The sequence below is a fragment of the Echiichthys vipera genome (genome assembly GCF_963691815.1).
Source record: "Echiichthys vipera genome assembly, chromosome: 23".
NCBI classification, from domain to species: Eukaryota; Metazoa; Chordata; class Actinopteri; order Perciformes; family Trachinidae; genus Echiichthys; species Echiichthys vipera.
In genome coordinates, this window is record NC_139848.1 from 15,740,693 (window position 1) to 15,812,781 (window position 72,089).

Below are 72,089 nucleotides of genomic sequence, written 5' to 3' on the forward strand. Positions count from 1 at the left end.
TAGGTTTCACTTGCTGTTTTTCTAATGTAGAAGAATCCTCATCAACTTCCAAGAATAAGGATTAGCCTTTCTACTTGTAAGGGGCATGCTTCTGACACTTTTGTGGTTCCTTGGTGTAAGGGTTAGCACCTTGGTTTCTGACTACAGTGATGTTAGTTTAAATCTCTCTTGTTTGCTGTCGACACTTGGTCACACAGATTCCTCCCATTGCCAAGGCAGTAAGCACTTATTTGATTTCGTTTATAGCTACAGAAAACCTACAAACATAGCGATAGCCACCTTTGTCTAGGTTAAACATACAACAGCAAGTCAAGGATCTTGGTTAGTAGTATTCATTTAAGCTCTAATTTAATATTCTATCATTCCAGTATGTCTTCCATTCTTAAACATCTCTTGTCACCTCAGAATTCCCTGATTTGGAAGGAAATGCCAGGTAGGACTGTGAAAGCGCATTATCCTAACGACTAGACAATAAGGGAACCGCAGCAACGGGAAGATTGACATGAGAGCTATTAAGCAACTGATAGCCTTTCCTGAAACGTACTTTCATTTCTGAAGTTCTACTGGCTTCTTAAACATGAGGATTCCCTGACCGGGAATCGAACCCAGGCCGCGGCGGTGAAAGCGCCGAATCCTAGCCACTAGACCATCAGGGACTGTGTTAAAGGAAAAAATGACATGAAACAAGCAATCGGCACCCTGTCTCAAAATGTACAGTTCAAATAAAGGACAGGGATCCGTTGTCATCTCATCGTTCCCGGACTGGGAAAAAAACCAGGGCCGCAGCAGTAAAGGCGGCGTATCCTAGCCACTACACAATCAGGGAACCGCTGCAATAGTAAGAATGACATATGTTCCTGCAGAATCAACTAGCTGCTAAACACAGCCTCCAAAAAGGTGACTAATCTCAACTGTCGACATGGTCTTAACCATCTCCAAATTGCCATCATCATCCATCAAATTAATTATGTCCTTTTTTTCATCTGAATTTGGGCCAACTTAGCTTCCTTGAACCGATTTTCCTTTGTTGTCTGTCTTCCATAGCTGAAGCTCTAGGTTTCACTTGCTGTATTTCTAATGTAGCAGAATCTTCATCAACTTCCAAGATTAAGGATTAGCCTTTCAACTTGTAAGGGGCATGCTTCTGACACTTTTGTGGTTCCTTGGTGTAAAGGTTAGCACTCCGGTTTCTGACTCCAGTGATCTGAGTTTAAATCTCAGTGGAACCTATGGCTAAGCTAAAATATACAGTGACCCTTTGCATTTTTGTAGCTCTAGGTTTCACTTGCTGTTTTTCTAATGTAGAAGAATCCTCATCAACTTCCAAGAATAAGGACTAGCCTTTCTACTTGTAAGGGGCATGCTTCTGACACTTTTGTGGTTCCTTGGTGTAAGGGTTAGCACCTTGGTTTCTGACTACAGTGATGTTAGTTTAAATCTCTCTTGTTTGCTGTCGACACTTGGTCACACAGATTCCTCCCATTGCCAAGGCAGTAAGCACTTATTTGATTTCGTTTATAGCTACAGAAAACCTACAAACATAGCGATAGCCACCTTTGTCTAGGTTAAACATACAACAGCAAGTCAAGGATCTTGGTTAGTAGTATTCATTTAAGCTCTAATTTAATATTCTATCATTCCAGTATGTCTTCCATTGTTAAACATCTCTTGTCACCTCAGAATTCCCTGATTTGAAAGGAAATGCCAGGTAGGACTGTGAAAGCGCATTATCCTAACGACTAGACAATAAGGGAACCGCAGCAACGGGAAGATTGACATGAGAGCTATTAAGCAACTGATAGCCTTTCCTGAAACGTACTTTCATTTCTGAAGTTCTACTGGCTTCTTAAACATGAGCATTCCCTGACCGGGAATCGAACCCAGGCCGCGGCGGTGAAAGCGCCGAATCCTAGCCACTAGACCATCAGGGACTGTGTTAAAGGAAAAAATGACATGAAACAAGCAATCGGCACCCTGTCTCAAAATGTACAGTTCAAATAAAGGACAGGGATCCGTTGTCATCTCATCGTTCCCGGACTGGGAAAAAAACCAGGGCCGCAGCAGTAAAGGCGGCGTATCCTAGCCACTACACAATCAGGGAACCGCTGCAATAGTAAGAATGACATATGTTCCTGCAGAATCAACTAGCTGCTAAACACAGCCTCCAAAAAGGTGACTAATCTCAACTGTCGACATGGTCTTAACCATCTCCAAATTGCCATCATCATCCATCAAATTAATTATGTCCTTTTTTTCATCTGAATTTGGGCCAACTTAGCTTCCTTGAACCGATTTTCCTTTGTTGTCTGTCTTCCATAGCTGAAGCTCTAGGTTTCACTTGCTGTATTTCTAATGTAGCAGAATCTTCATCAACTTCCAAGATTAAGGATTAGCCTTTCAACTTGTAAGGGGCATGCTTCTGACACTTTTGTGGTTCCTTGGTGTAAAGGTTAGCACTCCGGTTTCTGACTCCAGTGATCTGAGTTTAAATCTCAGTGGAACCTATGGCTAAGCTAAAATATACAGTGACCCTTTGCATTTTTGTAGCTCTAGGTTTCACTTGCTGTTTTTCTAATGTAGAAGAATCCTCATCAACTTCCAAGAATAAGGACTAGCCTTTCTACTTGTAAGGGGCATGCTTCTGACACTTTTGTGGTTCCTTGGTGTAAGGGTTAGCACCTTGGTTTCTGACTACAGTGATGTTAGTTTAAATCTCTCTTGTTTGCTGTCGACACTTGGTCACACAGATTCCTCCCATTGCCAAGGCAGTAAGCACTTATTTGATTTCGTTTATAGCTACAGAAAACCTACAAACATAGCGATAGCCACCTTTGTCTAGGTTAAACATACAACAGCAAGTCAAGGATCTTGGTTAGTAGTATTCATTTAAGCTCTAATTTAATATTCTATCATTCCAGTATGTCTTCCATTGTTAAACATCTCTTGTCACCTCAGAATTCCCTGATTTGAAAGGAAATGCCAGGTAGGACTGTGAAAGCGCATTATCCTAACGACTAGACAATAAGGGAACCGCAGCAACGGGAAGATTGACATGAGAGCTATTAAGCAACTGATAGCCTTTCCTGAAACGTACTTTCATTTCTGAAGTTCTACTGGCTTCTTAAACATGAGCATTCCCTGACCGGGAATCGAACCCAGGCCGCGGCGGTGAAAGCGCCGAATCCTAGCCACTAGACCATCAGGGACTGTGTTAAAGGAAAAAATGACATGAAACAAGCAATCGGCACCCTGTCTCAAAATGTACAGTTCAAATAAAGGACAGGGATCCGTTGTCATCTCATCGTTCCCGGACTGGGAAAAAAACCAGGGCCGCAGCTGTAAAGGCGGCGTATCCTAGCCACTACACAATCAGGGAACCGCTACAATAGTAAGAATGACATATGTTCCTGCAGAATCAACTAGCTGCTAAACACAGCCTCCAAAAAGGTGACTAATCTCAACTGTCGACATGGTCTTAACCATCTCCAAATTGCCATCATCATCCATCAAATTAATTATGTCCTTTTTTTCATCTGAATTTGGGCCAACTTAGCTTCCTTGAACCGATTTTCCTTTGTTGTCTGTCTTCCATAGCTGTAGCTCTAGGTTTCACTTGCTGTATTTCTAATGTAGCAGAATCTTCATCAACTTCCAAGATTAAGGATTAGCCTTTCAACTTGTAAGGGGCATGCTTCTGACACTTTTGTGGTTCCTTGGTGTAAAGGTTAGCACTCTGGTTTCTGACTCCAGTGATCTGAGTTTAAATCTCAGTGGAACCTATGGCTAAGCTAAAATATACAGTGACCCTTTGCATTTTTGTAGCTCTAGGTTTCACTTGCTGTTTTTCTAATGTAGAAGAATCCTCATCAACTTCCAAGAATAAGGATTAGCCTTTCTACTTGTAAGGGGCATGCTTCTGACACTTTTGTGGTTTCTTGGTGTAAGGGTTAGCACCTTGGTTTCTGACTACAGTGATGTTAGTTTAAATCTCTCTTGTTTGCTGTCGACACTTGGTCACACAGATTCCTCCCATTGCCAAGGCAGTAAGCACTTATTTGATTTCGTTTATAGCTACAGAAAACCTACAAACATAGCGATAGCCACCTTTGTCTAGGTTAAACATACAACAGCAAGTCAAGGATCTTGGTTAGTAGTATTCATTTAAGCTCTAATTTAATATTCTATCATTCCAGTATGTCTTCCATTGTTAAACATCTCTTGTCACCTAAGAATTCCCTGATTTGGAAGGAAATGCCAGGTAGGACTGTGAAAGCGCATTATCCTAACGACTAGACAATAAGGGAACCGCAGCAACGGGAAGATTGACATGAGAGCTTTTAAGCAACTGATAGCCTTTCCTGAAACGTACTTTCATTTCTGAAGTTCTACTGGCTTCTTAAACATGAGCATTCCCTGACCGGGAATCGAACCCAGGCCGCGGCGGTGAAAGCGCCGAATCCTAGCCACTAGACCATCAGGGACTGTGTTAAAGGAAAAAATGACATGAAACAAGCAATCGGCACCCTGTCTCAAAATGTACAGTTCAAATAAAGGACAGGGATCCGTTGTCATCTCATCGTTCCCGGACTGGGAAAAAAACCAGGGCCGCAGCAGTGAAGGCGGCGTATCCTAGCCACTACACAATCAGGGAACCGCTGCAATAGTAAGAATGACATATGTTCCTGCAGAATCAACTAGCTGCTAAACACAGCCTCCAAAAAGGTGACTAATCTCAACTGTCGACATGGTCTTAACCATCTCCAAATTGCCATCATCATCCATCAAATTAATTATGTCCTTTTTTTCATCTGAATTTGGGCCAACTTAGCTTCCTTGAACCGATTTTCCTTTGTTGTCTGTCTTCCATAGCTGTAGCTCTAGGTTTCACTTGCTGTATTTCTAATGTAGCAGAATCTTCATCAACTTCCAAGATTAAGGATTAGCCTTTCAACTTGTAAGGGGCATGCTTCTGACACTTTTGTGGTTCCTTGGTGTAAAGGTTAGCACTCTGGTTTCTGACTCCAGTGATCTGAGTTTAAATCTCAGTGGAACCTATGGCTAAGCTAAAATATACAGTGACCCTTTGCATTTTTGTAGCTCTAGGTTTCACTTGCTGTTTTTCTAATGTAGAAGAATCCTCATCAACTTCCAAGAATAAGGATTAGCCTTTCTACTTGTAAGGGGCATGCTTCTGACACTTTTGTGGTTCCTTGGTGTAAGGGTTAGCACCTTGGTTTCTGACTACAGTGATGTTAGTTTAAATCTCTCTTGTTTGCTGTCGACACTTGGTCACACAGATTCCTCCCATTGCCAAGGCAGTAAGCACTTATTTGATTTCGTTTATAGCTACAGAAAACCTACAAACATAGCGATAGCCACCTTTGTCTAGGTTAAACATACAACAGCAAGTCAAGGATCTTGGTTAGTAGTATTCATTTAAGCTCTAATTTAATATTCTATCATTCCAGTATGTCTTCCATTGTTAAACATCTCTTGTCACCTAAGAATTCCCTGATTTGGAAGGAAATGCCAGGTAGGACTGTGAAAGCGCATTATCCTAACCACTAGACAATATGGGAACCGTAGCAACGGGAAGAATGACATGAGAGCAAATTAAGCAACCGATAGCCTTTCCTGAAACGTACTTTCTTTTCTGAAGTCCTACCGGCTTCTTAAACATGAGCATTCCCTGACCTGGAATCGAACCCAGGCCGTGGCAGTGAAAGCGCAGAATCCTAGCCACCAGACCATCAGGGACTGTGTTAATGGAAAAAATGACATGAAACAAGCAATCGGCACCCTGTCTCAAAATGTACAGTTCAAATAAAGGACAGGGATCCGTTGTCATCTCATCGTTCCCGGACTGGGAAAAAAACCAGGGCCGCAGCAGTGAAGGCGGCGTATCCTAGCCACTACACAATCAGGGAACCGCTGCAATAGTAAGAATGACATATGTTCCTGCAGAATCAACTAGCTGGTAAACAAAGCCGCCAAAAAGGTGACTAATCTCAACTGTCGACATGGTCTTGTTGTCTGTCTTCCATAGCTGTAGCTCTAGGTTTCACTTGCTGTATTTCTAATGTAGCAGAATCTTCATCAACTTCCAAGATTAAGGATTAGCCTTTCTACTTGTAAGGGGCATGTTTCTGACACTTTTGTGGTTCCTTGGTGTAAAGGTTAGCACTCTGGACTCTGACTTTAGTGATCTGAGTTTAAATCTCAGTGGAACCTATGGCTAAGCTAAAATATACAGTGACCCTTTGCATTTTTGTAGCTCTAGGTTTCACTTGCTGTTTTTCTAATGTAGAAGAATCCTCATCAACTTCCAAGAATAAGGATTAGCCTTTCTACTCTTAAGGGGCATGCTTCTGACACTTTTGTGGTTCCTTTGTGGAAAGGTAAGCACTCTGGTTTCTGACTCCAGTGATGTGAGTTTAATTCTCTCTTGTTTGCTGTCGACACTTGGTCACACAGATTCCTCCCAATGCCAAGGCAGTAAGCACTTATTTGATTTAGTTCATAGCTACAGAAAACCTACAAACATAGCGATAGCCCCCTTTGTCTAGGTTAAACATACAACAGCAAGTCAAGGATCTTGGTTGGTAGAATTCATTTAAGCTCTAATTTAATATTCTATCATTCCAGTATGTCTTCCATTTTTAAACACATCTCTTGTCACCTCAGAATTCCCTGATTTGGAATGAAATGCCAGGTAGGACTGTGAAAGCGCATAATCCTAACCATTGGACAGTTTGGGAACCGTAGCAACGGGAAGATTGACATGAGTGCATATTAAGCAACCACTATCCTTTACTGAAATTTTTTTTTTTCTGAAGTTCTACCGGCTTCTTAAACATCCGCATTCCCTGACCGGGAATCGAATCCAGGCTGCAGCGGTAAAAGCACCGTATCCTAGTCACTAGTCCACCAGGGACTCAGCTGGGAAAAAATGACATGAAACAAGCAATCAGCACCCTGTCTCAAAATGTACAGTTCAAATAAAGGACAGGGATCCGTTGTCACCTCATCGTTCCCGGACTGGGAACAAAACCAGGACCGCAGCGGTGAAGGCGGCGTATCCTAGCCACTACACCATCAGGGAACCGCTGCAATAGTAAGAATGACATATGTTCCTGCAGAATCAACTAGCTACTAAACACAACCTCCTAAAAGGTGACTAATCTCAACTGTCGACATGGTCTTAACCATCTCCAAATTGCCATAATCATCCATCAAATTAATTATGTCATTCTTTTCATCTGAATTTGGCCCAACTTAGCTTCCTTGAACCGATTTTCCTTTGTTGTCTGTCTTCCATAGCTGTAGCTCTAGGTTTCACTTGCTGTATTTCTAATGTAGCAGAATCTTCATCAACTTCCAAGATTAAGGATTAGCTTTTCAACTTGTAAGGGGCATGCTTCTGACACTTTTGTGGTTCCTTGGTGTAAAGGTTAGCACTCTGGTTTCTGACTCCAGTGATCTGAGTTTAAATCTCAGTGGAACCTATGGCTAAGCTAAAATATACAGTGACCCTTTGCATTTTTGTAGCTCTAGGTTTCACTTTCTGTATTTCTAATGTAGCAGAATCTTCATCGACTTCCAAGAATAAGGATTAGCCTTTTTACTTGTAAGGGGCATGTTTCTGACACTTTTGTGGTTCCTTGGTGTAAAGGTTAGCACTCTGGTTTCTGACTCCAGTGATGTGAGTTTAAATCGCTCTTGTTTGCTGTCGACACATGGTCACACAGATTCCTCCCAATGCCAAGGCAGTAAGCACTTATTTGATTTAGTTCATAGCTACAGAAAACCTACAAACATAGCGATAGCCACGTTTGTCTAGGTTAAACATACAACAGCAAGTCAAGGATCTTGGTTAGTAGTATTCATTTAAGCTCTAATTTAATATTCTATCATTCCAGTATGTCTTCCATTCTTAAACATCTCTTGTCACCTCAGAAATCCCTGATTGGGAAGGAAATGCCACGTAGGACTGTGAAAGCGCATTATCCTAACCACTAGACAATATGGGAACCGTAGCAACGGGAAGAATGACATGAGAGCAAATTAAGCAACCGAAAGCCTTTCCTGTAATGTACTTTCTTTTCTGAAGTTCTACCGGCTTCTTATACATGAGCATTCCCTTCCAGGAATCGAACCAAGGCTGCGGCGGTGAAAGCGCCGAATCCTAGCCACTAGACCATCAGGGACTGTGTTAAAGGAAAAAAGGACATGAAACAAGCAATCGGCACCTTGTCTCAAAATGTACAGTTTAAATAAAGGACAGGTATCAATTGTCACCTCATAGTTCCCGGACTGGGAATAAAACCAGGACCGCAGCGGTGAAGGCGGCGTATCCTAGCCACTACATAATCAGGGAACCGCTGCAATAGTAAGAATGACATATGTTCCTGCAGAATCAACTAGCTACTAAACACAACCTCCAAAAAGGGGACTAATCTCAACTGTCGACATGGTCTTAACAATCTCCAAATTGCCATCATCATCTATCAAATTAATTATGTCATTCTTTTCATCTGAATTTGGCCCAACTTAGCTTCCTTGAACCGATTTTCCTTTGTTGTCTGTCTTCCATAGCTGTAGCTCTAGGTTTCACTTGCTGTATTTCTAATGTAGCAGAATCTTCATCAACGTCCAAGATTAAGGATTAACCTTTCTACCTGTAAGGGGCATGCTTCTGACTCTTTTGTGGTTCCTTGGTGTAAAGGTTAGCACTCTGGTTTCTGAATCCAGTGATCTGAGTTTAAATCTCAGTGGAACCTATGGCTAAGCTAAAAAATATACAGTGACCCTTTGCATTTTTGTAGCTCTAGGTTTCACTTGCTGTTTTTCTAATGTAGAAGAATCCTCATCAACTTCCAAGAATAAGGATTAGCCTTTCTACTTGTAAGGGGCATGCATCTGACACTTTTGTGGTTCCTTGGTGTAAGTGTTAGCACCTTGGTTTCTGACTACAGTGATGTGAGTTTAAATCTCTCTTGTTTGCTGTCGACACTTGGTCACACAGATTCCTCCCAATGCCAAGGCAGTAAGCACTTATTTGATTTCGTTTATAGCTACAGAAAACCTACAAACATAGTGATAGCCACCTTTGTCTAGGTTAAACATACAACAGCAAGTCAAGGATCTTGGTTAGTAGTATTCATTTAAGCTCTAATTTAATATTCTATCATTCCAGTATGTCTTCCATTCTTAAACATCTCTTGTCACCTCAGAATTCCCTGATTTGGAAGGAAATGCCAGGTAGGACTGTGAAAGCGCATTATCCTAACGACTAGACAATATGGGAACCGTAGCAACGGGAAGAATGACATGAGAGCAAATTAAGCAACCGATAGCCTTTCCTGAAATGTACTTTAATTTCTGAAGTTCTACCAGCTTCTTAAACATGAGCATTCCCTGACCGGGAATCGAACCCAGGCCGCGGCGATGAAAGCGCCGAATCCTAGCCACTAGACCATCAGGGACTGTGTTAAAGGAAAAAAGGACATGAAACAAGCAATCGGCACCTTGTCTCAAAATGTACAGTTTAAATAAAGGACAGGTATCAATTGTCACCTCATAGTTCCCGGACTGGGAATTAAACCAGGACCGCAGCGGTGAAGGCGGCGTATCCTAGCCACTACACAATCAGGGAACCGCTGCAATAGTAAGAATGACATATGTCCTTGCAGAATCAACTAACTACTAAACACAACCTCCAAAAAGGGGACTAATCTCAACTGTCGACATGGTCTTAACAATCTCCAAATTGCCATCATCATCTATCAAATTAATTATGTCATTCTTTTCATCTGAATTTGGCCCAACTTAGCTTCCTTGAACCGATTTTCCTTTGTTGTCTGTCTTCCATAGCTGTAGCTCTAGGTTTCACTTGCTGTATTTCTAATGTAGCAGAATCTTCATCAACGTCCAAGATTAAGGATTAACCTTTCTACCTGTAAGGGGCATGCTTCTGACACTTTTGTGGTTCCTTGGTGTAAAGGTTAGCACTCTGGTTTCTGAATCCAGTGATCTGAGTTTAAATCTCAGTGGAACCTATGGCTAAGCTAAAAAATATACAGTGACCCTTTGCATTTTTGTAGCTCTAGGTTTCACTTGCTGTTTTTCTAATGTAGAAGAATCCTCATCAACTTCCAAGAATAAGGATTAGCCTTTCTACTTGTAAGGGGCATGCATCTGACACTTTTGTGGTTCCTTGGTGTAAGTGTTAGCACCTTGGTTTCTGACTACAGTGATGTGAGTTTAAATCTCTCTTGTTTGCTGTCGACACTTGGTCACACAGATTCCTCCCAATGCCAAGGCAGTAAGCACTTATTTGATTTCGTTTATAGCTACAGAAAACCTACAAACATAGTGATAGCCACCTTTGTCTAGGTTAAACATACAACAGCAAGTCAAGGATCTTGGTTAGTAGTATTCATTTAAGCTCTAATTTAATATTCTATCATTCCAGTATGTCTTCCATTCTTAAACATCTCTTGTCACCTCAGAATTCCCTGATTTGGAAGGAAATGCCAGGTAGGACTGTGAAAGCGCATTATCCTAACGACTAGACAATATGGGAACCGTAGCAACGGGAAGAATGACATGAGAGCAAATTAAGCAACCGATAGCCTTTCCTGAAATGTACTTTAATTTCTGAAGTTCTACCAGCTTCTTAAACATGAGCATTCCCTGACCGGGAATCGAACCCAGGCCGCGGAGATGAAAGCGCCGAATCCTAGCCACTAGACCATCAGGGACTGTGTTAAAGGAAAAATGGACATGAAACAAGCAATCGGCACCCTGTCTCAAAATGTACAGTTTAAATAAAGGACAGGTATCCATTGTCACCTCATAGTTCCCGGACTGGGAATAAAACCAGGACCGCAGCGGTGAAGGCGGCGTATCCTAGCCACTACACAATCAGGGGACCGCTGCAATAGTAAGAATGACATTTGTTCCTGCAGAATCAACTAGCTGCTAAACACAGCCTCTAAAAAGGTGACTAATGTCAACTGTCGACATGGTCTTAACCATCTCCAAATTGCCATAATCATCCATCAAATTAATTATGTCATTCTTTTCATCTGAATTTGGCCCAACTTAGCTTCCTTGAACCGATTTTCCTTTGTTTTCTGTCTTCCATAGCTGTAGCTCTAGGTTTCACTTGCTGTATTTCTAATGTAGCAGAATCTTCATCAACGTCCAAGATTAAGGATTAACCTTTCTACTTGTAAGGGGCATGCTCCTGACACTTTTGTGGTTCCTTGGTGTAAAGGTTAGCACTCTGGTTTCTGACTCCAGTGATCTGAGTTTAAATCTCAGTGGAACCTATGGCTAAGCTAAAAAATATACAGTGAACCTTTGCATTTTTGTATCTCTAGGTTTCACTTGCTGTATTTCTAATGTAGCAGAATCTTCATCAACTTCCAAGAATAAGGATAAGCCTTTCTACTTGTAAGGGGCATGCTTCTGACACTTTTGTGGTTCCTTGGTGTAAAGGTTAGCACTCTGGTTTCTGACTCCAGTGATGTGAGTTTAAATCTCTCTTGTTTGCTGTCGACACAGATACCTCCCAATGCCAAGGCAGTAAGCACTTATTTGATTTAGTTTATAGCTACAGAAAACCTACAAACATAGCGATAGCCACCATAGTCTAGGTTAAACATACAACAGCAAGTCAAGGATCTTGGTTAGTCGTATTCATTTAAGCTCTAATTTAATATTCTATTTATCATTCCAGTATGTCTTCCATTCTTAAACACATCTCTTGTCACCTCAGAATTCCCTGATTTGGAATGAAATGCCAGGTAGGACTGTGAAAGCGCATTATCCTAACCACTAGACGATATGGGAACCGTAGTAACGGGAAGAATGACATGAGTGCAAATTAAGCAACCAATAGCCTTTCCAGAAATGTACTTTCTTTTCCGAAGTTCTACTAGCTTCCTAAAGATCAGCATTCCCTGACCGGGAATTGAACCTAGGCTGCTGTGGTGAACGTGCCGAATCCTAGCCACTAGACCATGTCACTGGAAAAAATGACATGAAAGAAGCAATCGACACCCTATCTTAAAATGTACAGTTTAAATAAAGGACAGGGATCCTTTGTCACCTCATCGTTCCCGGACTGGGAACAAAACCAGGACCGCAGCAGTGAAGGCGTCGTATCCTAGCCACTACACAATCAGGGAACCGCTGCAATAGTAAGAATGACATATGTTCCTGCAGAATCAACTAGCTGCTAAACACATCCTCCAAAAAGGTGATTAATCTCAACTGTCGACATGGTCTTAACCATCTCCAAATTGCCACCATCATCCATCAAATCAATTATGTCATTCTTTTCATCTGAATTTGGCCCAATTTAGCCTCTTTGAACCGATTTTCCTTTGTTGTCTGTCTTCCATAGCTGTAGCTCTAGGTTTCACTTGCTGTATTTCTAATGTAGCAGAATCTTCATCAACTTCCAAGATTAAGGATTAGCATTTCTACTTGTAAGGGGCATGCTTCTGACACTTTTGTGGTTCCTTGGTGTAAAGGTTAGCACTTTGGACATTGACTCCAGTGATCTGAGTTTAAATCTCACTGGAACCTATGGCTAAGCTAAAATACACAGTGACCCTTTGCTTTTTTGGGAAACCTTCTCTCTTGTTTGCTGTCGACACTTTTGTCCAGGGAAGCTCTGGCTCTAGGCTAATCATACAACAGCAAGCCAAGGATCTTGGTTAGTAGTATTAATTTAAGCTGTAATTAAATATTCCATTAATCATACACACAGATTCATCCCAAGGCCAAGGCCAAGGCAGTAAGCTCTAATTTGATTTAGTTTATAGCTACAGAAAACCTACAAACATAGCGATAGCCACCTTTGTCCAGAAAAGCTCTAGCTCTAGGCTAAACATACAACAGCAAGCCAAGGATCTTGGTTAGACGTATTCATTTAAGCTCTAATTAAATATTCTGTTTATCATTCCAGTATGTCTTCCATTCTGACACGCATCTCGCACCTCAGAATTCCCTGATGCGTAACGAAATGCCAGGCAGGACTGTGAAAGCGCAGAGGCAGCAGGTCCCTTTAAAAGCATTTATAGCACAATAAAGTCATTGAGTTGTTGTGATTGGTTCAGAATTTCGCTAAGGTAGTTCCTGTTTCCTGGTTCCATCACTCCCAGATAGGCTCTCATTCCTTCTTGAGTTGAATCCCCTGACCCCTGGTCACACGGTTCCTCCAATACAGGGGCGAGTCAAGAGCATTTTCTGGTACGGGAGGTAACAACAATTAATCTTGGGGAGGAGGGGCGCCCAAATGTGACAAAAATGAAAGTTTATTAGCCCAGCCGTGGGGCTACTTCCTTTAGGTTTCTTCCAAAATAAAAGCCTTCATGAGTTCTTAACACAGTCTAGACTCACAAGGTTTCAGCTTTGCTCAGTTTTAACATGCAGTGTCGATAAAGAGCTTTAGCAAGATGATTGTAATAACCCTGAGTCAATGACCATTGGGGGTGCACATGGGGTGGCCATTCAAATTACAGGGGTGTCGGGTGCAGAGACCACCTAGAGCCCAATGCGGTCCTATTGTGATTCTGGATACTCAGGAGAGATCAGCCAATGATTGTTCTCAACACTGACACTGCATTTGCTCTGATACGCCCTCATAAGTACTGGACTAGGACCAGAATCACCCCCCCCCCCTCCCGTGTACACATATAGCACTACACAACATAGAGTAAGATGGATGTTTCAAAACAAGACTCAGAAAATGAACATTGTTTTTTTTTTAAGGCGTGGTCGAATCCGGCAACGTTGGGTTTTGAAACGCCAAAAAAGGTCACTTCCTGCACCTATTAAACAACACAGAAAAGGTCCATATCCTTGACTGTATCATTATGGATATGAGAACATGTGACCAAGACAGAACAGATTTCATGCAGTGGTGCATTACAGTACGTCAAGGGTTGTTTGATTTCAAGTTGTAACTTTGTTCAAATGGGGTCAATGATGGTGTTGTGTTTCACAAAGCCTGCACTTTGTATAGTGAAGCCTTTATGGAGTGTACCAAATTGGATCCTTTTGAATACACCACTCTTGTTTCATGTTGCATGCCTGGGTTTAAAATCAATTCCTCCCCTCTGACACACTGGCATCGACCCAGTGTTTGGTCATGTTTTTGGCACGATTGTTCAAAATGCTTCAACCACGGTCATAAAATTCCTGCAATTAACATTGCATTCAGAGTTCTTCAATGACATTTTAAAGAAAAGTTGCAGTCTCTTAGACTGACACAAACTTGAGGTAGAACTAATACTAGACTGTGAAAGTGCTATACCAAGCGATCCGATTCTGCAGGACTTTTTGAAAAGTTATGGTCCACCGAAAAGACTCCATCCCCAAAAAGTGCTGTTTTGGGGTAGTACGAACGCATACAAATTGCATTACAAAGTAAGTGAGGGTGAAAAAAATACACTTATGGCTTTAACTCACTATATCAAGCTGTTCAGGCCCACAAATGTTACCCTATTGGACACACCAAAGTGATCACAGCATACTTCCATACCACTGCAATAACATGCTAATGTGTCCTTTGTATCATACATGTGCAGAGATTAAAAACCAGACCAGTGACCATAACCATTCAAATCCTGAGATCTCTATGAGGGGTTTGGGTCAGGTTTGAGCCACAAAAAGCTGTGGAAAGAGGGGATGTTTTGAACCAAAAATGTATGAGATATGGCATTTTGAACAGAAGTGACGAACTGTTCAAAGAGTATGTGAAGACCTTCCTACAGCTTAAGTAGGAGGCTTCAGGGTACAAGTTTTTCAAAATATGATATCCAAAGCAAAATACATTCAGGACTATTACCACAAAGAGGATTCAGTTAAATTCCAGAGAAAATAGCCATCAACAAAGCCATAAACAGTAGTAACAAGCTGTTGACACTTCAGTTCCTACCTGATCACGTGGCACTTGTTCAGTGGCGATACAGAGAGACATAGGCTGCTAGAACTAAGGACATAAACATCTTTATTGGAGGTCCTTTTTTAGGAGATCTCACTGATGAGCTTAACGGAGATAGAGGCGATGATGATGACATCATTAAGTTTGTTTCTGGTGGTCCAAAATGTTAAGCTCATCTGTCTCTGAATGGCAAGACCCAGTCGGGCTGAAAGGCCATCACACTGAACGCACGCGACACATCCATTGTTGCACATGATACACTAGTGAAGCTTGCGTACAAGTTTGTGGGCTGTTAGACAAAACATAAGGATAAAATCGGACATAATAGTGAGGAATAAAAAGACAATTCAGTTACAAAACTTCCAGCCTTATTATATCAGGGCTATCAAATTGAAGACAAACTAATATCAAAAAGAAATGATAACATTGTGAGTGTGTGTATATATATATATATATATATACTCATGTTGGTAACCATTGCATGATTTGTTAAGAACTAGAAATGTGGATTTTGTAAAATGGCCTGTAGCTTTTGGACGATTCATTGTTGCCTTTAAATAATAATAGATAGTAATAATAATAAAGGAAAAATCCTTTTTTATGGAATGTTTTGAAGATGCTGTCAGTAAGCCTTTTGGTTTTCTTTTCATTCGTTATGAAGCCAAGACAGCCGACCATCTCCGTCTCAGAATGGACCTGCTTTCAGATCATCCTGCTGTGTATACTGCTAAAAACAAATAAAATCCTGGCTGAACACTGATCAGAAGACCCCTGTCTTTTGCACTCATCTCCTTCTCAGAGGAAGAATATTATTAAATGTGTGTCCTCAGACTTTATTTTAACAATCTGCTCCATAGCAGTCTATACGAGATACGATTTGAAACAAATTGGATCATGACTTATGAGATGTTTTGGATCAGAAATGCTAGTCAGTGTAGCATGTTTAGCAGACGTATCAATATATAATACTTTTGAAAAAGCCCTATGGCAGCTGAATGACCTGTTTTCCCGAAGTCCGAGGGTTAAAGTTGCCTGGCCAGCCCACCCATGTGACTACAACCATATTTTGCCAATTTCTTCTCTTTTTAGATACATTTTTTTTTATCCACAATAACTTTTTGCAACACTTGTCCATAAAAGGTTCCAGGCAGTAACTCCCCATTGTTAGGGAATATTTTATTTTCCTAGACAGTTTGTGTAGTTAATGGTCAGCCTCTCTTTGTTATAGTGAAAAGCTATAATTACAGGACTTGACTGCTGTGGTCAGTTATCTGCCCTAAACTATCTGAGGAACACGCCAAGGCCATGATTTTCTCTTGCCATCTTCTATCCCACTCTCTGGCAGGTTGCAGACACAGCTGTAGAATTAAATGATAATGCTCACCGTCACTGGGTAACACTTTGCATTTCCTAGCTGGTGTAAATCCTTATTTTCATGTTTAAGCATTATAGCCAATTTGATGTTTACACATCTCCCCTTCCCTGTTGGTACACCTTTCTACTATAAGAATCTGAGCTTTGCTGTTTGGGCCTTAAGGGGCATTCACACCAAATGTGCTAGACGCAAATTGAGCAGCAACTCTACATTGAAAAATCAATGTAAATAGTGTGATGACACGCAATTCAGGCGGAGGCGGCGCGGGTGGAGTGGAATGGAATGGAGTTGAAAATATCTAACTTTTCTGGTGGCATTGCGCTGCGACAGCTGATCAGCATTGAGATTGCGGTAAGCGTCACCGAATTTCTCCGTAAAACATCCAGGCTCACCAAAGCCACTATTGTTACAGTCCTTGGGGGAAACCAGACTGTTGTGGATATAATATAATGGATATAACTATGAACTGTAAATGGCAGCGACGTGTCTTTAGGCATCTGGTCTGCTGACAATCCAGAAGAAGAAAGCCGTCAGAGCAGAGTGAAGCGTGTCTCTGGTCGGAACTATCGGACACCGGGCAGCAGCCTGTATGGCTTCAGAGGTTAAATCACTGATGGCCTGATCTCACTGCAACACAACGGCTTTGAAGAGCCACATACTTCCTCTGAGAGCTAATTTCTGTTCTTTAAAAAAAATTCAGATCCTGGTTAGCACTAACATAACTTACATTTAGCACAACAGCAGAGTAGGCTGAGTTTCAACTAGCATCGACGGCTACCTGGGATTAAAGAGATGATCAAATGTGATTATATGAGCAAGCAACGCGATACTTGTGTCTCAAGCGATTGTATTTGCGTCTATCGCGTTTGGTGTGAATGCAGCTTTAGAATGGAACTGGCATCACACACTACTTAGTCTGGACGACTCTTCTGTTCTCCTTGATCATGTATAAATAAACTCTCCCCAAAGCAGTGTCAGTCAAAAACAACTGAACTTGGTTATTTGTCTAGGAAGACGGTTCACCTCTCATCCGAGATGCTTCATCTGTTCATGTACGCAACTGACCAGGCTGAGACTGGTCAAACTAACTGGTGTGGAGCTCCAGGTATTTAACCTTTCACAAGACTCATGATGTCACTGAAACCCTTTGTGCTCAAAGTGCCAATGACCGTCGTTAGAGTGAGAGAGTCGTTGGTGGGAAGTAGGTTTCAACTTCCTTAGTGCCCTATCTGTCCAGGATCTGTCCAGGATGTGGACATTGTTTTTATCAAATGAGTGGGCTTTCTCCTTGAGATGTAAGTGGACAGCAAAGGAGTAACCCTGAGCCATTGGTTCAGATATGTGGACGACACATGGGTTAAAATCAAATCCAAAGAGGTGCAAACTCTTACCAAACATATAAACTTAGTGGACAGAAACATCAAGCTCACCAGAAAAGAAGTCAAGGACAACAGTTTGCCTTTCTTAGACTGTGACGTCCATATGGAGAATGACAGGAGGGTATACAGAAAACCCACTCAAACAGATCAATTTCTACTGTTTGACTCCCACCACCCCCTGGAACACCACCCCCTGGAATACAAGCTTGGAGTTATCAGAACACTGCAACACAGAGTTGATACCGTACCCACCCTCTTACAGGCCCAAGGGGAATAACGCAAACACTTGAGAGGCGCCCTCACAACTTGTGGCTACCCCAGTTGGACCTTTGTGAAAACGACAGCTGCTTCCCGAAAGAAAACCAAAGTGGTTGAAAGAAAAAAAAGAAAAAGAAAACAAGAGAAACAACATAGTAATTCTGTATGTGTCCGGGGTAGCAGAGAAACTCAGGAGGATCTTCAACAAACACTACATCCCTGAGTATTTCAAACCCAGTAAAACACAGAGACTAGTACATCCCAAGGAAAGAACATCACAAACCCACAAAAGCAATCTGGTTTATGCTGTTCAATGCAACAAGGTCTGTAAAGATCTCTACATTGTAGAAACAAAACAACCACTGCATAAACGCATGGCCCAACACAGGAGCGCTAACTCCTCAGGCCGGGCCTATGCTTTTCACTTACATCTCAAGGAGAAAGCCCATTCCTTTGATGACAACAATGTCCACATCCTGGACAGAGAGGACAGATGGTTTGAAAAAGGAGTAAAAGAAGCCATCTATGCAAAAGTGGAGAAACCATCTACTTGTCTCCAATTAACAATGTTGCCCTTTCACCCCTTCCCAGGAGATTCAACAATTTAACCTCAAAGAACAACTGTTGACAAATGGCCTCCTGTGACTCCAACGACTGTCGTTAAGACTCAATATAGCACTAGCAAAGTCAAAACCTACTTTCCACCAACGACTGTCACTCTAACGATGGTCGTTAGCACTTGGAGCACAAAGGGTTCCAGTGACATCATCGGCCTTATGAAAGGTTAAATACCTGGATCTCCAAACCAGTTAGTTGAACCAATCCTAGCCTGGTCAGTTGCGTACATGAACTGATGAAGCCTTTCGGATGAGAGGTGAAACGTCTTCCTAGAGAATTAACCAAGTCCAGTTGCTTTTGACTGAAATAGCTTTGGGGATAACGATGACCCGGAAAAATTAGAACATTCATAGGCCTATAAATAAACTCCTTCAGCATAAGACACCCAGGACTCTGGTACTTCATCTTCTTTTCTGGCATCACAACAAATTCCTCTCTAACACCCATCATGATCCTTTATCCTGTAGACAGAAGGTCTCTGCAGCACATACTCAACCAACAGAAGAACATTCGTCAGTATAATTTTGCTCATAACCTTTTTTTTAAAAGATCCTCTTAATTTTGAAATTCTGACTGTATCACTCACTTTATATTTACCCACTTTTGCTTTATATAGGTTATTAAAAATAAGTTTGCTTATCTATTGTGGGCCAAACTAAAGTATTTCAGCTAGAAGCCGTCATCAATATGTGTTTGAGCCCACAACCTTACATAAGAAACTCAATGCTCTACTGCCTTACCTCTGACACACACACAGGCTCACACAAATTCGAAGCATGTGTTATTATGGATTGAAGTGGGACGATTTTGGCTCAGCCATTATCTTATTACACAACCCACAACAGTGAAGAGAGTCTTGGTATGAGCTCAGTGTGTGTGTGTGTGTGTCTGTCTGTGTCTGTGTCTGTGTCTGTGTGTCTGTGTGTGTGTTTGAGAGCACTCACATTACTCATGTGCTTATGCACCATTTCAAGTCATTTATAAAATTGCTGGCTAATAAAGTAGGGTTTTCTCTCTATCAGCCCTCTGTCCCCTGTCTGTCGACTGCTGAGCTTCACTATGATCACAAAACTGATGCAATTACTGTCACTTTGGGACCTTTGAGATACAGACAAAAGGCTTTACTAAACCTGGTAGCAGGACTCTACTGAGGCTCCAACTGCCTTGAATACTGGTTGATGGATGGTAAAAATCCAGCAAACTGATTGGTTGTTAGCCGTGGTACGAATCCTGTATAACATGGCTATGACGTCCAATTCCATAAAGCGATTCTATATCACTATGCTTTCATCTTTGTATACACTGCAGAAGATTTCAACATATTTATAAAATGATTGCTGACTCTTATTTTTTACATCATAAATATAAAGTAATTGGTAAGCCTTATTTCTACAACATATTCATGAAGTGATTGGTATGTCATTTATGATCGTCTCTGGGGATGTAAATCATGCAACTTTGGATTCTACTTTGGCTGTTTTTCACCAGGTTGTAGACTGTCCCACCAGAAACAACAGGACGATGGATCTCCTGTATGCTAATGTAAGGGATGCATACAGAGTGACTCCCCTCTCAGTCTGTTAGCAACCTGGTTTACCTACAGCCACTGCATACCCCCCCGGTCAGAAAACAGCCGGTGACAACTCGCACCATCGGGAGGTGGTCCCCTGAGATGTCTGGGATGTGCTGATCAACCCGCACGGTGAGCACATAGAGGGGATGACACATTGTCTGACAGAGTACCTGAGCATATCTGTCACGCTGCAGTGAGGTCTGTAGGGGACAGAAGGTAAGGAGTGGGATCCACTCATTGTGCACTAAATAATCTACTCAGCCTTTTTGGACATGTTATATTTTGACTTTTTTCAACATACTATACTATGACTTTTTTTTTTTCTTGCTTTTTTTTTAAACATACTATATTGTGACTTTTTTGAGGCTTATTTTTTGTACGCACTTTTCCGTGACATTTCTTGACTTTTTTTCAACAAATTATGCCATGAATGCATTAGACACGCTATCCTACAACTGATTAATCAATTTTTGGAGGGGTTATGTTCTATTTTGACTTTTTATGACTATTTCAACATACAATACTATGAATTATTTTGTGGGCTTGTTTTTTGGATGTTTTTTTTTTTTTGACTTTTCTTGACTTTTTTCAACAAATTATGCCATGACTCTATTTCAATCAGGAGAAACTTAATGATTCCAGTTTAAGATGTCAAAATAAAGATTTATTACAAATGTCTGACATTTAAATAATGGTTAAGAGTCTTTGGCGATCAGACCCCACAGTGACATGTTAGAGGGGACCACCTTTATATTTTTGACAGCAACAACCTGATTGGATTTTTTGGATGCATTAAAATGACTTTTCTTCACTTTTTTTCAACAAACTTGTCACAGTCTGCCCTTTTTTCATCTCATTAACCTCCCAGTGTTTACCCACTGGCCCCTCCCTCTACTCACCTGCATGCCTTTCACTCCGCCCTCCTCAGCCCAACTCTCCTCACCTGTTGCACTCAGCTGCCTTTAATCACCAATTAACCCAGTTTATAGACTCTCCTCACTCTCTGCCAGATTGTTCTCAGCTCTCATGCAAGACTCCAGCGATTTCCAGATTGCCTACATGGTTTCAGTGTTATATTTTGACTTTTTTTCAACATACAGATGTTTCCCCTTTCATATGACCTGAGCTCTGCATGAATTCCGTAGGATCATTAAGGAGGGTCAAACATGCTTTATCGCATATATAGCATATATTTTACTGGCTGTAGCAGCTGCAGTGCCCACCAGGCGGCACATGTGAGCAGCTCAGATGAGTAAAGATGGGCAATGGGAGACATGAGATGAAAACATTTTGTGAATTAATCGCAGCACTCTATCAAATTATCTGCAGGACTTTTACAGTATACTTGCACATTAGAGTCTTGATTTCATTGTGGATATTGTGTTATGATCATAGACGTGCTTCCGGGTCTGAGTGTGGGTGCCATAAACCTTTATTCATACAGTTTATGGTCTTAATCGCTAGTTTCAAGTCTTCTTCAATACAGAATGCCGTTCATTTCGTAACCTATGATCCCAATTAGAGTAAAATGCACTGAAAAAAGAAGAAACTTGCTCAAACTAAAAAAAATGATGTCCAGCTATCACATCTAAAATATTTGACTTCACAGAATCTAAATAGAGTAAGTTCTTATGACCTTATTTTCATTTTGACGTGACAATAATACTGCACTTGACTCAACCTTAATCATTTGCCTTGATCCAATTGTTTTTTTTAACATTTTAGTTATTGAACCAAACTAATGCATTGCATTGACACCAGTTAATTAATTTACATATATCCCACCTTTATGAACCCAAAAAACACTTGGCCAACAGATTACCATCTGTTCATCTTTAACTGCTTGTCCCTGTTGGTCGCGGGGGCGGCTGGAGCTGATCCCAGCTGACATCGGGTGTGAGACAGGTAACACCCTGGACAGGACGGCAGTCTATTACAGAGCTCATAGACACAAACAGAGACAGACAACCATTCATACCTACGGGCAGTTTAGAGTCGTCAATTAACCTAACACGTCTTTGGACTGTGGGAGGAAGCCGGAGAACCCGGAGAAAACCCACGCAGACACAGGGAGAACATGCAAACTCCACAGGTTATGCTAAATGTATTTATTAATCTTTAACATATGAACCAGGTGCAACATGTTAACATCAGGAAATCAGTTTTTATTTGCTTTAATCTAAAAGAGGGCAGATATGTGAGTAACCCTGGCTACCCAGCGCCAAAGCTAGCTAGCTAGACAGCTTAAATCTGGCTTTCTATTCTTTGCAATCTTGACAACGCAAAGCACTACAACTTTAATTATCAGCAATCTTTGCTAGTTATGGTTATTTTTGGATGAAATAAGAAATGTTTTGACGCACTATGACTTTTCTTGACACAAGCTATGCTATAACTGATTCATGCATTTTTTTTGGACATGTTATGCTTTTACTTTTTTATCCTGCTTTAAGGGAAGGGTCCATTGCGTTCTGGAAAAGTGTGCCGATAAAAAAAAAAAAAAAATACCCTTGTGTCAAACGGGCTGTGCTCAAGATACTGTCAATGTTTAGGTCAACATATGTCTGTGTCTCTGTTTTCTACCCTGCAACAGGTGAAATCAATGCATCAATCTGTTCTGACTGACACACATTTGAAAGAATTGCTTCGAGTGGCAAAAACTGAATACAAAGTCATACATGTAGTATGTTTAAGAGAGTGCTAAAAAATTTGGTCATACTGTAATGTATAAACTGATAGTATGTTGACAAAAGGAAAAAATAAAAGTCCTAATATAGTATGTCAAATAATATTATAAATTGCTATTGTATAGTATAACAAAATAAGTGATTAAAAAAAGTCATACTATAGAAGGCTATGTCCAAAAATGTTGAAAATCATGTGTCACAGTATGTCTTGCGACTTTGCGTGAGCTCGGTCTACAGATTACCACAGGTCAGCTACATGTACATACATCTGTATGTTTCCTTTTATTGTGCAACCAGAGAAACAAATGCACACATTTACAGACTAAAAAGCACAACAAATAAATTTCATTCAAATTTCATTTGTAATATAACAGTGATGGGTTCTATAAGGACACCTCAGAACAAATCTACAGAGACAATCATAAACTACGTTAGGAGGATGAAGAGTGAAGGTAACAGTGCTAGCTTAAGCTTAAGCTAACCCTAAATGTCCACAGATGTAGTAGTTAAATATGTTCATAGAGAAGTTCAGCAGATATCTTAGTTACAACACAATTGAGCTAGTAATGCAGTTAAGTGTTTATGTGTGACATTTATTGAGTTTGAGAGACTTCAAGATCTCTCCAAGCTAACGCTAGCTTAAGTTGGCTGGTGACTCAATGGGCAGCAGAAACCTTATGTTGCTTAAATTTGTCCCTGAAAAAAACGTTTTTTTTTCAGTAGATAACTTAGTAACAACATGATTGAGCTAGTAAATCACTTTAATGTTTGTGTGGCATTTATTCAGTTTGAGTAACTTCATGAGTTTTAGAAGCTAACATTGGCTTAAGTTGACTGGCGACTCAATGGGCAGTAGAAACTGTCTCTTTTTCTTAAATCTGTTTACAGAAGAAAAATGCTTTTTTGAGCAGATATTTTGGTTACAACAAGATTGAGCTACCAAAGCAGTTTAGTGTTTATTCAGTTTGAGGGATTTTATGATTTTTACAAGCTAACGTCTACAGGGGTCATCCCTATGTTCCCGGGGTCCTATGTTCCCTGGTCCCATACAAAGCTGGGAACATAGGACCCGGGGAAAATAGGTACGCCCCCCATCAACAAGCTAATGTCAAAAAATTGTAAGCTTACAGGGCAGCAACAGGATAAATTAAGATAGTAAGTTCTATAGCAACTGCCAGCCAGGAGGGCCTATTTCTTTTTAAGAACAATGCTTTATGGATGATTTTTGTAGATATAAATGGTTTAAATTGGAATATATCCATCTGAATATTGTTCTGATTTCCATGTACAGCACCTTTAAACAAAGCTACTTTGTGTGAAGTGGCGCGCTCACTAAACTGTCACTGTTACATCAGTGTGGTTTAGTGTTAAGTGATCCAGCAAGATGGTATTTTCATGGTTGTCTTGTCCTCTCCTGGTTTCCTTGGGTTCTCAGTCAGAATAAGACACAGAGTCGGCTGTTGAAGTTTTTTGCAGGTGTGTTGGTCTCGTTGGTTTGGTTAGTCTCGTATGGCGGGGTGATGTCCCAGGCAAAACAGGAGACTGAGTCTGATCTGGTGGGTTCTGGGGCAATGACTCCGTCTGAGGGTGCGTCCTTTTGCACAGTCTCAGTTCTCACATCAGGCTCTTGGTCAGAATCTAAATTTAAAAAAAGAAGGACATTGTTTTTGTAACATTGTAATTTTTATGATTAATGACGAATGAACCATTTTACCCACACTATTACTCCTGCAAGTCCAAACATTCCTCAAACACATGGCAAGTTAGCTATTGCATTTCTTGTTTTCATACGCATTTCACTCTTTTTGTCGTTGTTTCAAAATGTTGTGTGTCAATGAAGAGAGCCATTTGATTGATGACATTCAAAGCCTCAAACGCCACGTCACAACAATAACTAACAGTCATATCTTGTGTCAACAATAATATTTGATATCTAGGCTCTATGGACAATGTATTTATTAGTGATTTTACTGTAACTTGAGTGAAAGTGTGAGATCAGTGAGGTGTTTCAGTGCTTTGGCTCCAGTCTGGATGAGCTGCTATACATTTAACATACCACCAGATGTCACAGAGAGAGTGCGAGAGAGAGAGCGCGAGAGAGAGAGCGCGAGAGAGAGAGCGCGAGAGAGAGAGCGCGCGCGAGAATTTGAAGGCAAAAAAAACATTATAAACAAGTCATAATTCTGAGGGGAAAAAAAGTTAAAACTCTGAGATTTTTGTAATGATTCTGATTTTTTTTTCTTTAGAATGTCCAGAGCAACAGTATTACAAATTTAATCAATAACATGCACATATAATTGCACATAAAAAGGGTGAAAGAGTGAGATGTTTCAGTGTGTTGGCTCCAGTTTTGATGAGCTGCTATCCGTTTAAAAGACCACCAGATGTCACTGTGCTGCTGAGTTTGAAGCTCCAAAGATTCAGAAGGATTCATCACGAGTTTGTATTTTTTTTTGTGCTGTATTGTCTCAGTAGATCAGGGAGATAAAGAAGAAGAACATTGTTTTGAGTTCAAAGTATTTTAAAGACCAGAAATCTGTTTTTGTTCTCACCATTTCAAGTCATAAAAATTCATAATTCTGAGGGGAAAAAATCAGAAATGAAAAGCTGGGAAATTGCAGTGTAACAGCAGCATTACACACAGACACATCAAAGCAGTAATATAAAAATACAATATGAAAGATACCTAAAAATAAAATGTATAAATAAGCGGACCAATTGTAGTGCAAATGTAAACATAATAATCTAAGGTGCAGTGGGAAGATTGTGAAAAAACGTACGGTGCTTCTGATTGTATTGTTTGAAAACTTAAACTGTTATTGTACAGTCTGATGGCATGTTTCAGGAAAGATTTCCTCTATCTTTCCCTTCGACAGCGGAGCTGGTGCAGTCTGTGTGAGAAGGTGCTCCACTGTCTGACCACTGTGTGATGGAGAGGATGCTGATCATTGTCTATGATGGCTAACAGTTTCTTTAGTATTCTCCTCTCCACCATGGACCCAAAAGACTCCAACCTGAGACCAAATACAGAGCCAGTTGGTGTCACTGGCTTAGATGCTGCCCAACAAACAGCAGCAAAGAAAATGGCGCTAGCAACAACCGACAGGTAGAAAGATCTCCAACATCTTGCTGCACACGTTGAAGGATCTCAGCTTCCTCAGGAAATAATCGGCTTATCCCCTTCTTGTACACAGCCTTGGTGTTAGATTTCCATTCTAGTCTGTTGTCGATCACCACTCCCAAGTATTTGTAGTCCTCCACCACCTCCCCCCTGATCCATAGTGGCTGTGAAGGCATCCTCTTCTTCCTGCTGAAGTCGATCACCATCTCTCTGGTCTTGCTGACGTTCAGCCTCAGGTGATTCTGTTCTGACCACTCTACAAAGTTGTCTACCAGTGTCCTGTAATCACCCTCATCCCCTCCCCTTACACACCCGACAACAGCTGAGTTGTCAGAAAACTTCTGCAGGTGACATGTCTCAGTGGTGACTGAAAGTCAGTGGTGTATAAGGTGAAGAGGAAGCACAGTTCCCCGTGGAGCTCCTTTATCACAGAATTACTGTATTTATCCCTCAACGGGGAAATTTAATTTTTTCACTCTTATTATACATGTTACACACACAGGCCCGAAATACACGCATGCACAGACAGGACCTATACATACAATTAAGGAGAGATGTTAGAGTGAGGGGGCTGCTCAACAGCACCTCAGCAGAGCCCAGGAGATGAACTGGCACCTCTCCAGACACCAGTCCACGCCCCATACATGGTTCACACAGGGGCTTGAACCAGCGACCCTACGGTTCCCAGCCAAGTCACCTATGGACTGAGCTACTGCCACCCCGCAGTGAGGGGGCTGCCAGTGACCGGCGCCCCCGAGCAGTAGTCGGTAGCCAGTAATCCAGGAGATCAACGAGTCGTCAACACCCACCACCCGCAGAGGCTAAATGGTGTTGAAAGCACTGGAGAAATCAAAGAAAGTGATCCTCACAGGTCACTGGTAATCCAGGGCTTGTTAATGGAGAAGCAGTGAACGGTCCAGTGTGGCATGGTGGTGTCCTCGCAGAATCTAATATAATCCTTTAATGCAGTCGGTCATTTTATCAATGTCCTCCCCATGTGGCTCACAGAGTACATCCCAGTCTGTTGACTCGAAGCAGTCCTACAGTGCCACAGCAATCTCCTGTGTCCAACTCCTCACTGTCCTGGCATCATATGCGTCCATGGCATTAGCATATAATAAATCCAATGTTTTATTGTCTCTGGTGGGGCAGTCAACATACTGATGGAAATGATTTAAGGTATGGTTTAGTGAGGCATGATTAAAATCACCTCTAATAGCCATGAATGCATCCAGATGTTCAGTCTGCAGTTTTGCGGTGGCCGAGCTGATAACTTCACAGGCCATCAACTGACGGGGGGACAGCAATTACAAGGGCGGGCGTGAACTCCCTCTTCCGACTTTTGGAACAATCTCTGTCTCCACGCACTAAACAGTAACCGGGAAGCTTGACGCTGCAGTCAGGGATGTGCGAGTGCAGCCAAGTTTCCCTGAAGCGAAATAAGCTACACTCACGGTACTCCCTCTGGGTCTTCACCAGCGCTGAAAGTTTGTCCATCTTATTCCCCAAAGACCTCACGTTTCCCATTATAATCGCTGGGACCGCTGTCTTATGTATTCTTCTTTTCTCCCTCCATTTGTTTCCAGCCCTGCAGCCCAGGTGTCTGCTCCGTTACTCCTGCGGGACCACAGGTCTGTCTCCGGGCAGCAGCACAGGTTTACACAGCGCAATAAGCTGTTCATGCATGTAAACAATGCCCCCACTACTACCAGCAAGGTTCTCTGTTACAAAAAGGAAAAAAAGGTAACAGAAGAACGCGGAGAACAGTAACAAAACTTAGGCCAGCCATTGTCTCAACGTTTACAGAATGTGATTAATTCGAACAAAACAAACGAAAAGACTGAACCACAAATAACAAAGTTAAAAAAACACGACAGGAGTTGCTGTTGCAAGCTGCCGCCTGAGGCAGCGGCAGAGAAAGAACACAAGTCATAATTCTAATGCTAGATGCAAAACCACCACAAAAAGATGCACATTGACTTAAAATAGATGCAAAACATCACAAAAAGATGTGAAATGTCCAAAAAAGTGTTTAAAAATAGATACAAAACAGATGCAAAATGACTAAAAATGTTCCCCAAAAAGATGCACAATGACTAAAAATAGATACAAAACACCACAAAAGATGCAAAATGACCTGATGGTGGGGCTCTTACAGGTCTGAGCCCCAGGGCTCTTTGTCTCATTATACGTCCATAAAGTGCACTCTTACATTTTGACCTTATGTAAACACAAACATTAAGTAATCAAGTATTGATGAATGCCACAAAAGTTAATCACACACATTATGATCAAATCTGTGTGAATGAATGTTTCATCCATGAAGCCCATTGTCAATCGTCTGTCACCATACCACCTTTTACAACGGACCTTTTCTTTTTTATAATTTTCTTTACCTTGTTTGCTATGGCCATGAAGGTCCTCGCTGTAAAGAAGGGGCCCTCCAACCTCTCTTCCCATGATGCTATCTTCAGACACCAGTGGGTTCCCCAACAGGAAGTAAGTGGTCATCTGGCCTTTACCCTTCACCTCAATCTGCCCACGCTCTTGTATGTTGAACCTGGCATCCTTTAATATACTGAAGAGGGGATGGGGTGGATGGAGAGGACACAGGCACAAAACCAGTGTGAATGGGAACAAGGGAATAGGGGGGAAGACACATCAATATGCACACACACCTGTATGTGGAAGTGCTGAGGTGGATGTGGTCAGGGAGTCCATGACTCTCCATCCTGGACGCCGTGTTAACAGAGTCTCCAAACAGGCAGTAGCGAGGCATCTTCTCCCCCACCACCCCAGCTAACACTGGACCAGTATGGAGACCCACACGGATCTGAAACATGCATATACACCGTATCAGAAAAAAAACAACATGCTGGCTGGAGTACATGTACACTATTATGACACAAACTCAAGATTAGAATTAGAAGTTGTATTGTAGTATCCAACTTCGAGTAAATCATCTGGGACGTAAAGACAACGCTCACGATTTATGTGCTCACACTGTACGTCGAACTAAATCTTTCCATGGATTTTTTTTCAGCAGATATCTTAGTTACAACAAGACTGAGCTAGCAAAGAAGTTAAGTGTTTATACGTGTGATGTTATTTTAGTTTGGGAAACCCCTCAATCTCTAATACTAACGTTAGCTTAAATAGATGCAAAACCACTAGAGAAAGATACAAAAGTGCACTTCAGAGCGGTAGGAGATTGTAACTGAACGCATCTCTGTCCGTTCTCCTTGCAAGTAAAACACATAACCTCTGGTCTTTCTCTCCTTTGTTGTGTTTTGGATGTTCTAGGTTGTTTAAACCTGACAAAACCCCATAATCCCTATCATGCTAATGTTAGCTTAAAGTGAAATACCGGCATAAAAGCATTTCATGGTCTTTTTCGACATGAATATACATCAAATAAGCCATCGAGACAAGTTTTTTTGGGGTGATCACCTATTAACAGAGAAATTCCGGACATGGCTAACACTGACAAGCTTGGGGTAGAGCGCTGTACCATCCCAAACAGCTTTTTTTTTAACCACTAATACTGCTCAAAATAACACCAAACCTCTGCATTAGCTTGATAAGAGTCCCTACACCTAAAAACAAAGCACCAATTACATTGATAGTGAACGCAGAGTTTATTACAAAAAGAAGACTGTTAATACCTTCCTCTTTGAACTGAACTGTTTGCTGCTATTTTGAGCAATATTAGTGGTGCAAAAAGCTGTTTTGGATGTTTCAGTGCTCTGCCCCGAGCTACTCAGTGTTAGCCATGCCTCTGTTAATAGCTGATCAACAAAAAAATGTCTTGATCATTTATTTGATGTATACTGCAGAAAAAGACTACGGGAGGTTTTTACACCGGAATTACACTTCAAACTAACGTTAGCTTTATCGATCGTGGGTTTTCCCAAACGGATTCAATATTGCACGTATAAACACTAAACTTCTTTGCTAGCTCAATCTTGTTGTAACTAAGATATCTGCTGGGAAAAAAAAATTCTAACTGCCTATATGGCTCAACATGAACAAGGAATTATTTCTGTGGCTTTTTATTTGGAGAGGAAATTGCCCCGCACTATGAATACATATTTTAAAGTGTTGCCAACTATTTTATCTATTCCTGTTTCCTTACTGCGTCACAAGTTAACGCTATTAGAGCATGACTTGGAGACAGCTAACATAGTTAGTCAGGCGCGTCGCTAGACCTGGGTATTCGGGGCTATAGTGACCTTGTCAACTGGAGACTTTCAGCTGAGTGCCTGCATAGTGACTGCAGATGATGAAAACAGGATCGTGTTTTTAAGAGAGATACTCACAGAGTGTATAAAAAGGAGATACTCTAAGATATATTTTACTACACCAGGGTGACAGGTACGTGGCCGGTGGCGCACTGGGTCACTCGTTAAACCCAAACACACCAGGAGAGAAAACGTCCGTCGGGGCAGTGATGTCTTCTAGTTTGCACAGTTTCAGGACCTGCAGTGGATTTAACCCGATGCACTCGACAACTACATATGTCACAATTGCATGTTCATCAGCCCAATTTAAAAAATTTCTTGGGGGACAAACCCCCGAACCCACGTCTGCAACAGACGCTGACCTCTGGGCTACAGCCCTGGATGTTTTCACTAGCTAGCACTATCTTGAATATACTGTAACTGTAACTATTATATCCATATATTTTTATTAATGTATTCATATACCTATATTTAGTTTTTTGTCTACTACAAGTTATAATTTTAAAAACTCTGAATTTAATGATTTCAGTAGACTATTATTGGTTAAAACACAACATATACTTTATAGTCCAGTCAAGTTGATTTCTATAGCACATTTAAAACAACAAACTTTACAAAACTTACAACAACAAAATTTACAAAAAAAACAAAAAAACAATAGAAAAAATATCGGACAATGTTTTAGAGTGTGAGCAGCAGAGTTGTCTATACATAGACAGTTTCTGACGTGCATTTTTTAAAAGTTTATTCTTACTAATTTAAATATTGTCCAACATCATTTTACCTGTATGGGTTCACCTGTTACAGGGTTGGTGACCTCTCTGGCAGCGATCCTCATCCCCAAAGCAAAGTTTGCCACTCTGTGTGCATGGGTTTCTGTGGGGACTGGAACACCTCCCACCACCATATATGCATCACCAATAGTCTCAACCTTTGGGAAACCAAGAAGCCCAAATATTTGATTGAGCAACATGAAATTAAATGGATACTTCTATCCAATACATATAATGACAAATATTTGACCTTTTGATGTAATCACAGTCTCTAGCATATACAGCAAACTTCACCTTTCATTTCTAACATCACATAACAAAAATACTTTATAATAAAAGTAATATTAATTGCCATACATGTCTATATCATGACTTTTAGCATTGGCAATTGTTTTGATTTGGGGTCTGATTAGAGATTGATAAAATAACTGGATTTGCCATGTGATGCCAAGTGTCTTTTAAGAAATGACACTGTAAGCTCTTCACACATTTTATTAGAACACAGCAATGAACTGAAACATCTTTCAGGCCAGTGCCGATCATGGCTTTCATCTTATGGTAGGCTACTGTATGCTCATTTCATTTTCAGATTCAAGCTACAGGTTGTGAACGGGGTCATCCCTATGTTCCCTGGTCGCATAAACCTCTGCCTTTGCTGATTTATGGGGCATTTTGTATGGGGGTAGTGTTGGGGTCTACACAGGCCTATTTGCCAGGGAATTCTGCACTATTTGTGGAAAAAATAACAGACTAGGGAACATCGAACCCTTTCTGTGAACAACGGAGAACATCGGACCTTGTTTTTTAAAAAAGGGTCCCATCTTCCCCGGTCACATACAAAGCGGGGAACATTGGACCTGGTCAACATAGAAGCGCTCCCTTGTGAACATGAATAACTCTTTTTCAGCCCACAAAGTTGCATCCAAGATATCATTTTTAAATTGGACTTTTTTAAAATTGGAATTTAAACTGAAAAGTATTAAAGGCTCCATCTGAATTGATTCAATAGGTCGTTTGAAAGGGACACGGTTAAGTTTGAATTAAAGGAGAAATATTTTTGTGCTGCAGGAAATCCAAATTGCAAATTTTTACCCAAAATGGCTGTGTGCTAGCTAGCTAACATTAGTTTTGTTAGCAAGGTCCACAAGCTGAACAAGACATTTTCAGGCGACCACAATGTTCCAATGATGTTACAATGAGTGATGAAGTGAAAACACACTGTGAGAGACTTTAACACACATAAATAAGCTCATGGCTATTTTAATGTACACACTGCCCTGGATATGTGTAAAAAAAACCTGTCGCTAGCACAGCAATCTGTCAATCATAAGAAAGCCTTGCCCTAAAGTGTACCCTGCGTTATGGTCTGTATGCCTCTAAATGGGACCATAATTTACTAAATTAGCATCATGCTGTCCTGAAAAAGACTTGAAACTAGAGATTGAGATCATAAACGCATTATGAAAATGTTTACTGAGGAAATCAATCAAGAGAGAACTTTATGCTCATTTTCTCATTGACTTCTATACAATCAGACTTCTTTATGGAGCCAGGGGAGTCTCCCCTGTTGGACATTAGAGAGAATGCAGCTTTAGGTCGAGTCTCCCCCTGCTAGACATTAGAGTGAATTCTGCTTCAAGTTGAGCCCCCTGCTGGACATTAGAGAGAATGCAGCTTTAAGTGGAACCCCACGCTGGACATTTGTGATAATGCAGCTTTAACTCACTTCACCGTTTGTTTCAGTTTTCAGACCTGGAAGCTACATCCATCTTTATACACATGTGGGAAACAGTGCATTTTAGCATCATTGTTTTAACATTAACATAACCTCATCTAGCAATATTTATTTCAAAATTCATATCATCAAGCCTAAACTTACCGTGGACATGAAAAACGTTAGGATAATACCTTGTAGATGTCGTGTATGCTGGTGAGTCGGTCGAACTTGGAGTACATGGAGTTGAGCATGTGAACAATATGGATGGGCTCACAGGCAGCACAGATGTTTGTGAAGGTTACCACATCACTGAACAAAATAGTGCACACCTCAAACTCCCCTGAAAAAGACAAGACACTTTGACAGGGCGAGAGGCAGGCATGTATTGATAAACAGCTAGGTTGACAGACAGACTGACCTGCCTCCACGCTCTTCCCATCTTTAAGCTGATTGGCTATGTGGCGTGGCAGCATGGCATACAGCAGAGTCTCTGTCTTCTCTTTTTCAGCCTCTAGGTGCCTGGATAGGATTCTCAGTTCCTCCTAAAGACAGACAGTGGAAGTATTAGTTCAGAATGACAGTTCATTGGTAAGCACTCAGGTTGGTGTAGTGATGGGTAAATAAGGCTTCATTGAGCCTCATGAAGCATTAGTTGTATTAGTTGAGCCCACTAGACGGAGCTCTCGGTTTAAAGAAAATGGCTCATTGATTGGTCATTCAGTGTGCTTTAAACCCTTTATTGAACAGAGAGCTCCATCTCGTGGCTGGCTTAATCATAGACTGTATAGATGGAAGTATTAAGGTTTGAAAACTGAAGTCAATGGGGAAGTTACTTAAAGCCAAACTCTCTCTAATGTCCATCAAGGGGGAGACTGCACCCTAAGCCTAAACTGACGCTGCTTAGCGCTCCTCACCAGCCCCGCCCTGTTGTGCAAATATGGTCATGTCTTTCTCTTTCTTTGTCTTTCCATCTTTCTTGCAAAGTTGGCCAGTATCTCACCAAAGACTACATGAACTTAAAGCTGCTTTCCTACTTTTTTCCTCTCCAATTGGTTGGTGAGCTCCATCTCAGCTAGACGCTGCTGGTTGAGGAGAACAAGGTCTCTGGTGACATCGTGCTGGGCCAGGTCAGCCAGGTGAAGGCCGACATCTTGAAGTTCCTGGAGGCTCCGTAGCTTCGGAGAACACAGGTACAACATACAGCCAAGAGACTCCATCCACAACATCTGACCTATAGAAAAATGTAATACAGGTTAACCCATAGAGAGAAACTTTAGTCACCTCTGCATTGTTTTACTGATAATATTTGGGTTTTCTGTGTAATTCCAAATATTGTGGTCTTGTTAGACCACATGATACCACGTAGCCCTTTCCATTGCAGAAATCCTCAATCCTTTTTTTAATCAGCTTTTGGTTCCTGGAAACATTAAGATCCATACATTATAGTAGTTTGATATGTTACTGTTGTAGAAGGTATTGCTGACTTCCTCTTGCCTTTTGCGTCCCATCATCCTTGCTGATGAGGCTATCTAAATAAGTAAGGTTCTGTTCTGCCCATAAATAAGTACGTGCAGATCTCATACACTCAGGTGGAAGCACATCACTGCCTGCCTTGCTTCACCAGTGCATGTTGAGGCACCACTTAAAGCTATGGTCTACCATTTGGAATAAGGTTTTATTGTGGTAGATGTTACATAAATATCCGTTAGTCTGTGCCAATACTGGCTTATGACTGTGAACGTCCCCGGTCTGTGTCAACACATGTTGGCATACATTAGCCATGTCATTTTGTTGGCCAGCTTCTTGCTCTGCCAGAGGGGGCGTGTCGTTAGGAGGCGAGGGAGAGCAATACGAGCGAATCGGTGAACACTGAGGGGAGGGGTTTGCTTGAGGGGGGGTGCTTTTTCAGAATGTAGACCATAGCTTTAAAGTTCCAGCTGGACAAAACGAAGAATGCAAGTGAATCGAGAGCCACGTTTTAAGGTGGACCAGAGCTGGGACACCTCCCTAGAGAGGCGCCCAGGGGGCATCCTTATCAAGTGCCCAAACCACCTCAACTGGCTCCCTTCAACGCAAAGGAGTAGTGGCTCTACTCTGAGTTCTTCAGAGGACTGAACTTCTCACCCTATTTCTAAGGGAGACTCCAGCCACCCTCCTGAGAAAACCCATTTCGGCCGCATGTACCTGCAGCTCCGTTGTTTCGGTCATGACCCTGCTTTCATGACCATAGGTGATGGTAGGAACGAAAACTGACCCGTAGATTAAGAGCCTTGCCTTCCGACTCAGCTTTCTTTTCGTCAAAACTGTGTAGTAAAGCGACTGCAATACCGCCACTGTTGCTTCGATTCTCCGGTCAAACTGACGCTACGTCATTCCCTCACTCTGGAACATGATCCCAAAGTACTTGAACTCCTTCACTTGGGGTAAGCACTCATTCCCTACTCGGAGTAAGTAATCTACCGGTTTCCTGTTTCTGGTTTTGTTTTTGTAATTTTATATATTATAATATAGAAAGTATTTCTCATTTATCAGAAACCAAAGAGTGAATCATGTGTTTTGTATGTAATTATCAGATTGTGGGTGATGGGTCTGTGTTTGTTCCCCTGCACTTCTGCAGTGGCCTGAAAAAAACAGAGACCGCCATTAGATAATAATCGTATTTAAAGTTTCCTAAATTTTACCCAAATTCATCAACATGTAGCATATACTGCTACAGATATTTCTGTCCACAGACAGATCATAATACACCAGTGCAGGGGTGGAGAGAGTGAGAGTGAGTGAGTGAGTGTGTGAGTGTGAGTGTGAGTGTGAGTGTGAGTGTGAGTGTGAGTGTGAGTGTGTGTGAGTGTGTGTGTGTGTGTGTGTGTGTGTGTGTGTGTGTGTGTGTGTGTGTGTGTGTGTGTGTGTGTGCGTGCGTGCCCACCTCTTAGTTTGAGCATGGTGTGCTTGTCTTTGTTGCTCTTCAAGACAAATTGACTGTTGATAAATTTCCTGATGCTATCAATTGTAAATGTCACCTGGAGGACACAGATAGAGGCTGTAAATAACAGTTTTAATTGGTAGTGGAAAATTATGTGTGGGATTTAAACTTCGCACAGTCAAGGGATTCAGAAAACAATGCATGTATGTTACTATTTTAGATTGACCCCACTCATATCGGCCTCACTCAGTGCGTTTACATGCACAGCAGTAACCGGAGTATGGTCTTTCCCCAGTTAAGGCATTAATGTAATTATTGATGTTCTCCCTGTTTACATGAGTGGGGAAGAATGGGTAAATGACGGCTGCAACTCTTCCTCCGGTACAGTAGGTGGCAGTCTGCCAAGAGACATACCAAAAGGGAAGAATTGCTTTAATGTCCAGTTCAAAGTCACATTTAATATTACATAGCATGCCTTTTGCAGTTGAGCGTAGACATTGGACTCAGAAGAAGTGGAAGAAAAGTATTAGTATTAAAAGCAAGGGAACGCAAAACATTGTGGGGAAATGCCAAAGTAGTCCCTAAGAATCTCAATCAGTCCCATGATATGGCTGGCACTTGGTTCAGTACTTGGTACAACAAAGCAATTTTTAGGGTTCAATATCTTCAGTCGCATAACTTCCAGAGCCATGGTTCTGTATGACAGATCTAAATAACGGAAAGGCACAAGCAGATGTCAGAAAAATAACGTCTTGGTTCATAGGTGCCCTAGTAAGGACAAGAAAAAGATCTGAATGAACGACTTTACGGCCACATTTCACACAATCTAACAACTCTGTTCGGATTTCTTTCCCTTGGCTCTGTGTATATGATTTACCTGTGGGTGTATAATGGTGAAGCACTGGTCCAACGTAGCATCGCTGGCGTACAGACCTGGGAGAAACTTTTGTATGTTCACCCCCATCTGTCTTACCTTTAGCTGTTAAGACGGCCCAGAACAGACAGACAAGGTATCAGGAGTTGAAGCTGCAATCAACGATATTTTAAGTGCGCCAATGAATATGATTAAAAGAAGCAGATGGACACATGGAGCCTTACATCCTCACCAAAGACGATATGGAAGGGGAAAGCATCGCAGAAAGCTTTTTCTTCCACCCACAGCTTGTTAGGGTAACACGGACTGAAGTTGCAATGGAGGCTGCCTGAGAATGAAATCCAGCACACTGAAGCTACCCTTAAAACATCACGTTAGCTAAAGCAAAATGTCCATAGGCTCTAATACGCTTCACTTAAATTAAAGGTTGAATATGGAGAATGAGCAGAACACTGCCATCTAGTGTCTCCAGATCATGAAGAACAACAAAAAAAATTCCAGCACTCGGGTTGCCATGTTTGTCAGACCCGGCCCAGTAGTCTACAGGAGACCGGAGTCAGTTTGAGCCTGTTTGAACATATCCTATCCGGCAAATCGCACCATAAAAACAAGTAGTGCAGAAGAGTTTGACTAGCAGTAACCTTTGATCCATTACCATTAGCCATTAACATGAAAGTTAGCTTACTGATCAAGGAGAAAGGTAGCCATTTCAGCGTGCGTTTTAATGCTGTTGAACTCTTTTATTTCAGTCCATGGAGTGAATGCTTGGCCTATATTGACTCTGGTTTTTGCCCGTGTAGGATCCCGATAGGAAGTCCTCTTTTGTGAGTCCTTTGTGTCTGTTTTCTGCTCAGCGTCACAGGAAGGGAGTGGGAGGTAAGACGTTTTTTTACTTGTTTCAGTATGAGATAAGGTGTGTTTTACCACCCTTAAACCCTCCTAGGGTAATTAAACACAGAACTTCAGGACGGAGGACCTTTTATCCTAAATCAACGTCAAATCTGACCGTGGTCTCTGTTCTGGAGACAGAGGAACGTTCAGTGAAGGAACAGGACTTTGAAAGTTTGAAAAACAGTTAAAGTTTGATGTTTCATCGCAACTGGCTGTTCAAAGACATTCATGCAAATGTGTAACAGTGTATGCATTATTTGTATCTTGTTTTGATTATGTTTATGTGGTTTCAGAAGTGCAAAGTCTCTGTCTAATTCCTGAAATATTCTGTGTTTTAATAATATTTCCCTTCACTAGGGTTATCTGTTAAAACTGCCTGCTTAAAGATTTTGGTTAAATTCTCTTCTCTCTCCTCCGGGAGATGAAGGAAGACAGACACAGGTGTCTCACTCTCTTCATCTTCATTTCATTTTATTTACTTCATCTTCTTTTCAACTCTTCTCTCTTCTCCCCCTCTTCTGCTTGCTGCGTTTTTGTTTTTGTTTTGTTTCTTTTGTTCAACTTTCATTAACCCAAAGTTCGCAAGAGACGTTACTTTATATTTTTTTTCTTGTTAAAATATTTTTGTTTTAATCTATTTTTATTGCACAACTTTATAAGTTTTCTACGCTACGTTTTATCTTTTATAAAGTATAGTAAAACCCCTCGTACTGTCTTTGCCTTTTTGTCCGGCCGGCAAATTGCATTGAACTCTGGACACCAGTCCACAGAACCGGTCAGCACCTTTTTTGTCAACCAACAAACAACAGCCAGAGGCAAGCCATGTGCAGATCTGCAGTCACCTGAAGAGCTGAATCCAAGCCGGGACGGGAGCAGACAAGCCCCGCAGATCCAACTGCGCAGCTGACCCAATCTACAGACCAGAACTCAGGTCCGCCTAACACTGGGACTCAGACCTACGGAACCTGCATCTGTACTGTAAGACGCCAGGGCGACTGTAATATCAACGGCAAAGTAAGGTTGGCCTTTTAATACAACTCCTGGTTTAAAACGTTGATGATGATTAAATTCTGATCCGAGTTCTGTTGACAGGCTAATTAGAGCCAGTTTACGTCCGCCAGTAATATTATAAACCAGCCCCGTAGGTCTGAATCACCCTGGTCTTAAACTTATTATATCCACATTTTACCCTATTTCACTCATCTATTCAGTGTTGCACTATCCTGTATTCTCCTTGCTAGGTAGTCAAATAAATGTTTATAACTTTACGTCGTTGTGAGTCTTCCCTTCTGCGCAGAAACTGATGGTCACTGATAAGGCTGTGGTACGAATTACCGCGTTCGAGACGAGACTGATAAAATTTAAACAATCAATTACTTTAAGTGCTAACATGTATTAAACCTTCACCAAAGTTTAATAAACATCCTGTCCTATTTTGGTGTGGTGCCCTACTTTGAGGTAAAATAAATCCTAAATTTGAACGTTAATTCATAATTAATTCAGCAACTAATATATTCTAGCCATAATACGTGTGGGCTCACTTCCCTACACCCGTCTCCGGGCACTCAGCTGCTGGGACAAACACCCCCTTCACTGAGTCTCCGAAGCAGCTAGAGGATTGGCAAACTCCATTTCACCCAGTGCCAGCCTACAGAAGCTGCACCCAACAACAGACAACCCTGGCAACCCACAACGCCCAACGCTATTAGCTCGTACAATGAAAACAGAACGTGACAGAAAGTAAATGTCAAACCCGTTAAAACATTTAAAATAATTATTCAGACTAAATATATATTTTATGGAAAAGCAATTCTTTAATTCGCTACCCCTCAGAATGTCCCATGGGTGTATTATTTTTTTAAATAAAGCTTTTAATAAAGATACCACATATTCAACCTTTAAAGATATAAGCCTGCAGATTTCGGATATCTTTTTTTAAATTACATTCAATAGTTATATCTCAAGAGTTGTTTTTAATCTGCCAAGTCCGTGCTGGTTTCAGATTGACCCCAGGGATCACATGAAATAATGCAGCATGTAATCCATTCATAGACTGTATGATAGAGATGGACGTAGCTACTGTGATGTCACCCGTTGGTTTGTGGACTACCGCTTTGAGCCAGGAGAACATCTTGTTTTGTTTTTTTAACCCGGACGTGACCATATTTGGTCAAGAGGGCGAAGCTAGGGAGGAGGGCTAAGCAGCTGCACTAAGCCAAATGCTAAAGAAGGAAATTGATGATTTTTCAACCACCTGACGGGTGAGCGAGGTGCCCTGTTCATTTGTTGCAGTGACACAGAGCCAATTGAAAATCACCAGTTTCCCTTCAGATAATGTTACTGGTAAACAGTGGTGCTAGCTAGCTGACATAATCTTCTTTAGCAAGGGTCACTGAATGCTGATCAAGACATTTTAAGGCAACCACAAGTGAAACCCACTGGACAAACGGTAGTATTGCAACTCCTGTGTTGGTCACGTGATTTCTCATTGACATACAGAACATGGCAAAAGAGACGTCTGTTAATCTGTGGAAATTGCAAAATGGGGATTTCAAGATTTCAGAAATTGATCTATTAAATCCAAAATCATTGGTAAATTCTAGAAGAGCTGCACAATTAAATCATAATTCCCACTACAGATAGCTGAGCGATTAACCAGACGTAGCCGGCTCAGACTGGGAAAGTCTCTAGTGCACCTGCTCTATGGGCCACACAGTGAGGAAGATCATCTGGATCATCTTAGATATAGACAGTTTTTTAAAAATTAATTTATTTTGGCTTCATGCGCCACTGAGCAGCTTGAAACTACAGACTGAGACCATGGACTGATTGGGAAAATGTTTACTGAGTTAATAAAATCAAGTGAGAAATTTAGGCTCATTTTCTCATTGACTTCTATACAATCACGCTTCCTAATTGAGCCAGTGGAGTCCCCCCCCCCCCCCCCCCCCGCCCCCTGCTGGTAATTCAAGAGAATGCAGTTTTAGGTGGAGTTTCCGTCTGCTGGACATTAGAGAGAATGCAGCTTTAAGTGGAGTCTCCCCATGCTGGACATAAGAGAGAATGCAACTGTTCAGACCTGGAGGCTACATCCATCTTTATTATACAGTATATGCATTTAGCACAAACACTAGCTACTTTTTAAAAGCCCTCTTCATTATAGTATAGTTTATATTTTTGGAAATACTAATTTACTATATTTCCATGACTTCCAAGTATGAACATATAAAGTTAACCTTTTTCCGAGACAACCACAGCTCTGATCAGGTCCCAGCCTCTCTTCTTCCCAGCCAGTGACACACACCGATCCCTCATTGTTCTTAATAATGCTTCCTGGGGAAAATCACGCAGACCTCAGGTGGACCAATAATCAGAAACACACAAAATAGAAACATATTGAAACAGACCGAAACATACACCCACCCTGTGACTGAAATGATCCCGGTCTCCAGTCTTGTTTGCTTGGCTGGTCTGTTTGATCAAAAACACAACATGCTCCTTCTTCCCTGTGCGCTCATCTTCCTCTGATTGATTGAGAACCACCATGGTCACTTTGCTGTGAAAAAAGTCTCTGGCAACTGCTTCTATGATACCTGCGGAAGGGCGAAAAAAGAGTTAAGGATATTTAGGTAGACAGGGGTACCAGATAATCCTCAATGTGTGGATTCATAGGTCAGGCAGGCAGAAACAAAGGCTGGGAAGCTCAGGCGGATGCAAACTAGACAATTTGTTTGAACCATAAGGCTCAGAGACCCCTGGATTCTGGGGGTTAAGATGAATCTATCAACTTCATAGACCGTATAAAAAAAACAGTTGATCCAATTGTACTCATGTCATACGTGCAGCTCGAGTTGAAATATTTTAAATTGCGTTGATACACGAACGATGCTAATTTCACCATTGATTTATATTTTCTGGATTTGCCATTTATTTCTATTTTCTGTATTCACCATACATTTCTTTTTCCTGTACTCGTCATTTATTTCTGTTTTCTGTATTCGGCATTCATTTCTATTTTTCTGTATTCGCCATTAATTTCTATTTTCTGTATTCGCCCTTTATTTCTATTTTTCTGTATTCGCCCTTCATTTCTATTTTCTCTACTTGCCATTAATTTCTATTTTTCATATTGGCCATTCATATCTATTCACCATTAATTTCTATGTTTCTGTAGTCACCATTAATTTCTGTATTCACCATTACTTTCATTTTTTTGTGTTGGCCATTTATTTTTATTTTCTGTATTCGCCATTAATTTGTAATTTCTGGATTAGCCATTCATTTTTATTTTCTGGATTTGCCATTAATTTCTATTTTTTGTAATGGCCATTTATTTCTATTTTCTGTATTCACCATTCTTTCCTATTTTATGTTTTCACCATTCGTTTCTATTTTCTGTATTTACCATTACTTTCATTTTTTTGTATTGGCCATTCATTTTTATTTTCTGTATTCGGCATTAATTTGTAATTTCTGGATTTGCCCTTCATTTTTATTTTCTTTATCTGCCATTCATTTATTTTTCTGTATTCACCATTCTTTCCTATTTTATGTTTTCACCATTCGTTTCTATTTTCTGTACTTACCATTACTTTCATTTTTTTGTATTGGCCATTCATTTTTATTTTCTGTATTCACTATTCATTTCTATTTTCTGTATTCGCCCTTCATTTCTATTTTTCTGTATTCACCCTTCATTTCTATTTTCTCTACTTGCCATTCATTTCTATTTTTCATATTGGCCATTCATATCTATTCACCATTCATTTCTATGTTTCTGTAGTCACCATTCATTTCTATTTTCTGTACTTACCATTACTTTCATTTTTTTTATTGGCCATTAATTTTTATTTTCTGTATTCGCCATTGATTTATAATTTCTGGATTTGCCATTCACTTTCCTTTTTGTATTGGCCATTTATTTTTATTTTCTGTATTCGCCATTCATTTCTATTTTCTGTATTCGCCATTCATTTTTATTTTCTGTATCTGCCATTAATTTCTATTATCTGTATTTACCATTATTTCCTATTTTTTTGTATTGGCCATTAATTTATATTTTCTTTATTAGCTATTCATTTCTATTTTCTGTATTTGCTATTCATTTCTATTTTCTGTATTCGCCCTTCATTTCTATTTTTTTTTGTATTCGCCCTTCATTTCTATTTTCTCTATTTGCCATTAATTTATATTTTTCATATTGGCCATTCATATCTATTCACGATTAATTTCTATGTTTCTGTATCCACCATTCATTTCTATTTTCTGTACTTACCATTACTTTCATTTTTTTTATTGGCCATTAATTTTTATTTTCTGTGTTTGCCATTAATTTGTCATTTCTGGATTCGCCATTCATTTTTATTTTCTGTATCTGCCATTCATTTCTATTTTCTGTATTCACCATTCCTTCCTATTTTATGTTTTCACCATTCGTTTCTATTTGCTGTACTTACCATTACTTTCATTTTGTTGAATTGGCCGTTCATTTTTATTTTCTGTATTCAGCATTGATTTGTAATTTCTGGATTTGCCCTTCATTTTTATTTTTTGTATTGGCCATTCATTTTTTTTCTGTATTTACCATTCATTTCTATTTTTCTGGATTTGCCATTCATTTCTATTTTTTGTAATGGCCATTCATTTCTTTTTACTGTATTCTCCATTTATTTTTATATTCTGTATCTGCCATTAATTTCAGGTTTTCTGTATTAGCTATTCATTTATTTTTTTCGGTAATCGCCATTCATTTTTATTTTCTGTATCTGCCATTCATTTCTATTTTCTCTATTCGCCATCCATTTCTATTTTGTGTATTTTCTATTTCTGATGCTGTGGACGGAGGAAGTGTGCTTGACTTTACCAGGTACAATGTGGTACAAGCCCTTCCTGTCGGAATAGTAGTGGAGTAACATCTTCCCATCATTCGTCACCTCCACTCGGAAAGACGGTGCATTCATTTCCTTAAAAAAAAGGGTATGATTCAGTTAAGTCAAAATAAGTCAATCAAACAAAAAAGAAATCGAAAAACACTAGTTGTCTCTACAAGGTACACTTAATGTAATGCCCCCCTAGCTATAACTTCCTGAAAGCATCATAACACTTGAAAATGTAATACAATGTCCTGACTCAATTTGTAACTAATCTGTTTTCTTCCTTTCAAGTTTGTTTTGATGTAATATTTTTTTTGGATAATGCAAAATGTTAGAAATAATACATTATCTCAGAATGTGCGCTAATATACAAAATGTTTAATACTGTAACCGTTTCATAATTTAAAGTTTCTTTTATTGTACTTAAGCTCGACTTTTTTCTTTATTTTAAGTTGAAATAATATCAAACTTGATTGCAGAAACTCCAGAAGATCAGTCAAGGTAAATAAGAAAAAGAACATTTCAGATTTAGGTTTAATGCCCCTTTAATTGATAATACCATATCAATTGTCATCTATATTGCATCTAAATTTAAATTCTGCATGAAGCAAATGTGTTATATTTCCAAACAGGGTCATATGTTAGTGTTTTTAGTATAACAGAGACTGGCAGTATCACAGTCTGTATAGTAACAATGCACGTTATATTTCTTTGGAAGCAGGCAGGCACAAGTTGTCTTTAGTTGTGCTACAAATCCTAATAACTCCAGATACACCGCACTATTTACTGTTTAGTCAATAATTTACCTTTTTTTTTTTTTTTTTTTTTTTTACAGTTGATCAACTGTTTATTTATGTATTTACAGTTTATTCACAGTTTATCTACTGTTTATTTATTAATTTACAGTTAATATACTGTATTTATTCGTTTGCAGTCTATTAATTTATTTACAGTTCATCTACTGTTTATTTACAGTTTATCTACTGTTTATTTATGTATTTACACTTTACGTACTGTTTTTTATAGTTTATCAACAGTTTATTTTTTATTTAAAGTTTATTTACTGTTTATTTATTTATTCATTTCCAGTATATTTACTGTTTATATATTTGTTTACTGTTCATTTACAGTTTATCTATTGTTTATTTATTTATTTACAGTTTAATCATCAGTCATCGCTTTTCAGCATTTTGGCTAAGATCGAGTGTATCTGTTCTTATTCTGCAATTTCCCAGCTTTGGGATCAATAAAAGTAGTTCTATTCTATTTATTTATTTATTTACAGTATATATGCTGTTTATTTATTTACAGTTTACTTACAGTTTAGCTATTATTTATTTATTTAGTTAATTTACTGTTTATTTATTTACAGTTTATTTACTGTTTATTTATTTTTTATCTGCTGTTTATTTATTTAGTTTATGTATTTATTTACAGTTTATCGACTGTTTATTTATTAACAGTTTATTTACTGTTTATTTGTTTAGTTTATTTACTGTTTATTTACAGTTTATTTATTTATTTACTGTTTATTTACTATTTATTTACAGTTGATCTACTGTTTATTTGTTTACAGTGTACTTATTTACAATTTAAATACAGGGTATCTGCTGTCTATTAAGTTACAGTTTATTTACTGTTTGTTTATTCATGTATTTACAGTTTATCTATTTACAGTGTATCTACAGTTTATTTATGTATCTATTTACTGTTTATTTACAGTTTATCTACTGTTTATTTATTTCCAGTTTATTTACTGTTTATTTATTTATTTGCGGTTTATTTACAGTTTATTTAATGTTTATTTACTGTTTATTTACAGTTTACCCACTATTTATTTATTTAGAGTTTATTCATTTATTTATAATTTAGTTATAGTTTTTCTACTAGTTATGCATTTCATTAGTTAACTTACAGTTTTTCTTCTGTTTATTTATTTATTTACAGTGTATCTACTGTTTTGTTATTTATATACAGTTTATTCACAGTTTATTTCCGCTTATTCATTTATTTACAGTTTAACTGTTAATTTATTTATTTACAGTTCATTTATAGCTTATTTATTTAAAGTACATTTAAAATTTTTTTTACAGTTCATTCATTTATTTACTGTTTATTTACAGTTTATCTACTGTTTATTTATTTATTTATAGTTTATTTAAAGCTCATCTACACTTTATTTAGTTATACCTGATAGGACAGAGCCAGGTAACTGTGCAGAGCATCCAGATTTCCGATGAACTCAACGAGATTTCCTCCCAGTGTCCTCAGCATGGTGTCGTAGCCCGCTTGTTTACAGAAAACAAAGAAATGCTCTCCAAAGAGCTTCAGAAACACATCAGCAGAGACATCTGAAATGTCAGCACACATAGGAACAGTATCACACAACTTTATAGACTTATATAAATACATGACTACTCATTCTGGAGTCTGACCTCACAGTGCACACCTGTTGGTCTGATTATATTACATTTTCAGCTCGCTGATATTCAATTACAGCATATTCCCAAAAGTATGTAGAGCCTTGATAATCAAACCCTTGGGAAGAGCTAAGTCTTCTGTTGACATGCCTTTGATTGAATAAACACATCTTGTTATGTTTAACACATCTATGCCCAGGGGCCCGCTGTTTTATCACTGCCAGATATGACCTATATCAATAATTCGCTTGTCGCAAGAAGCTGTTTGCATCCGCTGTTGTGTAAACTATTCACCCTTTACAAATGTGTAGCAAACCATACTCTGACCTTTAAGTGTTTGTTTAGCAGTGACCTTATGAAACAGGAAATTAAATTGAGCTCTTAGAGATAAAAAAAAACAACAACCCAGAAACAAACAAATAACAACAACTAAAGTTTCTGAGTGTAAGCTGTTTCATCAGGGACATTCTTAACACTTGAGTTACCGCACAGACTGCAGTTCACCCCCCAGACACCTACATGCTTCCATATGTGTTAAAGTGCAAAATATTATATACTGTAAATATGATCTCTAACTACAGTAAATCCCACATTTATTTATTTCAGTTTATCTACTGTTTATGTAATTATTTACTATTTATTTATATGTTATTACTCATTTACTCTTTATTTGCCATTTATTTATACTTTTGTTTATTTTATACTTTTAGTGTATTCACAGTTTATCTACTGTTTATTTACAGTTTATTTATTTACTGTTATTTACTGTTTTTACAATTGATTTATTCATGTAGTGTTTATTTATTTATTTACTATTTATTTAATGTTTGACTACTGTTTATTTATTTTAAGAGTTTATTTACAGTTAAATCATTAATTTACAGTTTACTTACTGTTTATCTATGTATTTACAGTTTATTTAGTTATTAACTATCTATATATTGTTTATTTACTGTTTATCTTCAGATAATTCATTTAATTTACTGATTGTTTACGGTTTATTTATTGATTTACCGTTTATTTACAATTTATTAATTAATTTACTGTTTATTTACAGTTTATCTACAAATTATTTGTTTGATTTACAGTTTGTTTACAGTTTATTTTTTGTAAGTGTAACATTGAAAAGATCATTCATTATAATGCAAATTAATGCTGAATATAAAATAATATTGAGTTCTAGTTGATATAAGAGAAAAGAATAAGATGTAGGAAAAATGTGCTGAAATTAATTTAAACCTTTTGAAAGTAATGATAAGTGGTGATTAATATATTGCAAATTCAAATTTGTATGAATAGATCAATATGACTCATTATGGAGAAAGGCAGGGATAAATAATAACTACATATACTTCTTCCCACTCTTTTCAATTCTGTGAATTTTTTAAATGTTTTTCTAATTGTCTGACTTCAATGGTGCGATCATTTTTGTTATGTTTTACTGTTTTTGTTTTCTGTTTTAATTTTATTTACATATCTGAATCAATCGATTAATCACATTTGACAATATAATTACAATATGTGAATGACTTTATTGCTTTACTAATCTATTGAGCAAATTTGATGTCCACGTTTTTCCAGATTAGCCGGATTTCTTTTTTTTTACTTCCTCCTTGCAATCCTGTGCAGATAATTACCAGTGCAGCTAATGTGATAACTACTGGGCGGCAGTAGCTCAGTCCATAGGTGACTCGGCAGGGAACCGGAGGGTCGCTGGTTAGAGTCCCTGTGCTCTAAAATCTATCCATTGATTGCATGTATATAGGTCCTGTTTGTGTGTGTATTTCGGGCCTGTGTGTGTAACATGAATAATAATAGAGTGAAAAATAAAGGAATTCCTCTTCTTCACTGTACCTCCCCAATCCCTACCATAAACTGTATAAAAAATGGATGCAGCCTCTCCATCGAGGTCCTTTCTCTCAACTTGATCCAATCGTTCTCGCCTATTGGAGTCACCATTTTGTCAGACTGTGACTCCGCCTCATTTCCTCTTACCCAAAAAGGGCATGTATGTGATGTTGTCCATCTGGCTGTAATATCCTGAATTAGCAACATAGGCTGACAGAACGTCAATAAAGAGGCCACGCCCCTAATTATACATCAACTTTAACCTCTAATAAAATAAAAAACTAGCCTGGTACAAAAACATTCACCCCGCTCAGTATTGTCATGGAGATATGACCTAGAATGTTTTTTTTTTTCTACCAGGCCTTAAATAGGTTTAATTATGCTGTGAAAACGGCCTGTTTAAGATGGGGGTCAAAGAGAAACTACTCTACTATGAAACCTTCCCCTAGTGGACACTTTGGGAACTGACATTTTTTGGCACTTCCTGATTGGATCCACCACAAAGTCGCTGTCTTGGGGGCTTGGTCCCAACTCAGTCTTATAATAGAGCATTATCAGTCCCATGGTATGTGCATCAATGGCATCAAAATTAATGGAAATAGAATTTGGACTCTTACCCAGCAGTGAGCAGGCTTCCTGCACAAGGCTCAGGGTCAGGATATCATCGTAAACCATATATGTCATGAAGGTATCCTGGACCCCTGGTAGAGCGCTGTACAAAGACCTTGACTTTTATTATTTTACTACATAGAATTGTCATCACAATTATCATCTTGATCCTGAGAAGTCATGCATATACTATATGTCTGTGTATGTGCCCAAACCTCAGTTTGTCCCAGGTCTCCTGGCCAAACCTTTCCGTCACCAGAGACTGGAGGCAGCTGTTGATGAACCCGTACTGCAGAGAATACTTTATCTGGTCACTACTCTTAATTAAATTCAATGTCACAAACTGATAACTGACACAAATCAATTCAATGAGCATTGAGCATTAAATGTAACAGCACTGCTGAGAAAATACAGAATTTGTATATAAATATTCATATAAAATAGAAAAGGAACTAAAATCCAATAAAAACAGATGTTGTTCAGTGTACTCATACAATTCGGCGTTGGTTTCGAGTCACTGGGTCAAGCTAAGGGTGTAAAGATGGGGAGAGTACCTATGTTACCCGGGTCAGATGTTCCCCGGTTCCTATGTTCCCAGGGTTCTATGTTCCCCGCTTTGTATTTGACCGGGGAGCCGACTCTCGTAAAAGGTCAAACCTTGAGCCTAACAGCGCTATGGTTACTTATAAGGGAGAACAACATGGCTGACGCGGTATCTACGTTAGATACGCCTGTGATGGAGCCTTCTGTCCGTCCTTTGCGTACATTTCGTCCGTATTTCTGCACATATCCTGCAAGCTTGTGGACGTGTACCAATACGGACCAAACATTGCAGTACCACCAGATATCAAGGGGGCACTCTACACTTTTAATTGCCTTGAATAGCTGGAGCGAGCAAATCATCAAAAGTTCAGATGAACATCCTGAAATACTGAAAGTTACGTTCGTCGTCAGTTTTTCTTATCTGTAAAACCAATGACTGCAATTCTCCTTCTACATTCTGGCATGCATTTAGTTGTCTTACAGACCACCACCATCTACAACGCTGCCCGCCATTTTGCCTCCACAACAGACGCAGGGTAGTTATCTCCTCCATCGTCACCATGTTTGTTGTTGTCCTGTTGTTATCGGATCCGGGCGGAACTGACATTTGCGACGTCCTCTAGGAGATGTTTTCTCTCAACAGGAAAGGACGCATGAAAGCATGAGGGCAGTGACGATTAGAACGATTACAACGTTGATAACGTCCCTAGTTAGACATGAAATTGGAGAATAAATAAGCCTTTATACTCAATTGAAGAAGTCAACTTCAATAAGGAGTCTGTTTTTCTCGATCTCTCTGCCCCAAATTATTTCCTTACAAACCCCAACTATATTCATTCCTTTGCCTCTATGAAAACCTCAAAAAATTACAATCCAAAATCATTAGATTGCACAATCCCCAGTTATTGACAACGTTACATCATCAGCATGCAATGGTTGTCATTAGTGATCCCCATGAGGGTTTGTCTTTCGTCTATCAAAATATAAAAACGTACTCACCATGTCAGTGTTTGCTGTTATCCTGTCGAGTTCTTCACCCATATGGTGCAAACGTCTTTATACACCTCTCTCCCTCTCTCTCTCTCTCTCTCACTCTCACTCATATGCAAACAGCAGTCTATAGAGAGCCAAATTCACACCCACTATCGTTGTGCCTTGCCTTTGTCTACCCTCTTCTACACTTCTTACAGCAGAGACAGATACCTGTGAACATGGCCAAATCAAACCAAAACGACAGGTAGAAACAAAGTAGCCAGACATTTTTCCTTTGCTCTAATGTTTTAGCCAGTGTTTGTGGTACTTTGGTCTGTGTTTTCAGCCACGGAAGCGAACACTGCTAATGCTAACTATCCAGTTATTCTACTGTTTATTCCACTTACTGTTGCTACCTAAAGCACACAACACATCATTAACTGACCCTTCGCTAAGCCCTGCTCCCCTTTACTGTTACTGTTGCTGTTGCTAGGCCTTATAAGCTTTCCAATCTACTCTGCATCAGATTTACCATAGTAACAAAACATCAAATTGCATTGGGCTAACTGACGGGACCAGTGTGTTTAAAGATGGGAGACGCCTTCCCTGGAAGGAAGAGCATCTTAGTCTTGTCCAGATTGAGCTTGAGGTGGTGTGTCATCATCGACTGAGAAAGGTCAGCCAAATATGAAGACACACCGCCACTGTGGAAAGGACCAAATCAGATGGATGTCATCTGGATGTCATCTGCATAACTGTGGTAGGAAAGCCCTGTGTGAATCACAGAGCCCAATGCCTTGGTGTATAAAGAGAAGAGGATGGGACCCAGAACTGAGCCCTGAGGGCCCCCAGTAGTCAGGTTACAAGGTTCAGATACAGATCCTCTCTATATATAACCCCTGCAGCTACTGAATATGTTTATAATATCACTACCATATTTATGTGCTTACTTTATTACTTAACAAAGAGCCAATGACAATTATCAACTGAGATGAGATGGCATCTTTCATCAGATTATATTTTGATGCATTCAGCAAGTTAGCCTCAGTGGCTGAATAACATAATTCAACATAATTAATAACCATTATTTTACAAGTGAGCACAGCCACTCGGGCACGAGCATATTATGTCAGTTTCTAATTCTGAATGTGTCAGAAAAAGTCAGACTCAGAAAGAGACTGTCAGGAACATTAGCAGGTAGCTAGGCTAGGCTAACGTTACTTACATGTTTAAGGTGGAAGGTCATATCATAGGCAAACTTTTTCTTGCAAAGTTTGCATGTGACCTTTGGGTCTTCCTTGTTCTGTGATTTCATCTTTTAGACGTTTTTCCCGACATCTGTTTCAAGTTTCAAGTTTCAAGTTTATTTCTGGATAACCCCTTGAGATGAGCAGTCATCTCGTTTTCAAGGGGGTCCCAACAGAACATACAATACAAGACAAGAAAATACATTACTGTTACAACAACAACAGACACAGCATATATAGAGGCTCTCATCAACCCACCTATCCACACACCATTACCAAAACCCGTCTATCCCCACCTACTGCAGTTAATAACATTTGCCAATTGACTTGACATATCTAACAATAACAATAGCCATGTGCTACAGCATAATGTTGATGCAGTAGCCATGCAAACACAATAGTTTTGTCAAATAATCATACACAGAGCAAGATGATAAAAGAGCTTGAACACTCTGTCTGTCATGAAAGGTTCAGAGATAACACACAAAAATGGTGGACCCAATGCAGACACGAACATGATGTAAAAGTACAAACAAACGTTTAATAAAATTAACAGACAAATGCAAAAACACTGCAAAGAAAACTGATAATATAACTAACAAGACGATCACAAGAAAAACAGGAACAAGGAGACGACGGAAGATAAGGGAGACAGATGGGAAACAGGAACACGGGAAACTAAGGAGAAAACATAAACAAACACGATTAGTATACTTAACGACGGGGAGCGTGATAACCACAACGAGAAAGGGGATGCCAATCCAGGGGGAATAGTTTTACCAGTTAAGGGTCTACACGATAGTGCGCATGCGCCGCGGTGTATGCAGCCTGTTCTAGTCGCTCCTGCTTACTTTTACTTTGTTTTCAACTTTTCTCCTTTTTACTTTATCTTACTTTTTTCTTTTTTCTTTTGACATAGTTGTTTATTAGCCTCTCTCTTTAAACATGCTTGTGTGGAGAGTTTTTGTTGTGGCGTTTTTGGTTGAATCGCTGCTTTTACTCCGCCACACGACGGTTGCTCAGCAACTCCGCATTGTTTACTCCAGGGATCAGCTGATAGAGCTGAAGCCGGCCGGCTCGGCTACGGTGAAGGCGGACATCCCTGCTGAACTATGGAGGAAAACACACCGTGGAGGCAGAGGGAAAGGATCGCTACGGCGGAGAAAAGGAGCGAAACACCGGAGACTTATGGAGAGGAAGACATTCAAGCCGTGTCTCCCATCTCTCATCATGGGCAACGTGAGATCACTGGGGAGTAAGATGGACGAGCTAACAGCGCTAACCCGGAGTCGTCAGGAATACCGGGAGTGTAGCCTGATGATTTTCTCGGAGTCGTGGCTACACGCGGATGTTCCTGACCACAATATTTCCACCGAGGGCTTCCACACTGTCCGGGCTGACAGGGACTGCACTACGAGCGGCAAGCGTAAAGGAGGGGGGCTTGCTGTTTACGTGAACAACAGGTGGTGCAATCCTGGTCACGTTACCATCAAAGACCGCATCTGCAGTCCGGATATCGAACTGTTATCTGTGGGCCTCCGTCCGTACTATTTACCCCGTGAATTCTCACATGCTATCGTTGTGGCTGTTTACATTCCCCCGTCCGCTAACCCAACGTCGGCATGTGACGTCATCCACTCCACAATAGCCAGACTACAGACCGCACACCCGACTGCTCTGATTATAATCTCGGGTGACTTCAACCATGTCTGCATTAAAAAGACACTGCCGAAATTCACCCAGTATGTGACCTGTACAACAAGAGAGGAAAGGACCCTGGACCTGTTGTATGCTAATGTGAAGGACGCATACACCTCCACGTCCCTTCCCCCCCTGGGGAGATCAGATCACAACCTGGTGCTTCTCACCCCCTGCTATGTGCCTCTAGTGAAGAGGCTGCCTGTGACCACAAAGACAGTGAGGACATGGTCAGAGGACTGCTATGAGGCACTGCAGGGCTGTTTTGAGGTGACAGACTGGAATGCACTCTGTGAGCCGCATGGAGAGGACATTGATGGGCTTACTGAATGCATCACAGACTACATCAATTTCTGTGTGGACGGCATTGTCCCAGCTCGGTCTGTGCGTTGTTACCCAAACAACAAGCCCTGGGTAACCAAAGACATCAAAGCCACTCTGAACCAGAAGAAGAGGGCCTTCAGAGGTGGCAACAGGGAGGAGCTTCGGGACGTTCAGAGGGAGCTTAACAACAAGATCAGAGAGGCTAAGGACAGCTACAGGAGGAAGCTGGAGATGAAACTCCAGCAAAACAACATGAGGGAGGTCTGGAGTGGCATGAAGACCATCACAGGCTTCAGACCAGCTAGCGGTGGATCTGATGGCAGTGTGGCTGGGGCTAATGAGTTGAATCTGTTCTTCAACAGGTTTGACACTGCAGCCCAGGCCCCTGCTGTCTCTCCTGCTGACTGTCTACAGCCATCACTGCTTCTGACCCCCCCTCCTCCTCCTGTTAGCACCTCATTCAACGTCATGAGACCCTCACACCCATCCCCCTCTCTTCACACCTCTCCTGGCTCCCCTGCTACCTGCCCTCCTCTCACTCTGGACTTCAAACCTCCCCCTGCTCAACCTGCACAGTTTACACCGCTTCAGGTACGGAGACAACTGAGCAAACTCCACGCCGGTAAGGCTGCAGGCCCTGATGGTGTCAGTCCACGGGTTCTCAGAGCCTGCGCCGAACAGCTATGTGGAGTTCTACACCGCGTCTTCGAGATGAGCCTCAGCCTCCAGAGGGTCCCTGTGATATGGAAGACGTCCTGCCTCGTTCCAGTGCCAAAGACGCCGCAGCCCAGCGGTCTCTCAGACTACCGACCGGTGGCACTGACGTCTCATATCATGAAGACCCTGGAGAGACTCGTCCTGGAGCAGCTCAGGCCTATGGTCAGGCCACACCTGGACCCCCTGCAGTTCGCCTATCAGCCCCGGATTGGAGTTGAGGATGCCATCATCTACCTGCTAAACCGTGCCTACACCCACCTGGACAAGCCGAGGAGCACTGTGAGGGTCACTTTCTTTGACTTCTCCAGCGCATTCAACACCATCAGGCCTGCTCTACTGGGTGACAAGATGACGGCGATGCTGGTGGATCCCCCCCTTGTTTCCTGGATTGTGGACTACCTCACTGGTCGACCACAGTACGTGCGCCTGCGTCACTGTGTGTCAGATACAGTGGTTAGCAGCACTGGCGCACCACAAGGGACTGTTCTCTCTCCTTTCCTCTTCACCCTTTACACCACGGACTTCAGCTACCAGACAGAGTCTTGCCATCTTCAGAAGTTTTCTGATGACTCTGCTGTAGTGGGATGTATCAGTAAGGGTGAGGAGGCTGAATACAGGGCTGTGGTTGACAACTTTGTCACATGGTGTGAGCTGAACCACCTGCAGCTCAACACAGCAAAAACCAAAGAGCTGGTGGTGGATCTGAGGAGGACAAAGACACCAGTGACCCCAGTTTCCATCCGGGGGCATAACGTGGACATTGTAGAACACTACAAATATCTGGGGGTGTTCATTGACAATAAACTGGACTGGACTAAGAACACTGAAGTCCTTTACAAGAAGGGACAGAGCCGCCTCTATTTTCTGAGGAGGCTCCGCTCCTTCAACATCTGTCGGACCATGCTGAGGATGTTTTATGAGTCTGTGGTGGCGAGTGCTTTTATGTTTGCTGTAGTGTGCTGGGGCAGCAGACTGAAGGTTGCAGATGCCAACAGACTCAATAAACTGATCAGAAAGGCCAGTGACATTGTGGGGGTGGAGCTGGACACCTTGGCTGCAGTGTCAGACAGGAGGATGCTGTTGAAGGTGCGGGCGATACTGCAGCATGGCTCTCACCCTCTCCACAACACTCTGGCTGAACTGAGGAGCACCTTCAGCCAGAGACTGATTGCTCCTAAATGCACCACTGAGCGCCACAGGAGGTCATTCTTACCTGTGGCCATTAAACTGTACAACTCATCTCTTTAATTACCGGACTCTTGACTACTTCAAAACAAAACAAAACAAAATATAAATATCTGTTCTCATTTCATTTCATTTGCCATAACAACCTAATTGTACAGTGTATATATCTCAGATTGTATTTTCACACTCACCTCAGATTGTTTACTTGATTGTTTATTATTTATTTGTACTGTATTTTATTGGCTATTTATTAGCTACTTTAGATTTATCTTAATTGTATTTTATTTGAATCCTTACTTTATTTTATTTCTACTTATTCATCTTTATGGCTTGTTTCTACTGTGCACGGAGCATTCGAACAAAAGAATTTCCCCCCGGGGATCAATAAAGTATTCTGATTCTGATTCTGATTCTACAACGGTCCGGCGCTGCATGCCTGTCAGCTCAAGGTATTTGTAGTGGTACAGGTGATCAGCGTAACAGGCTGCAGCTTGGGGGGAACCCCTACCGGACCTAGACAAACATGAACACACATACACGAGCAGGGATAGACAGACAGAGGGAGACAAACTCAAACAAAAAGGAAGAGAGGAGGGTACTGACCGAACCAGGTCTTGGCAGTACGCCACTTGGCAGTACAATGGTGTCTTTACCTTGTGAAAAAAGAAGTCCGGTAACGAAATCCAAAGCGATATGGGACCATTGTCGTCCGGGTACCAGGAGAGGGCGGAGAAGACCTGCTGGAGGTCGATGAGAAGTCTTCCCTCGAGCGAAGACGGTGCAGGCCAGGACAAACACTCTGGTATCAGGCGCCATGGTCTTCCACCAGAAGTGGCGACGAAGAAGGGCTAGGGTTCTGGTGATTCCAGGATGACACGAGAGGCGAGAAGAGTGTCCCCACTGGAGTACATTAGAGCGAACGCCGGCAGGAACAAACAGACGTCCCGGTGGTCCACCACCAGGGTCGAGATGAGAGCGCGGAGCCTGCCTGACAGTGGACTCGTTCTCCCAGGTTAACGCTGCCATCACACAAGACGAGGGGAAGATGTTCTCCACACCAGACTCCTCCTCCTCGGCTGGTCCAAACTGCCGCGAAAGTGCATCAGGTTTAATGTTTTTGCTCCCTGGAATATAGGTCAAGGTAAAATTAAAGCTTCCAAAAAAAAAAGCCCAACGGGCTTGATGCCATTTTTTTTTTTTTCCCCCACCGTACATACTGGTGTGCAGACTGGGGAAATCGTCTCACAGGGGACGATAATGCCTGCCCTGGGGAGGGCCTCAAACACCGATTTGATGCCCTCCACAGCCTCTTTTCGTAATTGATACTGTCGCTGGCAGGGCCTATAAGGATTTTGGGGTGATTACAACAGGTTTTTTTTTTTTATTTGTTTTAAGCAAATCTACATTGTGCCGGTGTTGTGCCCACACTTGCGGTGGCACTCGTTTCAGTTCTGGTACATCAGTGACATTATTAATCAATATCTTTCCGTGTGGTGCAGTGAAGTGTGATGTAGAGTATACCTCTGGGTTTTGAAGTTTAAATCTCGACCGTTCTCAAGAGCAGCAACTGCCTTTTGAATTGTTACTCAATGCACCTTTAAACCTTCATGATACTCAGTTGCGGGGTCGGCCGTTTGATTCCATCCGGTCGTCTCGATGCATTTTGTCAACCAAAGTTCCAGATTCTGCGGCTCCTGTGTTGCGGCACTTGGAAGGAAACGTTAGGCAGGCACACAGAAATTGCACAGCGTGTGTTATCCCAATACAGGCATTGCAGTTCTAAACTGTCACAGTATTTTGTTTAAACCACGTTCGTTCAAATAGAATATCTTTCCTTAAGCAGGTGTGTTCAGCACAATGTGCTGCACTGAGGCTAGAGTGGGGGAGGAGCCATAGATAGTGGTAAGTAGCTGCATTATCAAGAGAAGTCAGGAAGGCTTTAGTGTGTAAATCATTTTTAATTATGGTTAGGCCATTCGAGCCTGAGTGTTTATGCCTAACACACACATAAGATCTCTAACATATCTCCAGCTCATTTTGGATGTTGTTTTGAAATCGGTGTGTCGTATTACAGATCCTGTCACTCCAGGATCTACTAGCGTTGTGAGGGGTACGTCTGCAACAGTGAGTGTAAGTGTGGGTAGATTCTTATAGGCAGCAAAGTTTTGTGATGTATGTGTGTTTTCTAAGCATTCAATAGCCTGAAGTACGGAATTTAAACTGTGTCTTGGAGAGAATGTGGATGTGTTGGTGTATTTACATGTTCCGTTCAGATGGCCTGTGTCCGGTCCAGATGCGCCCCCACTCTCCCCAGGCCTCCGGCCAGTCAATCGCCCCTGTGTCGAAATCCCTGGCGGTTGGTCTGCCATTGTTCACTCTCTGGGCAGTCGTTTCGCCAGTGTCCATGCTTTCCGCAGATGAAATAGCTTCTCGCCCCCTTGGCCCTCGGCCACGCCCTCTGCCTTTTTCACGACCTCTGTGGTGATTGTCTCTTTGTGGTAGGATGGAAATGCTGGCAAAAAGTCAGGAGCTCTGCTGCATATTTCTGTCCTCCATCCTTGACCTTGGGGAACAGGGCGGCAACCTCTTTCATGTTCATCACGCTGTTCAGGTTTTTGCTCCTGGTGTAGTGGGAGCCAGCTCGTGCATGTAGGTGGGGGGTTGTGTAGATGATCGCGATCGCGGGGGGCTGAGTCCTTTGCCCCTTCCCCTGGATCTGCTTGTCGTGGTGGCCGGCTGGCCACCTCTCCCCCTCCCCAGTGCAGCCAGGTCGTCGAGGGGGTAGAGTGGTTGGTGCGGTTGTGGTGCAGGCTGGGCAGCCTCTTGGATCTGGGGCTGAGCCTGCTGAGCCTGCTGAGCCTGCTTCTGGTTGGCTGGTTGGGGAGCCTGCCTGGTCGGAGGAGCTGAGTCGAGGTCGAGGGTCGCATCTAGATTAAGACACAGAGAAGAAGGAGGGGGAGGAGAGGTTACCCTTTCCCTGCCTGTCTGCTGCCTTCTGTCTCTCAGCCTGGCTTCCTGTAGCCAGCTATCTCGTCAGCCCAATCAACTTTGAAAGACTCCTTTCTTCTGTCCCTCCTGCTCTTTTGCTTTTCCCTGTCATCTTTCTCCTTCTGCCTGAGGTTACTTTTCAGAATCCAATTGTCTGAGACTAAAACTGCCTGTATTGGGAAAACCACACTCAGTGGCCCTAAATTTTAATTGGTCAACGCAAGATTCACCGTAGTTTTGTTCATGTACTGGAGATTTGGGTTTAGGGCTACGCCTTCATCGCGTTTGCTTTGAGTTGGCCCCATCTCGCTTAGTTTAGGTCTGTGTAGAGTCGCACTGGCATGTCAATTATGTGCTTCATTGTTCCTCTGAGGATGCTACTTCTATGTTTCACTGGTAGTAAGTTTGGGCCAAGCTTACCTTGGTTATGCTAAGCTCGTCTTTAGTGATATTGAAATCAATTGAACCGTTAACTCTTTAGCTTTAATGCTAGCTAGTTTAGCTTTAGCTATATTGGTAATGCTACTTAGGTTATGGCAATACCCACAGTATAATTTTGATATGCTATTTTTCTCAATGCTAATTAGCCTAGCATTAGCTATGCCAGTTATGCTAAGCTAGTCTATGGTAAAACCCACAGTCTAAATTGATATGCTAGGTTTTTTGCTCAATGCTAATTGTTATGACCCTGGGTCATTAGTTTGTGTATTGTTTGATGCTGCTCTGTCCCTCCTCCTCCTCCTAGTCTGTGAGCAGTTTGCTCTGAGTGTGTGTGTGTGTGTGAGAATGATTGATAGCAGGTTGGACCTGCTCATTGGCTGGAGCTGCCTGATTACTGCTCCAGGATTGGCCAGAGGCAGGAGAGGAGCCTTTTTGAACCTTCGGCTGGCTGCAGTCTTCCTCTCTCCAACCATTCACCCCCGACCAACTGGGACCAGTGTCTAGCTTGATCAAGTTTTTGTGTTTGTGTTTGTGTCTGTGTTCGTGTATGCTGTTGAAAATTTGTGAGTATGGAAAATTGGTTTTGGTAGCCCAGTAGGAGGGAGAGGCATTTTCTTTAACCCGTTTTTCTCCTGTTTTACCCCATGTAGGAGTTAGGTAAGGTTTTGTCCTTTTGTTAATATTTTTATTTGCATAGGGAAGGTAGGGAGACAGATTCTTTTGTTTGTTGTTTTGCTTCATCTCCCTCTGAAGATAAATAAATGGCTACATTAAATATAAATTCCTGGTGACACTGGCCTTCTTGGGAGTGGGAAGAATGGGGAGAAGCAACATCATGTTCTGTCTCTGGTTCCCCTAGACCAGGGGCGTAACATAATAAGCTTAGCATTAGCTATGTTAGTTATGCTAATTTGTGCTCCTCTTCTTGTCTCCTTGCTCTCTTCCTGAGCCCTTTCCTCCTCCATTCTAATCCTTTCACCTTCCTCCCTTTGCCTCCTTTCTTGCTCCTCAAGCCTGCTCTTTTCCTCACGCTCCTCTTCTTGTCTTCTCACCATTTCCTCTTCCTCTCGTCTTCTTCTCTCTTCCTCAGCTCTCTCTTCTTCCTCCCTCCTTATCATTTCCACTAGCTTTTCCTTTCTAGCTCTCTTCGTATCCTTTCCTCTTCCTCTCGTCTAATTTTCTCTTCCTCAGCTCTCTCTTCTCCCTCCCTCCTTATCCTTTCCACTTCCTCTTCCTTTCTAGCTCTCTTCGTATCCTTTCCTCTTCCTCTCGTCTAATTTTCTCTTTTGCATCACAGCTGAGTCATATTAACCTTTTTTTTTACTTGGAACCATGAAAGCCAGCTGCTCAACATGCTGATAGCAGTTTGCCAAGGCACATACATTATCTCAATTGGTCATCTGGTCAGTCAAAACATGTCTTAAACGAACGCACACACATACGCACACACACACGCACAGGCCTGCAACATTCATTCCAATGCAAACATCCTTGATAAAAGTGGGTCAGTCAGTGATTTACCCGTTTTTACCCGTTCAAAGATTTTCTAGAATCCAGTTTATGGATCTACATATATATCTATGGGTTACAGATTTTTTTTACAGATCTATATATTTATTTATTTTCGACAGTAACGTTACCTTATTAATTGTTGCTTTACATATCGTACATGCAGTGGTTATATGAGTATACATATATATATATTCCTGTAGGAGTTTTCACAAGCGGAGTTTTCACCCTACTGACTGAATTACTTTATTTTGTTTCTAGTTATTTATTGCCGTAAAAACAATCTCTCCCTATATTATCATATGCTCCGTCTTCCCTCAGCGTGTAGGAAAGGGAGGATAGTACTGTTGATGTGACCTTGAGCTAAAACAAAGCCTTTACACACTCTCCTCTTTCCACAGCTGTCGAACACGCACGCACACACACAAAGATGGGGTAGAGAGGGAAAGAGAAAAAAGAGACGCACATGGGAACAACACACATATAGACTTACAGCAAACTATCTACCATACTGTCCGGAATCACCTCTTACTTTGCTCATGAGCTAACCGGAAACGTTGCTGTAATTCACCTCAAACAGACTCGAACTGTGAGACAACGTTTTCACAAACCAGTACTACTAATCAGACTCGAACTGAAAAGAGAGCAGCTGATCAGACTGCTGGCCGGCCCTCGCACAGACACTGTACGTCAAAAAACAGAAAGACTCGAACTTCCTGCAGAGGAGGGTCCCGCACCCTCGTCTTCTAGGGCCCTAGTGGACGTCAACACACAAACAAATGGACTCGAACCATTTGCGGAAGAGGGGCTGGTAACCCTCCTCCTCTGGACGTCAACAAACCTACAAATGGACTCAAACCATTTGCGGAAGAGGGACTCTCACCCTCGTCCTCCGGACGTCCTCTAGACGTCAACCACCAAACAAATGGACTCAAACCATTTGCGGAAGAGGGACGGCACACTCAGCCTCCAGACGTCCTCTAGATGTCAACAAACAAACAAATAGACTCAAACCATTTGCAAAGAGGGAGTGGCACCCTCGTCCTCTAGACGTCAACAAAAAAAAACAAATGGACTCGAACCATTTCGAACCAACTCAGGGACTCTTACCCTGTCCTAGACGTCACCAACAAAAAAAAACTCTTAAAAAATTATTGAAGAGATCCTCCACCGATTTCAGTAGGCACCAGCAGTGAGAGGACACTCCTGCTGCTAAACGTTAGGCCCCCACTTCTCAGCTGAATTTGTGTTGAGGAAGGAGCTTCACTCCACTGTGCACAGGTTTCACCATCAGTCCTGTCCAGCCTGTGCCTCTCACTCCGGGTGCCCACCCAGGGACGCCAAATTGTTGTGGAAATAGATTCTTCAATAAAGATCAACAAACAGGAGCAGCTTTTTCTCCGTGGTTTATTTTGCCAAAGCATTTTCTTCTGCAGACAAAAATACATTCATCCCCACATCCTCACAAGTTAGAGTCTAGTAGGGAATGACGATTTGCCAAATCTCGCACAGTCTTTTAGTTAGAGGGACAGGACGCCAATAGCCTTGGTTGGGTGACGTCTTTAGACCAAACAAAAACATGCCTTAGACATTACAATTCTGAACATTCTGAACCTCTCTCATCACAAGGTCTCTAACACAGGGTACAGATGCACAAATATGCCATTATACCATCATGAGTTAGCTATTTGCATTATCCATTAAAAAGGTGAGACAGAGGAGACACTGAACTGTGTCTGACCTGACAAAACTATGATTATGAATTACAAATATCCAAAATTCCCACAACAACGGGAATTTAGCCTCTTGGCTTTCTGAATAACGGCCAAGTTCTTGTGGTCAGTCCAGACCACAAATGGAACTTCTGCCCCCTCCAACCAATTGGTCCACTCCTCCAACGCTAGCTTAATGGCTAGCAACTCACGGTTTCCGACGTCGTAGTTCCTCTCCGCAGGCAACAGCTTCTTAGAGAAAAATGCACGCGGATGAACCTTATTGTCGGACAATGTTCGCTGGGACAAAACCGCCCCTACTCCCAGATCCGAGGCGTCCACCTCGACGATGAACTGGAGACCAGTATCAGGTTGCACTAGCACAGGAGCGGACGAGAAATGCTTCCTCAAAGTCATAAAGGAGCTTTTGGCGGCAGGAGACCAGTCAAACGGAGTAGAGGGGGATGTCAACCTGGTCATAGGAGTAACTACCTGGCTGTAGTTACGAATAAATCAGCGGTAGAAATTAGCAAAACCCAAAAATCTCTGAAGTTGCTTCCTGGAGGTGAGTGTAGGCCATTCGGTCACAGCAGTGACTTTAGCAGGGTAGGCCCTAACCTGTCCACTCTCCACAATTTAGCCCAAAAATGCTACAGATGACACATGGAACTCGCATTTTTCGGCATTAACAAATAGACGATTCTCCTGGAGATGCTGAAGAACCTGACGAACATGCACCACATGTTCACTCAAGTCCTTAGAGAAGATCAGGATGTCGTCTAGATAAACAAAAACGGAGTGATTGAGCATATCACGAAGCACATCATTGACTAGAGCCTGAAAAACCGCTGGAGCATTAGCTAATCCGAAAGGCAGGACTAGATACTTCAAAATGTCCGAGTGGAGTGTTGAAGGCTGTCTTCCACTCATCCCCCTCCCTCACCCTCACAAGATGATATGCGTTGCGGAGGTCGAGCTTAGAGAAGGCGGTTGCGCTATGCAACGGCTCCAACCCGGAATTGATCAAAGGGAAGGGGTACTTGTTTTTGATTGTGATATTTTTTAGTCCCCGGTAATCTATGCAGGGACGCAGTGATTTATCTTTCTTGGCCACAGAGAAAAAAACAGCTCCCAGTGGGGAAGATGAGGGGCGAATGATCCCTGACTTGAGCGAGTCATTTATATATGTCTCCATAGACTCTTGTTCGGGACCTGACAGGTTATAGAGACGACTAGTGGGAAACGTAGATCTGGGCAACTACTCAATGGGGCAATCGTAAGGACGGTGAGGAGGTAAGGATAGCACCTTAGTCTTGCCTAATACCTCGGCGAGATCGTGATACACGGGAGGCACAGAAGTCCGGTCAGGAGAATCAGGTACAGAGGAACTGGGAGCACTAGGACATCTAGGAGGAGCTGAGCAGAGACAGGAAGAATGACAATTGCTACTCCAACTCACAACCCTACCTGTTAACCAGTAAATGACCGGGTTGTGAGTGATAAGCCAGGGAAGACCAAGAACTACTGGAGCATTGGTGGAATGCATAACGGGAAAGGCAATTAGCTCAGAGTAAAACAGCAAGAGACATGGTTAAAGGTAAGGTCTCAGCGGAGATCTGAGCGAGTTCGCTCCCACTGATAACATTTAAGGGAGTTTCCAACTGGTTCAAGGGGATGGCATTAGCAGTAACAAACTCGAAATCTATAATATTCGTGTCAGCCCCTGAGTCAATTAGTGCCTGAAAGGAAAATTCCCTGCCCTCACAAGACAAAATAACCTCCAGATTAATACGTTGAGGGGGACTATTTGGGACTACTGAACGACTCACCAGGACCCCGCCTGTGACTGGTGAGTCTGACAGTTAAACCGTTTCTGACAATTAGCTATCTGATGATGAGGAGCTCCACAATAAATACATAGCCGGTCTCGAAAGCGCCGCTCACCATCCGCGGGAGTCAAGTGGCTACGACCTAGCTGCATGGGTTCCTCCTGGTCAGGAGCGGAGGACAGAGGAACCCGACTACTCACGGGTACACCAGGGATCTGCTCGGGGAAACTAATAGGGGGACCAGGAGTCGCGGGAAACACTGACCGTCTCTCGCGGCGTCTCTCACGGCGTCTCTCACGGCGTCTCTCACGGCGTCTCTCACGCAGACGGTTGTCAATCTTAATAGCGAGACCAATGAGCTCCTGGAGGCTAGCAGTCTCAGATCTACCCACCAAACTGTCTTTAACCTCCTCATTAAGCCCCTTAAAGAAAATGCTCTGAAGAGCCCGATCATCCCATCCTAATTTTGCTGCTAACGTGCGAAACTCAACGGAGTAATCCACCGCACAAGCGGGACCCTGTTGTAAATCCAGCAACCGATTGCTGGAATCACTATTAGAGAAGGGATGATCGAATACAGACATAATTTCACTGGAGAACTGTTGAAACGTAGCCTGCTGAGTCAGGGGATTGTTCCAAAACGCAGCTCCCCAGACTCGAGCCCTACCGGACAACAGACCCAACACATAGGCTATTTTGGTGCTATCGTTAGCATAAGTGCGGGGTTGCTTACCGAACACCAGAGAGCATTGGAACAGAAAAATCCTGCATTCACCTAATGTTCCCCAATAGCGCTCTGGTGCAGGAACATAGGGCTCACGAGGGAGGAGAGTACTCACAGTAGTAGCGGTTGACTCAGCATTCACGGAAGCAGCAAGGAAAGGTCCCACCTGTCTTGACTCCAAACGAGCTACGCAGGCAGTCAACTGACTGAGATTATCCAGAATTCCTTGCAGCGTCTGTGAATGTTTGCCGAGACGCACTCCCTGGGAAGTGACCGCATGATGAACGGAAAAACCCGGGGGGTCGGTTTCCATGTCCGCGGGGTCCATGTTATGGCCGGACCGTTCTGTCATGAACGGTTCAGAGATAACAAACAGAGATGGTGGACCCAATGCAGACACGGACACAAAGTAAAAGTACAACAAAACGTTTAATAATATTAACAAACAAACACAAAAACACTACAAAGAAAACTGATAATATAACTAACAAGACGATCACGGGAAAAACAAGAACGAGGAGATGACGGAAGATCAGGGAGACGGACGGGAAATGGGAACACGGGAAACTACAGACAAAACAGAAAACAAATACGATTAGTATACTTAACGACGGGGAGCGTGATAACCACAACAAGAAAGGAGGTGCCAATAGGAATAGTTTTACCAGTTTAGGGTCTACAACGGTCTGGCGCTGCATGCCTGTCAGCTCAAGGTATTTGTAGTGGTACAGGTGATCAGCGTAACAGGCTGCAGCTTGGGGGGAACGCCTACCTGACCTAGACCAACATGAACACACATACACAAGCAGGGATAGACAGACAGAGGGAGACAAACTCAAACAAAAGGAAGAGAGGAGGGTACTGACAGAACCACACTAGTAACAGCTACATGAGGAAGTCCATAGGTGATTTAGCTGGGAACCGGAGGGTCGGCGGTTTGAGTCCCTGTGTGGACCATGAATGGAGCATGGACTGGTGGCTGGAGAGGTGCCAGTTCATCTCCTGGGCACCGCCGAGGTGCTGTTGAGCAAGGCACCGAACCCCCAACTGCTCGGGGCAGTTGCATGTATATTGGTCCTGTCTGTGCATGTGTGTGTCTTTCCGGCCTGTGTGTGTGTAACATGAATAACAATAACAAATAACAAAAAATCGAATTTCCCCGTTGCGTGACTAATAAAGGAATTCTTCTTCTTCTTCTTCTAAGCAGAGTGTTCCAGTCAGAAGGAGCTTTAAATTTAAACGCACGTTTCCCAATTTCCTTGTTGGTTCTTGGGATGAAAAAGAAGGGTTAATGAATATGTCTTAGTGAGTATGAGGGTGTGTAAGGTAATAGGTATTGTTTTAAATAAGAAGGGTAGTTGAGATGGATACATATAAAGATGAACTGGAACCAGTGGAAGCATCTTTGAGCATGGGGGGATAACCAGTTTAGTGTTTGGTACATCAAACAGTGATGAGTTAGATACGGACACCTTAAAATGAATCTGCAGAGACTATTATAAATTATATTGAGGGGTTGAAGATGTGAATCAAATATATTCTGCGACACAATGTCAGCATAATACAGTATTGGTAGTAATAGTTGAGAGACAATTATTTTCCTCATCTGAAACAATTTATATGATGATAAAGAATAGCTGGATTACACCTGAGCTTTGCAAAGTTACCAAGGTACCAAGGTATTTAAAGCTCAATACTTGTTCTAGTGGCTATCCTTCATTAAATGAGATATTCAGATCAACATAATTATCAAGGCCTTGTGAAGTACCAAATAACATACTGCATTTTATTTATTTTTATTTAAAATTAGTTTGTTACATAATAGCCATTTCTGAACAGAGGTAAGGTCTGATTGAAGGGATCTTTCAATTTCTGACCTATTAGTAATATATAGCACTGCATCATCAGCATATAGTTGTGTTTGACAGTCCGAACATATATTAGGGAGGTTGTTTATAAAAATAGAGTAAAGGAGTGGCCCTAAAGACAAAACTTGCGGGACCCCTTTCTCAACAATTAATGAGTTGGATTGACTTCTATTAAATGTTACACATTGGTGTCTGTCATGAAGGTATGAGTGAAGCATGACTGGCTAATTGTTAACTGTTAACTGTCCGCGATGTCAAAGGGACCTGCCTGCCTATTAAAAAAAAACACTGACAGTGAGTGAGTGTCACGACTTCCTGTATCTGGCCCTTCAAATTTAAAGCCCTCCAGACTTTTGGGCCAGCCGCCAGATTTTCACTTAATTTTGACAAGACATGGCTAAAAATGTTGTTGTTTTTTCCTGCGACCAATGGACAAATAAAATTTTGCTCAACTAATGTTTTTTTTTTGGTCGACCAGTGCTTGGTAACTTGGTAAAGGTCTATACATAATCATACAAACAACAACTACCCACGGCTCAATGAATGGTGATTGAGGGTGCACTCACATTGTCCATTCGTACCGTGCCCTATGCTTTAGGATAATTGTCCCCCCTCCATATTACCCCATGGTCCAGGCCCGTTTGTACCCACATTACATTAAATGATCCGGGCCGTGGCATGATTGTGTCTTACGTCATCACCCCTCTGAGATTTAGTTTTGTCAGATTGATTTTGAGCATTTCATCCGTCCAAATCTGCAGTAAACTCTTTAACTCTGTATCAAACCACCGCAAACTGCTCAGCGGCATCTTTTTAAATGTCTGTCGTGGGGAACAGCCGCATATAAACAGATATCAGGGCCGTCGCCGGCCTCGTGCTCATGCTTGTACACGTGTGCATGCTCGTGCTCGTACATGTGCAAACGTGCTTTACAGCGTGCCATGCCTGGGCTTGGTACAGTTGTACTCACACTGATCAAACGAACTAGACTTTAGCTGTGAAGCGTGCTTGGGCACGGTACGAATGAACAGTGTGAGTGCACCCTCAATGTGCTTTCAACCCTTCCTTGAACATAGACCAACATCTGGTGGTCTCATTAAATAATGAAAATGGTTCATATAGCTTCATAAAGCCTCATTCAATACTATCCAGTTGGCATGACGGAAATTACAAAGAATATCAGAAATTACGTTTTTTCAAGGATACGCAGGAATTTGATAAGACTCATCCCTCCTTGCCAAATAATGGAGACATTTAAAAACCATGTAAGCTTTGCTACATCGATAATGCTGCCTAGCTAACTACGAGTTAACTAGCAATATGCTAGTGTGATAAAGGTTTTTTGCAGCCTGTGAGACGTGTAAGGTCTTTTTTGTAAATCTTTATTGTATTCTACATATAAAATGCAAGAGCAGAGCCAGGGAGAGTTTCAAATACATACATATAACATAGAGGATATCTGAATTGTTTTAACAGCTTTCTTATTTTTGAGTCAAAGATTGTTTTGATGTACGGTTCAGTTTTCTTACCAAAAGCAATGAGATGGGATAAACCTTCTACCTTTGTGAGGAATACTTGTCATTTTAAGGATAAACCTCTCTGCAGCCATTGATTAAGCTTTTTCTTTGTCTTATCACTATTATAATTAAAGTTTACAGACCATCTCTCCTCCTCATTTATTTATTATAGTAATCCCCAAACACAGATTTCAAAGCAGACTGGGGTTTAAAGATGTGCTGCTCAAGCTCATTTGAAGAACAAAGAAACAGGCAACGTTGAGGATCATAAACACAGTGGTTGGCCAAGAAAACTTAGTGCAGCAGATGAAAGACACATCAAGCTCATTTCCCCTTCAAAATCGGAAGAAGTCCAGCAGTGCCATCAGCTCAGAACTGGCAGAAACCAGTGTGACCCAGGTACACCCATCTACTGTCCCGAGGAGTCTAAACAGAAGTGGTCTTCATGGAAGAGTTGTGGCCAAAAAGCCAAACCTCATATGTGGAAACAAGGCCAAGAGACTCAACTATGCACGAAAACATAGGAAATGGGGTACAGAAAAATGGCAGAAGGGTCTCTGGACTGATGAGTCATAATGTTAAATATTTGGCTGTAGTAGGAGGCAGTTTGTTCGCCAAAGGGCTGGAGAGCGGTACAATAATGAGTGTCTGCCAGCAACAGTGAAGCATGGTGGAGGTTCCGTCCAAGTTTGGGTGCATTTCTGCAAATGGAGTTGGAGATTTGGTCAAGATTAATGGTGTCCTCAATGCTGAGAAATACAGGCAGATACTTATCCATCATGCAATACCATCAGGGAGGCATGTGATTGGCTGACCCCAAACATACAGCCAATGTCATTATGAACTATCTTCAGCATTAAGAAGAACAAAAAGTCTTGGAAGTAATGGTATGGCCCCCACAACATCATCCAGTCTGTCTGGGATTACATGAAGAGACAGAAGGATTTAAGGAAGCCTACATCTACAAAAGATCTGTGTTTAGTTCTCCATGATGCTTGTAACAACCTACGAGCTGAGTTCCTTCAAAAACTGTGCGCAACTGAACCTAGAAGAATTTATACTGTTTTGAAGGCAAAGGGTGGTCCCACCACATATTTCCATTTATGAAAGTATCCTTAGTTTACAGCATTTCATGCCTGCCCAAAACTTCTAACCTGTGTTGCGTCACTTTCTTTTCGAGATGCACCAATCCAATACCCGCATCCGATATTGGCTCCGAAATTGACTAATTCGCTGGATCGGATATTGGCTCCCATATCGACTAATTAGCTGGATTGGATAACGGAAGAATGAGGCCGATCCAGCATTCTGATCCAGTCATTCCTTTTTTATTAATAGCATACTTAGCAATACAGTTACAGTGATCTAGTCGCTTCAATTCTGTTTGCAACACCGGTTAGGGTTTTATATTACATTTGAAAAAATCTGTTTGCAGTGCACTTTACATGGAATTATTATTTATTTATTTATTTTTGCTGCTAATGTACACTTTGTTATTTGTTAATACAAAATATTAAGTACATTTATATCTGTGTTACTTTGTTACCTTTTTTAACAAGGCTAAATGTTTAAGAAAAGCCTGATGCCTTCACTCACATGTGAAGGTATACAGTTCATTCATTCAACAGTAGGATTGGATCGGTATCAGGTATCAGGTATCGGTATCGAATTGGTTCAGAAAAAACTGGAGCAGTGAATCTCTACTTTATTTAAGGGAAATAATTTCACATTTCTTAAGATTTAAGCAGAATCCGGAAGCTGCAGAAAATAATTATATTGGTATGATAGCAATTGGTACATGGCTGGCTTTTTTTTTTAAATAATCATCTGCTAGTTGGGTGAGGATAACTTTTCTTTCAGCAATTGATATTCCTTTTAAAGCACTGTTTTTAATATGGGTGGAAAGAAGTACATGAAGTAAAATACATGAAATGAATAGGTAGGGAGAGGCAGTTCAGCCCTGCTGGATGCCTCTTTGCAGGGATTATGTGTAAGAGTTTTTCCTGACAAACATCAACCGGTATACTACGTCAATGCTGCGTCACTTCTATCAAGCCAGAGGCTTGTGTCACGTCAGGGCTCTGAATGTTATATTTATATGTATATGTATTATAGTTCTGTATCAGAAGAATTCAATAAAGATTTAAAAAAAAAAACCTTACGAACTGGTTATCAAATGTTATCAAACTAGTAGAATGCTAGTTAGCTTGTATTTACCTTAGCAACATTATTGACGTAGCAAAGCTTGGGTTATAAATGTCTCCATTATTTGGCACTGAGTGACAGCCAGTATCCTCAAATTCCTGCGTATCCTCAAAAAAAATGTAATGTACGTCACTTCCGTCACATCAAGGGCTTGTGTCACGTCAGGAGCTTCAGCTCCAGGGCTGCAGCTGGATGCTACTTGCTTCATTAACCCAACATTAATATTGAGTAAAGTGTTGCCTAGTGGTGAAATTCAGTGTACTAGTCTGGTCAGGCGTTTTGGATTAATATCAAACCAGTTTGAAAATTTTCACACCTGCTGACCATCAAATCATTTATGGAACATTAAGTATTTAAGCATTTGTGTTCTCACCATAAACTGTATAAAAAATGGACGTAACCTCTCCGTCAAGTTCCATTCTTTCAACTTGATCCATTCGTACTCACCTACGGGAGTCGCCATCTTGTCAGACTGTGACTCTGCCTCATTTCCTCTTACCAAAAAAGAGGATTGATGTGATGTTGGGGGGAGGGAGATATGTCTGGTTGATGTATACCTCTGAGGAGAAGTGGGGCCAGCGACTAGCTGTCACTCAAGAAGCCGATGCTGTGAAAACATGAGGGGTCAATGAGAAACTGCTCTCTTATGAAACCTGCCCCTAGTGGACACTCAGATAACTGACATTTTTGGCACTTCCTGATTTGATCTACCAGGAAGTTGCTGTGGTGGGGGCTTGGTTAGCACATACAGCTCATCTACCTTAGGAAACTGGGCGCTCGGGGTGTCCAATTCAGGCACGCGTCCATTGGCGCGAGCGTAAGAATCGGGACTGCCTAATAAAATCCGCCCTGCCTCCCCCGGGAAAAATCAGGGAGGTAGCCGAGGGTCGGGGGCTCGGTGCCAAATTGGTCCCGAGTCTCTAGGCCTTCGGGGGGCCCCGCAAACGGCTCCCGAAGTTTCGGTACTTTCTGCAGTACCGCCGCTTGTCCGCCAGTCGGCGCTGGACCGTCGCGTATTGCCATTGTACGCCCATGCAAACGTGCTGCCATAGGGCCAAAAATATCCGCCCTGTCCAATTGTCACACGTTTTCACAAAACGGAGTGTGCCACGATCGGGACCCCGTCCCAAAGTGTTGCCATTGTTCAGCAGAAAAGGGCTCATAACACCCCTCCACATTGCTCCAGGAGGCTGAGATCGACATGGCACACTCCTATGTAACTGAGGAGCAACAGGTATCAATGCCAGCCCCGTGCTCTTCATTGTTTCTGAGTTACGCTATATTCATACTTGATTTACTGTTTTGACCGGGGTCAAAACGGGGACAGCTTTGGAGTTGGAGGCTGAGACTCACCTATGTTGTAAAGGCTCATTGGGTGAATATACACTGTGAATTTCAGCCTCATAGCACCATGTCTTGGGGGTAAAAAAGTAAATTTCCAGTAAAAATCAGGTGTCCACATATTAATGGCCATTTCGAGGCTGTCACTTACATACGTTTAAACAGGTTCCAAGCGTCGGGTGGACACTTTCTGCATATAATGATTATATCTCACCAGGGCAATGACCAAAAAGGCTGAAATTCACAAGGCACACACCTGGAGACCCAGCGTTTCTGAGATAATGCAACTGCAAGCATGTGTATGTGAGTGTATGTGTATGTATCTGTGTGTAAGTGTATGTGTGTGTTAGTGTGTGTATGTGTATGTGTGTATGTGTATGTGTGTCCATGTGTATGTGTATGTGTGTGTATGTGAATATGTGAGTGTGTGTATGTGTGTGTGTGTATGTGTATGTGTGTATGTGTATGTGTATATGTGAGTGTGTGTACGTGTATGTGTATGTATGTGTATATGTGAGTGTGTGTATGTGTGTATGTGTATGTGTATATGTGAGTATGTGTATGTGTATGTGTATGTGTATGTGTGTGCATGTGTATGTGTGAGTGTGTGTATGTGTATGTGTGTGCATGTGTATGTGTGAGTGTATGTGTATGTGTATGTGTGAGTGTATGTGTATATGTATGATGATTAAGACATGACCAGTGGGGTGTCACGGAGCTCATGTATCCGCCTCATGAGGCCCTAAAGTCGGACATAGTAAGGATGAGTCCGGCCTCTTTGCCCTGAAGGCCCACTTCCTACACTCTGAATAACATTGAATGTATGGTAAATGTCACCGGGGTGTCACGGAGCTCATGTATCCGCCCCAGGGGCTCTAAATTCGGATGTGTTGTGGGTGTGTGAGGGGGTCAAAAATAAAGGTTGTCCAATCTGCAGACCAAGGGTGGATACCGTTTCCCAAATATCAGCCTCCTAGCTATCACCAATCTCAAGATATAGTCATACCATGGCCACATTACAGGGCAACTGTATCTCCCAAGTGCCAACTAATTAAGACATGGCACTGTAATATGTGTGTTCTGGGGTCCCCAGGAGTGTGCCCTGTTAATTTCAGCCCTATAGACCCTTT

The 72,089-nt window shown here is 41.5% G+C and overlaps 1 protein-coding gene across 1 annotated transcript; it reads right to left on the bottom strand.

The window, feature by feature from the left end:
• Positions 1 to 24,077: 24,077 nt before the first annotated feature.
• On the bottom strand, positions 24,078 to 49,696 carry gucy1b2 (guanylate cyclase 1, soluble, beta 2). Its single transcript, XM_083938061.1, has 17 exons — positions 49,682 to 49,696; positions 48,355 to 48,428; positions 48,148 to 48,242; positions 45,453 to 45,613; positions 43,253 to 43,352; positions 40,807 to 40,982; positions 40,626 to 40,722; positions 36,723 to 36,826; positions 36,502 to 36,603; positions 35,628 to 35,721; positions 33,739 to 33,935; positions 33,123 to 33,246; positions 32,896 to 33,044; positions 30,999 to 31,145; positions 28,652 to 28,806; positions 28,370 to 28,551; positions 24,078 to 24,490 (listed from the first exon to the last, which is right to left on the bottom strand). Exons 1-17 carry the CDS (start codon positions 49,682 to 49,684, stop codon positions 24,288 to 24,290), a joined length of 2,163 nt encoding a protein of 720 aa, XP_083794187.1. The 5' UTR covers positions 49,685 to 49,696; the 3' UTR covers positions 24,078 to 24,287.
• Between the last annotated feature and the right edge of the window lie 22,393 nt (positions 49,697 to 72,089).

Excerpts from the sequence above, each read along its gene's own strand:
- gucy1b2 (XM_083938061.1), bottom strand. Across the intron at positions 40,723-40,806 it reads ATTTCAGTCACAGGGTGGGT|GAAGCATTATTAAGAACAAT; the intron begins GTATGTTTCGGT and ends GATTTTCCCCAG. Across the intron at positions 28,552-28,651 it reads CTCAGCACTTCCACATACAG|TATATTAAAGGATGCCAGGT; the intron begins GTGTGTGTGCAT and ends TCCCCTCTTCAG.